The 72,089-nt window shown below is 33.2% G+C and overlaps 1 protein-coding gene across 1 annotated transcript; it reads right to left on the bottom strand.

Moving 5' to 3' along the window:
* Positions 1–43,825: 43,825 nt before the first annotated feature.
* LOC123564871 (follistatin-like) lies at positions 43,826–62,262 on the bottom strand. The gene is made up of 2 exons (XM_045358768.2): positions 61,438–62,262; positions 43,826–45,609 (listed from the first exon to the last, which is right to left on the bottom strand). The coding sequence occupies exons 1-2, from the start codon at positions 61,718–61,720 to the stop codon at positions 45,029–45,031; spliced, it is 864 nt and encodes a 287-aa protein (XP_045214703.2). The 5' UTR covers positions 61,721–62,262; the 3' UTR covers positions 43,826–45,028.
* Between the last annotated feature and the right edge of the window lie 9,827 nt (positions 62,263–72,089).

The raw sequence follows: 72,089 nt of genomic DNA, 5'->3' as shown, positions 1-72,089 counted from the left end.
ATTTCTTATTTCATATGAAATTTAAATGAAAACCGACTATCGGAAATGAAAAACAGGCTAGTTAAGAATAACCAAGAATAGCCAGTTCCAATTCACTAACAGGGGAAATAACTGACTAGCCAGGAAAATTGATGAGGGGGGAAAGAATTGACTAGTTAGTTTTTTCCCCCCCATAAGAATGATCAAGAGTAACCAGTTGCGATTGGGGGGAAAAATTGACTAGGGGGTGGGGGGGGGGGAAAGAACTGACCAGTCAGTTTCTTCCCCGGGGAAAAAACTGACTAGTCAATTCTTTCCCCCGGGGAAGAAACTAACTAGTCAGTTTTTTCCATGGGGAAAGAACTGACTGGGGAAAAAACTGACCGTTACACCGGCGACAGTAACCATCAGAACAAATCAACACCCTTTACAATATTTACAAATTTATTTACATAAGATGATTATTTACAATGAATAGATGATATGAAGAAAAAAACTGATTATAAGAAAAAAAAAAGTTCAGTATCACCAGATACAAAGTTCGTATAGTTCCATTCTAATGTGACGTGGTACAGTTCTTTAATATAATTGCGAACTTTAAGTAGCACAAACAAAACGTATCTCTAAATTCAGTCTCTTTAAACCGTGAATACGTTGATTCCGTGTTAGCTCCCTATGGTGGTAGGTGATTGCATCCCTGAGCTGACTTCAGAGGATAACAAAAATCATCGTCTTTGCGGTTTACGGCACAACCATGGGACGAAAGCTCTGCGCTGGGAATATCACATCCAGGCGAGTGAAGACAAGTGAACCTCGGGCATTGTCTTTCCGGGTTATGACATCACCAGGTAAAATCGTCTGGCGGAAGAAGCTAAAATATATAACATATGGTGAGCACCATAGCAAAACAAATAAGTCAGGGCATAAAACTGCTCCTTTGGGTACACCATACCTCCGTAGGCTCCCATAAATAATACGTGCTACTTATACAAAATATATGTGCTACTAAGTTCATACGTCACGAGATTAAAATACGTCACTAATTACTTCCATTATTACAAAAATTACTTACTTAAAAGACTAAAGTTAAAGTATGAAATGATATGAAAAGTTAATGATGAATATTATAGATACGGAAATGATAAACTGCAGCCATTATTTACAACTACAAATTAAACAAAATTCAATGTAAATCAAACGTTATATGATAGTTGGCATCCATATAATATCTAATGCCATACAACAAAACGGACATTGTATGTGTATGCAATAGACTGTCACACAATTTCATATTACAATAATATATTACATACATGGTACTAGACTTGCCATATAGAGTTATACATAACAATACCGTGCAGTGATGGCGTTCCATAACAACGAAATGTTTGACATAAGTTTTTGAAACAAAGTACTTTATAAATATCACGATACAAGTAGTATAGTAATTGTTTGTTTTGGCACTTTAACCCCACTTAACCTTTTGACCCCTCGGTCCAGACTGACCAATGCCGGCCAATTTAAAAAATAAGAAAAAAGAGGTTTTCAGGTTGCTTTAACTTGACAAAACCTTACCAGTTAACAAAAATGAGAACAAAATCTAAAATATATTAAAAATAATTAACTATAAAATAATTAACTATAAAATGTACCTCCTGTAATATTACTTCCGAATTTCTTATTTATATACTAACTATTATACCGCAGTTAAACAGACGATTCATTATCACATTCCTTTGATCAGCTGTTATTTGCAATAATCAATAAAGCAGCACCGGTACATTAAACCAATATTTGTTTAAAGTTGTTGATATTGATAAACTTGAAAATGACACCGGTGTTGATAAATAGTTTTTGTTGAAACAGTTTATTGAGAATTACGCTGTAATTCATGAAGAAATGTTTAAAAACATTAAACGTATAGATTATATCTTTGTAATTTGATGACGCAAAGCGTTTACAAATGGTATTATAAGTTAAACAGACGATTTATTGCATTCCTTTTAAGATAAACATTTATGTCGGTTTTTTTGAAACATCTGATTGAGAATTACGCTGTAATCCATTTGCACTTAATGACCTTAGTATAGGACGTTTCGCAGACGACATATGTGTCAGTTTTTGTTGAAACAGTTTATTGAGAATTACGCTGTAATTCATGAAGGAATGTTAAAACCATTAAACGTATAGATTATAGCTTTGTAATTTGGTGACACACGGTGTGTTTACAATCAATATTATAAGTTAAACAGATGATTTATTGCATTCCTTTTAAGATAAACATATATCGAGGACTTGTTTATACAACATATTTGATCTTATTTTCAATTAGTAAGTATATTATCAGGGTACACATAGTAATTAAAACTTTAATTTAACTTTTAATTAAGCTTTTAATTAACCCTTTAATCCAAAAGTCTGCTTCTACCAGAGGATATAGGTTCATCCGATATGTAGAATCTAATGTAACTACCTATCAAAAGCATAAATGTTAATTCTGTAGATGCTGAATCGTCATACGGGTGAATATCAAACATTGTTCCTTGTTTTAGATAAATTTTAATTTTTTCTTATACATAGATATTAACTTATCAGTGTCAAAGTCCTCAGCTGCCTCAGCTGTTATATTTACATTATCAAATATATCAAATAAAACATCATCCTGAGGCCTATCATTCCGCCACCTAAATATAAAATGTGATATTGGGCTTTTAGTCGGTTTATACGGTTCACTTAAAGAGCTCACACCCTTTAATAAAATCTTAATATCTATTATATAAGTTCCGGTTTTTCTGACTATAAACACACCACTCAAAAGCACATCTAGTACATCTATTTTATATTCTTGGTTTGTGTTTATAAAATCTTCATAATCTACGAAAATTCCAGGTCTTATTTCAAATATATTTAAATAGTTCAGATCGGCCATATTTTTATATGTTGAATGTATCCAAGCACCACGACGGTCAAAATACTTTTTCATTTGTATGTAATCAAAAGGATGATTATAATAGTATTCAAAGAGAAACACTTCATGTCTCACTTCCTCTACCCTTTTTTCTATTTTCCTGTCTTTCTTATTAAGTTTAAGAATTATTTCAGCTAAATCATCAAGTCGTTTTGTTGTGGCAACTTCAGAAGCAGATAAATTGTCAACAACACCTTTTGTTCTAGCTAATTGTGTTTCTTGTTTTAAGAAAACATGTTTTACTTTTGTAATTTCTTGGGTATTAGTGGTAATTTCTTCGACATTAGCGGTTATTGCTTTAGTATTAGCAGTAATTACTTGGGTATTAGCAGTGATTGATTCTCCTTGTTTAGCTGATATTTCAACTACAGAGTCCAAATCATTTATTATTTTTTTAATTTGATCATTAATTATCTTAATTGCTTCTTCTTGTTTAACTGATTTTTCAGCTACAGAGTCCAGATCATTTATTATTTTTTTAATTTTATTATTAAATTCATTAATATCTTCTTGTAATTTTTTTGTAATATTACTTAATTCTGCATATTTTAAATTGTGACGGTTGTCAACAATACTAATCCAATTTCGAATTTGTTTTTTAAAGTCATCTATTTTAGAATTAATTTCTTTTTTAAGGTTATTTAATGCTGTATCATGGTCATCACCTCTTTGTGAAGCTGCCTTTTCCAATTCAGATTTATATTCTACAAATTTATTTGAAAATGTATCGAGTAAATCTTGATTCCCTTTTGCCATTTCAGTATTTAGTTTATTTATTTCTGTTTTGATTTCTAACTGATACATATTTTGTAACTTTTTCTCAGCTTCAATAATCTTATCTTTTAGCTCTTCATGTTTAATCATACTATCTTTTAATTCTTGAACTTGAGTGTATAAAATGTTTAAATTGACTCGAAATACTTCTTTTATATTGTCATCTGTCAAATCAGATTTCTCTTCAAGTTCTTTAATAGAATCAGTCATAGCTTTCATTTCTTCTTCAATTTTACCTTGTAATTGATTAATTAATAATGAATTCTTTTTAAAATCTTTTGTTAATTCTTCAATATTCTTTACTTCTACTTCTAGTGTTTGTTTTATAGATTTGATATCTTCAAGATTATAGTCATCTATTACACTTTGAACTTTTTTAAACATAAATCGTCTTGAAACTGCATCGTTGGGTTTATCTGGATTTCCTAGGTTGATTATTTCATTACCTCCCATATCTAATGCTCTATTCATTGTGTTATCAAGTTCCTTATTTCTATGAAGATACGATTCCGTTTCCTTTTTAAGCTTTTTGAATTGTTTTTTAGTAGCATAATCACTTAAATCAATATCAAATTTAACTTTACTTATACTGTCAGGTTGATTAATTTGTTTTACATCATTAAAAACTCCCATTATATAATTATTATATATTACCAGTAAAGTTTTTTCTTAAAAACTTCCTTGGTTTGTCAATATATAAGAAATCATGTTTTTGATTTGTTACATTAGCAAAAGTATCACGATCTATATTTTGTTCATTACAAATCCTATTATTTTCCATTTTATCTGGATATTTAAATAAAATATAATGTGAACAGTTAATTCGAATATCTTTTGGTGTTTTATAGTAAGACTGACTTAAATAAATAACACAACAGTTTTGTGACGTCCTTGAATAAAGTATTTTGTTATTTCATTTTGAACTTTTTATCTTCACATACAAAATCATCAAATATTACTACTTTTTGTTTTTCTGATTCAAGATTTTCACAAGGTTCAATTTGGTTGGGATCAGCTGAATATTCAAGTATTTCATTTGGATCTACTTTAATTTTTTTGCAATTTGGTTTAAATTGTTAATTAAATCCTGATATTTAGATTGTTCTAAGTTTTTAGCATACAAGTATAATTTATCATAATATATAAGAGGTTTTCGAAGTATATGCATTAATGTATTTGTTTTTCCAGATCCAGAAGATCCACATATTAACATTCTAAAACATGAATCTGGCATAAAAGGATAAAATTGTTTAAAGTTATTGGATTTATCATTTTTTGTATCATAATTTGGAATTTCCATTTATATAATATTACATTATTTTACATTATTTTACAATAATTTGGAATTTCCATTTATATAATATTACATTATTTTACATTATTTTACAATATCTTACATTATCTTACATTATTTTACATTATCTTACATTATTATATATAAATGCAATCGAAACTTAATGAAATAAGAATAAGAAAAAAATTAGTCGGGCAAAAGATGAGAGATCTTAGAGAAGAAATAATGAGAGGAAAAATAAGAAAAGCTACAAATCGGGATATGTATACTGAAATTTACAAGCCAATTACTGAAAAAATAGAAAGTCAAAAAGAACAATTATCAAGTCAGTTAAAAGCATTACCTGGAATAAAACAACAATTAGCGTTACTAGGTGATGAAATGAAAGACATACAAACATACCAGGGTGTACCACAACTATTCCAAGAACCGTCAATTACATGGTCTCCTGAAGATGTGGCGAGGGAATATAAAAAATACAGGGAAATAAACAAAGAACCTACTGAAAAAGAAATTAAAAAAGTACTGAAAGATTATGAAAGAGAACAAGCTTTAAAATCGGCTTCACCAATAGATTGGGGAGATGAATCTGTTGGACGGGTTTCTCAAGATGAACTTAAAAGATTAGAAGATTATGGAAGAAAAAAGATGGGAATAACTGAAACAACTGATGATACAACTAAAGATACAATTGAAGAATCAGAAGAATTGGGAGCAAGACCAAAAGAATTTACAGTTAATTTTAATAAATATATTGATTTAGGTCTTTTAGATGAAAAACAATATAACACACCACAAGAAGTGTTTGATTTTTTTCACACTGAATCTGAAAATCCTGATGAAAAAATGACTAGAAAAGAAGTAGAGGATATCATAGAAAATGTATCAGAGGATATAAAAAAAATTGGGTTATGAATCTGGTGCAATAACTAGAAAGAAAAACAAAACAAATTTAGATCTGAAGCGAAAGGAAGCAATTATAGCTAAGTCGGATAATTTAGGAAAATACAGAGACGTAATCAACTATATTCTAGAAACAAAAAAATATACAGGAAAAGGAATAAAACATCATAACCCATATAAAGTTTTACCAAATGGACAATACGGTAATTTAATTATTAACTTAAATAAACTTTATGGTCAAAATAAGTTAATTGCTAAGGATAGAATAACTGGAAAAGAAGTCATTAACACTAAAGTAGATGATGATTTAATTGATTTAATTAATAAAAGATATAACAATAAGAAAAAGCATTCAAATCATTCAATAAAAATATTTAAAGAATTAACAGAAAAGTCAGGATTACCTATCAATAAAAGATCTATGAAATTTAAAAAAGTAATTAGGGGACAAGGTTATGACGTTTGTCCATGTAATCCAAAAGAATTGGTTAATGACTTGGAGTTAATTTGTGGTTCAATTGATGCTGGAAATAATAATGAAGAACTAAAAAATGAAGGTATTAGAATAATTGATGAACTATTAAAAATGAATTCTCTTTTACCAGAACAACATGAAAAGTTATATAAAAATTATTTTTCTTGAATTTAAATTTTAGTTAAAAAGATATGTTTAATTATATATAAATGGAACAAAAAATAGTATTAAGTTCTGAAACAGTTAAAGATAATAAAAATACTCCGAGTGATTTTACAATCAGATTTAGTCGTTCTTTAATTTTAGATAAAAATAAAACTTATGTTGTTGGTTTGGATAGTATTAACACTATGACCTACTCTTGGCATAATATTAGTGATGAATATGACAATAAAAGAATTCGTTATCATAATGGTAAGGATTGGAAAGATATTATATTTACAAATGGTTCTTACAGTTACACAGATATTAATAATTATATTAGGGAAACATTAATAAGTAATGGTGATTATGAATTTGATAAATCAGAAATTGCTCCAATAAGTTTGGAATTTGATTTAAGTAGTTTTAAGATTTTGATTTCAATTACAGATAATTTTAAGTTGGATTTGGAAATATCAAATTTTCATACATTGCTTGGATTTGAGAAAAAAAAATTAGACAAAACTGAATGGGGAACTAAAACACCAAATATAACTAACTCTGTGGATACAATTTACATTCATTGTGATCTTATTGATAATTCACTTGTTGATGGTAATTTCAGTGATATTATCTATGCTTTAAGTACTGCAGATTTAACAAGAGCTTATCCATTTACAAAAGAACCACAAAGAGTTGGATATTCTGAAATTAATAAATATATTATAAATTCAATTAGAATATATATTACAGATGTATTTGGTAGAATAATTAATTTTAATGAGGTTGAAACAAGTTTTACACTAATTTTAAAAGAAATTAATTAAAACTAAAGTTTTAAAACTTTAATTATGAAATTAAAAATTTTAGTTTTATATAATGTACAAGAAAGTTTATGACAAAAATAAAGGAATATTTATTTATGTTGATGCTCACACAGGAGAAGAAATCATACACGGAACAGGTATCTTTGACACTTTAACGAAATTGCTTTCAAGTTCAGCCGCATCTTCAATTAGCACAGCTGGAAAAAAAGCTTTGGAAACAGCAGGAAAAGCAGCACTTGAAAGTGGAACAAAAAAGGTTGGAACAGAAGTTGGAAATTTAGCTGCAGCAAAGCTTGTTGAAAAACTTAAAAAGAAACCTGCTCCGGCAGTTGGTAATTTAATTGCCAAGGAATTACAAGAAAAGAATAATAATAAAAATAATAATGAGGAGGATATTCATATGAGAATAAATAGAATATTGTCAGGATCTGGGACTTTAGCTCGTGCTGGAACTTCAGCTCAACAAAAACGTATTAACAGATTAATTTATAAAAAATAAAGTTTTAACTTTAATAAAAAATAAAATAATATATAATATATACATGTTTAGAACAAAAGAATATTGTGAAAGATATGAATTAACTCCTATTCAATTAGATACAGCTTTAATATCTGTCCTGGGAAATAATGTTAAACAACAAAAAAACGGATATCACTTTACAATTAATGATAGAAGTTCATATTTTGATTGGTTTAATGCTTATTTTGAAGTAAGTTTTAAAGTAAATAAACTTGCTAATGGTAATAATTATGGTGCTGGTGGAGATGATAATCAAATTGCTTTAATTAATAATGCAGCTTCATTAATTGATCAGTTAGTGGTTAAACAAAATGGAAAAATTGTTTATGATTGTAATAATTTATACAAAGTAATAAATGTAAAGAGTTTGGTTGAACTATCTGAGGATTATGCAAAATCAACTGGAACAAATGAGTTTATTTATTTAGATACTACTGCTGTTGCTGAAAGTAGGAATGACCAAGCTGGATATAATAGTGGTTTCGCTATTAGAAAGGCATTAATCCAAGATAATAAAGAGGTAAACACTAAAATTCCATTAAATAATTATTCATTTTTTCAGGGTTTAGAAACTAATATTTTACCTCCAAGTCAAATTCAAATAACACTGCAGCTGACAGATGATGATGAATTAATTTTTAGAGCTAATGCTGTTGATGCTGGTAGAGTAATTGTAACAAAATTAATTCTATGGGTTCCACGTTTGATTTTTAATGAATTTGGGTTTGATCTAATTACTACTGAAAGATTTAAAAAAGCAAGATGGTCATACCTTAGGGAAATGGTGACGCAATCAACTGATACACAACAAAATAATATAACCTTTAGAATAACGGCTGGTGTAATAAAACCACAACATGTATTTGTTTATTTACAACGACCTGATAAAAGTAATTCACAAGAACATAATCCACATTTATTAGATACATTTAAAATTAATGCAGCAAATGAAAATTGCATTTTGAGCTCTTGTCGTCTTGAAGTTGGTAATGGTGTTTTTTATCCAGAAACAGAATACACAAGTATATCAAGAATATATGATGATGTAATTAATTATTATTATAAACAAAATAACAAAACTACTGGAAGTCTCTTAAATAGATCAAATTTTTATGAATATTTTGGATTTATTCATTTTAACTTGGAATATAAAAAGGAAGTAACTACAGATGACCCTAAGCATATTACATTAACAGCTAAATTAAATATTCCACCAGCAGCCAATATTCGTGTTTACGCAATTGTATTATATGAGGAAACAGTTGAAATAAATACTATTGGAAATGAACTTGTTATTGTTTAAATAAAATAAATATAAATTAAAATAAATATAAAGTATATAATGTCATCAAATTATATTGAATATAAAATTAACCTTACAGATGGACAAAAGAAAAATTTAGCACAAGCTTATAATAATAGAATTCCGCATACTTTTAGATTAAAACATGAACAATTACATGGAAACTTCCCTTTACTTTTAACAAAAACACAAATTAATCAAATTAAAAAAGCTGTTGCAAATAAGAAGGGATTAGAAATTACAATTTCAAAGAAACAAATGTCCAGTCAAGGTCAAAATGGTGGATTTTTAGGAGCTTTGGCTGGTTTGTTAGGAAAAACAATTCTTCCAATGGCAGCAAAAATAGCTCCAAAAATATTAGCCCCTCTAGGCATTGGTGCTTTGTCTGGGCTAGCCAGTACTGGTGTTAGTAAAATACTTGGAAATGGTATGATCGGACCCAATGGGTCCTCTCTTCTCCCAGGGGGAAGAATTTCAGTAGCTAATGATAAGAGAAATATGATATCACCATATCTTACACCTAATCAAAGAAAACAATTAGTAGGATCTGGAGTGATTAAATTAACACAAAAACAAAAACAAGACGGTGGGTTTTTAGGTATGTTGGCTGCTAGTCTAGGAATACCTTTGATTACATCTTTGTTAAGTGGGAAAGGTCTACAGATTGATTCACAACGGAGACCTTACAGACGAATTCCTATAGTAAAAAAAAATAAAATTTATAAACAAACCTATTTCTAACTTTGAAATTGAACAATGGGTAAACCAATTAAAAATGATAAAGATGTTTTATTTATAACATAACTGGAAAGATTGTGTTTATTAGAACGAATAACTTTAAAGGTGTGATTACTTTGGGTTGAATTAAACAAAGTATCTTTATAATTTTTATGAACTATTGTTTTCTTAACAACAAGTTTTTTAATTCCTTTACATTTTTTAACATTAACTTCGTTTTCTAATAAATATGAATACATTTTACTTCTTAATCCAACAAATTCAACAATTACTACACCGGCAGCTTCATCTTTAAATTTTCCAATTACTTTTTTATTATTATCAAAATAAAATTTTGAGTTGTTATCGTAATCACTGTTATCAAATAAATCTTTGTCCTTATAAAAGTCTTTATACGCATCTTTGGTTTTTATTTCATAACATAATGAATCAGTGTCAGTAAACAATAATTTACAATTACTCTCGTACTTTTCCTTAATGTAATTATAATGAAAATCATACATTAAATATTTTGATAAATCTAGAATGCACATTCCAACATAACAAGGTCTGTTTAATAACAAACTTTCTTTTATTCTATGAATACCAAAAAAGGTTAGAGTTAAACATCGTTGAACTAACAAATGAAGGTTTGGCTATGTATTTTAATAAAATATTTTCATCAGGAGTTAATTTAATATTAACCCTCTTACGTAAATTCTCCATCGTCTTACCGAATACAGAGTTGTTCATTAACTTAAAAGTCCTTTTCAAATGAATTTTTTGCTTTAGATCTTTTTTGAGTATTAAAATCAATATACTTTTTTAACCAAGGACTTTCGTCAAAAGTTAATATTTTATGTATTTTTGTTACTTTTAACCCTAATTGTGTATATAGTTCAAGATTTTTATAATGAACTACATAATTATGTTTTTTCATTAAAGTTGGAACCAACTTCTTTACATTACTTTTTCCTATTTCAAATCTGTTTTTATATTTTTACTATAATCAGAAAGCCATTGATCTGGTATTTTAATTTTTTCAGGAGCTAAAGGATAATCATTGTGGGTTTTATGTAATTCTTTTGGATATTCAAGATCACATTCAACAATAAAGTTAGTTTTACCTTTTGCAATTAATTTCTTAAATTGTTTTTCGGATATAAATTTAAAGTTTCCAGAGGGTAAAGGTTGACACATAGCCCAACCGTAAAGGTTATTGGCGTCGAGGTACATAAGGTATTTGCTTTCTTCTTTTGAATTATAATCTTTCATATATTTATTGTTTGCTTTACTGTATCTGTTTGAAATATAACTTATTCCTCCTCTCAGTCCCTTTTCAATAAAAAGATACATATCAATATCAGTTATTAAATCTAACTTAATTCCAGTCATTTTTAACATTGCATCCCAAGCTAACCCAGGACTACTAAAATAATGACAAGGATCTAATTTGTAGTACTCTAAACATAGTTTTCTAAAATTTTCAAATACATCAGCTAAAAGTAATACGTCAGTTTTTAAATATAGATCATGATATTCTCCCATTGTTTTAATTTTAAATTTTTTTCCAGATATTTTTAGCATGTTCATATTCGTTGTCAGAAATATTAGTTTCATTTAAAATTGAATAAAACTCTTCTTTTGAAGGTAATTCTGTTTCTTTGAATTTTTTAAATGAATCCATGTAATCATACGGATAAACACCTTTTGTTTTTAATAATTCAACATTTTCACAATCAAATTCTTGAGATAAATATTTAAATTCTGGAATATTTTTTACTAGGTTATCCAATGATTGAGACATAAATTGAAATGAATCAATAAAGACCAAGTCAGAAATCATAAATGCCATATATCTTTCCATATTGTTAGGAATAATATTAATTTCTTTTTTAAATTTCCCTATTTGTTGCATAATAAAATGACCGTCATAACCTCTTAAATTATGAAAAATAACAGGAATTTTGTGTGTTAGTTTAAAATTAATATTACATTCTGAGTGAGCACTTCCTCTGAATTTTCCTGTTATATGACAATGATCTCTTACTTTGATTGAATCTTCTATATATTCTTTTTCACAGATATGACAAAACTTTTGTTTTTTAAATTCACTTTCATCTTTTTTAGACATTCTTAGTTCTTTGTTAAAATGTTCTTTAAATATTTCTTTACAATATTCCTCTTCCTCAAGCATTTTTTCAATAAACTTATAAACTGCATTAGGACCTCTATAAATCTGGGTTGGTTTAGTATATTTATCGTCATAACAACAAACAACTTTATAGCCGTAACCACAATCTATATGATTTTGATATTGTTCAGTAAATGAAGATTCAGTTGATGGTATAAAGCAGTTTAAAACTTTTTTAGTTATTGATTCAAAATCAGCATAAATTACAAAAGGTACTGCTAAACCTTTATGATAATTTTTAAATTGTACTTTACTTCCCTCTTTTGGCATTTTTACACCTTGGGTACCATTAATAGCTAAACAATTTGGAATATGTTCATTTAATATTCTTTCTTGAGTAAAATGTTGTAAGCAACTTTTACAAAAATGTTTCTTGTTTGTATTTTTTGTTTTGTTATTCATTAATCTATTAAAGTCTTTTATCCAAACATAATGTTGGACTACAGTTCTTGAGGGTTTACAGTCATCATCAGTTATTTTATCATTTATTTTATCAGTTATTTTATCATTAGTAATTAGCAACATGTCACAGTGTTCTTCGTATTGATATTTTGATATGTACAATGGATAAATACTATTTTCTTCATAACCAAATATATTAAATGATATTTCATTTAAAACTTCTATTTTAGGTATTTGATTTAATGTAACAGGAAATTTAATTCCAGTATAATCAAGATCGTTTATATGTTTTTTATATTTTGAAATTTTTTGAGGATTTTTTTCAACAGGAAATTTGTAAGCTAAATGGCACCATCTAAAACATTCGTTATCATCATTCTTTATATTTATTAATCCTTTCATTGGATGTTGTAATGGTTTTGGTAATTCTAAATAACTCGAAGCAGCCAATGGACTATACTTATATCAATTTATATAATGAGAATCAACTGACTCTATTCTCCAGCCACTTCCTTCAGAAATCCAATTACCAATTCTATTTATTATTTCATCAAAAGCTTGATGTAAAGTTCTTTTTATTTCGTTTGTGTTAATAATTTCTAAAGCCTTTGATTGAAAATAAGCTGATTTATATATTGTATCAGTTTTATCCATTTTTGCAAAAGTTATTTTTAAAACAACGTTTAATTTTATACCTTTTAAAGTTTTAAGTTCAGATTTAAGTATTTCATAAGAGTCGTTTATAGTTAAATATAATTGATTTTTTGGATCTTGTCTATATGTAATTTTAATTTCAAATTTCTTATAATATTGTTTTGTAGATCTCTCGATTTCCATCTATATATTATATTTAGAAAAAAAATCACTAAGGAAAAAAGGATTAAAAAAATAATAAAATAAATAAAGTTTTAAATTATCTTTAAGATGAATTAAAATATTTAAATTTATATCTTTTTCCGCTGGTTTTTGATATTCCACTTTTAACTTGGTTTTTTCCTTTGCAGCACATTGTTATTAACCCTGAATTAATATTAAGGTCTTTGGATGCTGCATAAGTGCTTTTATATGTTTTTTCTTCATTAGTGTCACAATCGGTTGCAATAACTTTTTTAGGATTGTTTCGAATATTATTTGGTCTGGGACAATCACATAATCTTTCAGCATTTTCTTCTTCAGTTAACAGGCAACCGCAGTTCCATTCAAATAAATTATTTTTTAAAAGATAAGGATCTATAACATTTTGTAATTTATCAATGACATGATTTTTATATTCATCGCTAACTATTTGATTAAGTTTTGATTTAATAACATTTCTTCTTTAAGAACTTTTTTATATGAATTTTTGTCTGGATTCATTATTTCTCCTAAAGTGCTAGATAATTTTGGTATAATCATTCTATCTACCTTTCTATTAACCATCTATATAATATACTTATAGAAAAAAAATCTCTAAAAACGCATGTAAAATTTAATACAGCTCTTCTTCTTTTTTACTTTTATATCCGTTAAGTTTAAATTCCTTCATGTGCATTTCAAGAGGTGTTGAATAATTTTTTTTCTTTCTGCATTTCTAATAGTATTGTAAAAATATCCTGAATAACTTTATTTGGATCTTCTTTATTTACTTTTCCGATCCGTGCTTTTGTTTTAAGTTGTTTTATTTTGTGGTGATGTGATTTTAAAAAAAATTTCTTGTCGTCAAGTTTTAGTCTGTTAGTAAATATGGTAATTACTGATGGAACAGCACCAGCAACTGCTACAAATATAGGAATAGTTGGAACAAGTGCTAATGCAGCTGAGCAACCAAAAACACCTGCTGTAATATATAACCCAGTACTTACTCTCCCACAAAATTTATAACTTTTTCTGTAAGCAGCAGCTAGTTTAGTTAAGTGAATAATTAATTGATCTATTGTTTCTATTCCATTATTATTAGAAATTAGATTTTTATTGCTCATTTATATAATTAAACTTTTTATTTCTAAATTAAATTTGTTCAAGATCGCTAAACGGAACCAACTATTAAATTTTTCGCTATAAACCCTTCATTTTACTAAAGCTTGTTTTTTCTTATAGTCTCGTCTAATAATTTTTTCTATTCTAAAAACTTCTTGTGTAGTTGGTAAAAGTTCTTGTTCATAAAATGAACCTTGAATTATTTCATTATTTAAATCTTTAATAGAGTATGTTCTGGGATTTGTATTATTAATTTTATAAATTATAAATATTTCCTCTGTCCAGTTTGGTGTATATCCTTTTTCAAAATGTCTTTTAAGTTTACTTAAGCGAACTCGATCACCAATTTTAAATTTTGCTTTACTCTTTGGTATCTTTAAATCACCATATAAATTAAAGTAAACAGTACCTTTATTTAAGTTTTTACTAGCTTCGGTTGGTCTCATTTTTATACTAGAATGTTTTGTTTTGTTATATTTATCAACAATATCCTGCAAATTATTTAAATAAGTATAAGTATTATTTGCTGTAAAATATTTCCACATTATTCTTTTTAAACTTCTATTAAATCTTTCTATTACTACAGCCTTTCCTTCATTAAATGTATGGTACATATTAATCTTATTTTTATTCAAAAATGATTCAAACTTTTTATTATAAAATTCTTTTCCTTCATCTACCCATAAATTTTGTGGAATCCTTGCAGTCTTCGGGGACTTTTGTCCCTGAATTCTATCTTCAGAAATTATTTTTTCAAATGCTTCAGTAACAGATTCTCCAGTTTTATTCTTTAATGGAATAACCCAAGCATATTTACTAAATATATCAATAACGGTTAACAAGTACTTTACTCCTTTATTATATTTTGAAAAAGCTTGCATGTCAACTAAATCAGCTGACCAAGTATCATCAATATCATTAACTATCACTCTTCGTTTCCTAAATTTTCTTTTAATTGGTTTGTGTAATTCTTCTGCTAATTCATCGCTCCAATTTATTTTGGGGGTAGTAAAAGTTTGCTCTACCCCCTTTTCCCGTTTTTTGACTTTTGTCCCAGCCCAAGTTTGTATTTTGTTTTAATTATAGGTTTCACAACTAAATGTTTTGCAATCTTTTCTCCAAATGTTTTTGATTTAGTTTTATTTAAATTGGAAAGCATTTTTTTGTCACATTCACTTTTACTTAGTCTTGAGTCATAGCAAAAATCATGGTCCATACATACTGCATCCAGTTCGTTGACAGGAGGTCCGTTATCTAAAGGATTTCCTGGTCCACAATAGTTATATCCTGGAAGTGTTAAACCTTTCTTAGGTAATAAAGGTAACATTGCTTTGTGAATATCTAAATTACCCCCTGTACTTTTAACAAACTTTGATTTCATCTTTCCACAAGATGAACAGGTAGCTTTTATCATTTTTCTCCCATTTTTTGTTATAACATAATGGGGGTTTATATTATCCGTAAATCTTCTTTCTTTCAAACAATATATTTTATTTTGTAAACTCATCTATATCATATGTATTTAAAACTTTTAAATGGGTTTAAAACCTGTGGATTTTAAATTGGCCGGCATTGGTCAGTCTGGACCGAGGGGTCAAAAGGTTAAGTGGGGTTAAAGTGCCAAAACAAACAATTACTATACTACTGATACAAATTTCAGTATAAATCTAACATCTTATATAAACGAAACATTTTAGATTCCTCTTTCGAAATAATTTACAAAAGTCTGAAAAATTTAATAAATCATCCTGACATACCGAAACTAGCCAAAATCATATGCCGAAAAGTAAATGTTACAGAATTGTGTAGAATGCACAAAAATTTACCAAATAAAAATCGTAATGCAAAAATCATACAAAAAATCTAACAAATAAATTTCTTACCTCGATCGAGCATAAATTTCTAGCAAGAAAATAATTCAGACATAGATTCGTCTATAATGTCGGAAGGTGGTGTGCGCAAGGAATATCTAGTCCAGTCTATTTAAAGGGTAATGTCCCGCCAAATACTAAATTTCATGGGATTCACGGCCTATGCGTGAACTCTTACTATTTCTATTTCCACGGTATTCACGATATAGCCGGGAAATCTGACTACTTTGGCGCGGATTGAAATTGACAATTTGAGGCCCATTATAGTGGTTTTGGGGATAAAAACATAAATTACTGAAGTTTATAAAATATCAACTTTCTTATTACTGAACCGAATTTAATAAAATTTACATGGAAATTTAAGTTATGAAATACAGAAAAACATGAGAGGTAATTTATGCGTGAAATCTGACATTTACCTCAATAACTCAAAAATTTACAAAAAGATGATGCAATACCTGCATTTACACTACAGATAAAATAAGGCCCGTATGTCAATTTGTGACACATATGTCGCTTTAAATTGGCAGTTTGTCTCATCTACCTTTAATTATATCATTAAAAAATGTACTGATATTTATCACAACAGCATTATTTTGATATAAATATTTTAACATATTTGCTTTAAAGGATCGAATACAGATTTTGATAGAAGACGAAAACATATTAATGACAATTTCATTTTGAGGGAAATTGAAGTACAAGTACATGGACCGTACCCAAGTGTTATACAGATCTCAGATGTACCGTCACATATCCTTACAAGACACATGTTTGATATCACGGGAGGTTAGAAAAAGTTATATTTTTGGTATAATGATAATGGAAGATCTTGTTTCATGTGTGTTAGATCAAATGCTCGACAGGACTTCGCATTTTATGATTTTATTCAACTTGTTAATTCAATTTAATATGACATAGCACTCGCGTAAAATCCAAGTTATATGCTTTGTTTCATAAATATCATTATAACATATTAAAATGAGTACTACCTCTTGCCAGGTTGTCGAATGAACGGCTAGATTAAGAATATATACGAAATCACTGAAGCATGGTTTTCTGCTTTATTCAATATTTGGGATTTTCTGAGATTGTGAAAGATTAATATTAAACACATGGTTACAATTTATGTCCTACTTCATATAAGAGTGGGTACATTTTTATGCTTATTTTCGGTCGGAATGTCTTTCACTCACTGTTGTTAAACTTATAGGATGATTGACTGTGGTTAGTAAAAGACTTTTATTGTATTAGGTAGTAGATCAAAGGTCAGGGCCACAATGACCTTGAGACTGAAAACAATATCCACTCAGTTACTAAAGAACACATCGGCCTACAGTCAGCATGATTGCCAGTAGTCAACAGATGATCCCTGTTGTTTTGGGGTCAAAAGGTTAAAGATTAAGATCGCAGTAACCTTGAGATTTAAAACGGTTTCCGCTCAATATGTAAAAACGAACTGGTCTGCAGTCATAAAATTTTATAGCGTGATTGCATATGGTCAGTAGGTAGATGTTTTTGTTTAATCGTTTTTGGGGTTAGTGGGTCAAAGGTCAATGTCACAGTGACGCTCAGAAAACGAGTTCTGCTAAATAAGTAAGGAACATTTTAACATACAGTCATGAAACTTAATAGGATAAGTGCCTCTGGTAAGAAGATGGCTCCTAGTGTTTTAGAGCCAAGTAGGCCGCATATCAAAGTCATATTTTGAATTAAGATCACACGCTCTTTAATTTTAAATGGAATTATTGCCTGTGCACAACAAATTATCTCTTATGTTTTGAGGATTAGTAGTAGAATGTGAAGTTCAAAGTAATCTTGACAATGAAACCGGTTATCTATCAATATTTGAAGCACTTTTGTCAGGAGATGACGACTATTACTTTGGGGTCAGTACCACCAGTGTTAAGGGCCGAGTAATATTTAAAACGACTGACATGTTCATCTGAATCTTTGTTACAGGATATTAGTGGTCTACAATAACACGTTTCAGTCATTTGTTTTAAAGTAGAGTGATGACTGACATACAAGTCAATTGTGGACGAACGGACGGACGATAGACAAAAGACCATACTAAAATCTGCATGAGCGATTTGTTCAGGTGAGATAAATCCATTTCCTCTCATGTGCATTAAATTTTCTATGATATGTTTTCAGTGCCTGCTAATCAACGTGGAAGCAATGGGTGTCACTGGGGACAGCAGTTGTGTCAGTATGCCGGAAGCAGTTGCACAAGCCATAGCTACAAGAATAGAACTGATAGAATAATACTTTTATTACGAATGATGATGGATATGATAAACTTAATCCTTACGGATTTTGTATTCTTGGTGCTGTGGATGGTTACAGGTGGAAAATAATTTGGTAAGAAGTTTCGCAGAGTAATGACGACCCTTCCCTTGTTATGTATTATTTCGGAGAATTGTCCTTAGAATCTTCCGCTGTGACAAGGGAATCGAAAATTCAATCTCAGCAGTTCTGCAGCCCTTCTTCAGACGCAATAATACCGATAGTATGTCTGGTATCAGAAGTTTTATTTATGGAAGAATTGTTTCTAATCAAAGAATAGAGGTTTGGTGGGGAAGTTTAAGACGTCAAGAAATACAATGGTGGATTTGCATATTTAAAGATCTAAAGGACAGTAACGAATATGATGAACTAAATCCTTTACATGTGGAAATGTTTAAAGTTTTGTTTCACAGAGCTCAACCGAATAGCTGTTAACTGGAATCTACACCGGGTTAAAGTACTTTGTTCCCGAAGTAGTTGATGGTCCTGATTTTGGCAAGAAAGTTGGTTAAGAAGATGTCAATAGGAAGATATGAAGTCGAGACTTTGAATGTCTAGTAAGACTGCTCAAACCTAGTGTTCAAATTTCCATACATGTACAAGATACTATACAGAGAGCTATTAACACTTGTTGAGGAAAATTTTGATTAAATCACATAAACATAATGAAAATATCTCTCATTTCATCATGTTATTTTCCATTGCATGACAATTATGACTGTGACGCACAATTTTCACATTTCGTCACTCTGGTATTAAGATGTTGCAAGAGAATTTTCAATCACCGAAAAGAGCTCTTGGTAGTGTTAAATTAGCCTGGCTCCCTGGCTGCAAACCTTTATAAGTAAATTTTAAGCGTTAAATGCAAACAAACTGTAGTAGTGAATATGTATATAATGGTCTACTCAATTTGCGATAATGGTATCTGTATTAGTATTTGAGCTTGAAAACTCCAAGGTCAAAGAGACATAAAGGTTTGGAGTAGCTATTAATACTGGTGAAGTTATAAATACACAGGAAGAAAACTAGAAAACTTCAGTGCTTAGTGCGGCGCGAACTGCGACTTCTTACTAATGTCTTTTTATCAGCTCTTGCATATACGTAATTTTGCATTAGGTATTTCATCTTACATCTTTTGTCTAAGGACTTATGTACTTTCTATTGTAGCTATCGTCTTTTGTAAACATAAGTTAGTGCAAGGAACATCAACTGCGCAGTTAAAAAACGATGCACAAGATCTGTTGCCAGAGCCCTATCAGTACAACTGCGCATTTGATGTTTGCACAAACTTTAGCTATCTTTGTTCTACCCTTGAAGTCTCCCTTTAATGGCAGAGTGAAGGAATCGTAACTACCGAATAGCCCTGCATGTATCCTGGCGAATATCAATCCGTAAAAGGCGACAAAACGGGCTTTAAGAATTGTAATCATTCAAACACCAGATTCCAGCAGGAGGGCAGTTTTGATCCCGATCATCTGCGACCAAAATCCTCCTCCTGTAAAACAAGATGTCAGTTACTTTTACAATGGTACTGATGGGCTAGTCTGCCCATGAAAGGTGTATAAACTGACCGCCGTGTATGACGTGAAAGCGACGTAAAACCAACATCAATTACATTGGCTGGGAAAACAGTGCAGTTTGAATAGAAACGTCGGCGGAGAAAAGAAATTTACCACTAGTCTGACAAATAAATACATTTTTTTTTCAATGTTAGGAATATAAAATCACTTTTGACCTTGGTCAAAATGAACCAAACCTGCTAAAACCTTTTTTGTTTTGAGTGTCTATTATTAAACTAAACCAAATATTTAGACGCTTGAGGCAATAATCTTTAACCTATTTTCCTGAAATAGCTGCTACACATCATTATTCATTCTTATTTAGACTTTAAGCTGGCAGCTCATTAAGTTTTGAAAAATGCTTCGCGCAATTGTTTTGCTTCTATAGAGAATAACCAACTCATAAATGATGTTCCCATTCAGAGGTTGTCAAACTGTTTCCAAATACATGTCATGATCATTTGCAAACAACCATTTTCCATACCCGTACAAAAGTTTGAAGTCTTGAACTAGAACAAAAAATAAATTACAATAATTTTACAGTATGTTGTACAGAACTGTCAGATTTAAAATTTGCGTATTTTTACATTCTGGGCTGTTCGAAATTCTGAACGAACAAGGCTTTTCAGAAGCAAAGACATCAAACCAAAAAAAAACCCAAAAAAAACCAACAAAAATCAGAAAATAAGAAAGGGTTTTATCGAGTTTGTTTATGGGCAGTAATGAAATATATAATGCTGTATATGCCCTATTGCACCAGTGTAAGCATTCTTCTACTTAAAATTAGGAACACTCAAACCCCCACTTCCTATTACAGTAAACATAGTTTTGACTAAGTCATGGCCATGGTTTAATAACAATCCTATGAGGTCTGGTGACTCTATATTAAATACGTTTTGAGATATGCATGACACATATTCGGACAGACGGACAGACATACAGACAAGGACAAATTTAAGTCTCCCCTTCAACAACAAAGAAAAGAATTGAGGGAGAGGGTCGGGCCACAAAAACGTAGTGGTTATTCTTATGCAGAAACTGTTGAAACGGTAAATATAAACTTCAGGCTATGCTTTTATGTAGTTAGTTTCAGAATTACATCAAGTTCTCAGACATATTCTGGAGCAATTGCCTTAAGGTTAGTGATATGAATCTATCTAGTTAGAATTAAAAGCACGGTATATTTTATGAACTTTTTCAAGTGTAACAACATGGCATTGCAACTAATAATGTATCTGTAGGACCCGGGAGCCCCAATTTTTGATCCTTAGCGTCATTGAGAACTAGGTCAATCTAACGTTTAATTAGTAACACACAAGATATAATACCTAAGAGGTAATGGGTAAAATGTAAGAGGTAATTTATAACACGTAACACATAAGAGGTAATGCATAAAAACCTAAGACAAATTGTCCCTAATAGGCTTCCGTAGATTTGTGTCTCTCTAACTATTATAAAATCACCCTTGATGGAGTCATAATACATCATGTGATACCATGTTTACTCTTACTTAACATTTTTTTTTTCAGAAAGAAAAAATGATTTTGTGTTATGTATATGCTACGGTGATCTATTGTCTAGCCCTTTACCGCACTTTCAAATCCTAGTATCGCAGTCGTACTTATTGCATTCATTTCTACAACAGAAAACAAGTGGGGAAATTGAAGGCTTATCAAAAGATGTGAAATAAGTTGACCAGACATTTCCCACTGAGGAATGATTTAACGACATAGACGGTGAGTTATAACGTTGAATAATTAAACGCAGAAACAGCGCTCGTTTGCATACTTCCTAAAAATTAGTAGTGTCTGCGAACCTAGGCGTAAATAAATGGTCTATAAATTCAAGATTCTTTGCAAGTAAAAGTGTTTAAACAGCTTTGGAGGGTGTCTTGAAGGACGGTGATTGAGATAAAGAAAAAGATAAATCGCATTAGAACGTCGGGAATTTTGATGTAATTCTCCTTGCAGAATCATAAACAACAAGAAAGAATGATATGAGCCGCGCCATGTGAAAACCAACATAGTGGGTTTGCGACAATCATGGATCCAGACCAGCCTGCGCATCCGCTCAGTCTGGTCAGGATCCATGCTGTTCGCTAATGGTTTCTCTCATTACAATAGGCTTTGAAAGCGAACAGTATGGATCCTGACCAGACTGCGCGGATGCACAGGCTGGTCTGGATCCATGCTGGTCGCAAACCCACTATGTTGGTTTTCTCATGGTGCGGCTCAATTATGACGATTTGTTTTAGTATGAATTATTTCAAATAAACGCTTCACTTCAAGCTATATTTTGTTTGTTCAATTTATAATGATTATAGTAGATGGGTTTTATACAATAATTAAAAAGGACGGAAATATTACATAGTGTTATGACATTTTCTATATTATTTTTACCTGTTTCATAATCAAATACAACAAGTATAGCGGTAAAATGTAAGATGTTTAATGTTTCATTTAATAGGTCGTTGTTCGTAGAAACCAGCGTCCTGAATAGGAAATAGTCAATGGTTTTATCATGAACTCAATTCAATGATACTGTGTAAGAGAGTTGTGCTTCAGACGGTGCTGGCAGGAGCGAAGAATAAGACGAAACTATGACGAAGAGAATGATCTTTCTTAGATTTGACTTTGACTCCCTTTGTTAAATTGCTTCTGTTTACTAACTATGCTTTTTTGATGCATATTGTATCCCTCATTTCTTTTTTTTTATTCTTTGTTTTCTTTTCTTTGGTCTACTTTTTTCGTCACAAGGCTTTTTTCCTTATCCTGTTTCTATATTAAGAGCGGCAAAATATCCCACTTCCCCTCTTTTATATCTTTTCCTCTACATAGCTACCAATGGAATTCGTTTCTTCCAAGTATTCTACCGTGCATTTATCGATATATTTAGGCCTTCACTAGATATTACATGCACTATAATACGCGATCTTCATGTGAAAGCGTATGTCGATTTTTTTTTACCGTCACTTCCAAACACTTCTACAGACTTTCCTTTTGGCCACCAAGATTTATGGACACGAATTTCCTTAATCAAACATCTTGATATCTGGAAACTGTTTTCACAAGGATTATTAGAATATAATAAGAACGCTTTTCAGTTCTAAAAGCATACTCAGAAAAAAAACAATATGATATTTTAAGAAGCAACGAAAAAAATTAAAGAAATGTAATAACTGAAACAGAAACATACAAGAGGGTCATAATGACCCTGGATCGCTCACCTGTGTAATATGAGCTACATGTTTCAAATGTCAAACTGATGATAAAATATTAAGAAAGTCAGTAGGTCACATTCATGGTCAATGAAATTCAGTTTTACGATTTGTATGCAAAACTATGTATGTCATCAAAATTTCAAGGCTGTATATTAAAACACAAGAAAGTAGGTCAGTAGGTCAAGGTCACAGTCAAGTGACATCATATTACTTGGGGTCATCAGGTAATTATAATTAAACAGTCTTGGAAATAGGATCAGATGATTTTTTTAAGTATTTTTCCTATATAACTCACATAATAACTAAGTGACCCCAGGGCCGGGCCTCTTTTAACCCCAGGAGCATAATTGAACAATTTTGGTAGAGGACTACTAGACAATACATCATACCAAATATCAAAAGCCTAGGTCGTATGGTTTCAGACAAGAAGATTTTTAAAGCTTTTTCCTATATAAGTCTATATAAAACTTGGGACCCCCGATTTTGAACAATCTTAGTAGAGGACCACTAGATGATGTTACACACCAACTATCAAAGCCCTATGCCATGTGGTTTTGTACAAGAAGATTTTCAAAGTTTTCCCTTTATATGTCTATATAAACCATGTGACCCCCGGGGCGGGGCCATATTTGACCCTAGGGGGATGATTTGAACAATTGTGGTAGAGAACCACTAGATGATGCTACGCACCAGATATCAAAGCCCTAGGCCCTGTGGTTTTGGACAAGAAGATTTTTAAAGTGTTTCCTTTCGGTTGCCATGGCAACCAGAGTTCTGCATGGAATTCAATTCTTTGAACAATTTTGAAAGGGGCCACCCAAGAATCATTCCTGTGAAGTTTGGTATAATTCTGCCGAGTGGTTTTCAAGAAGAAGATTTTTTAGAAATTTTCCTATATAAGTCTATGTAAAACTTGGGACCCCCGGGGCGGGGCCATATTTGACCCTAGGGGGATAATTTGAACAATCTTGGTAGAGGACACTAGATGATGCTACATACCAAATATCAAAGCCCTAGGCCATGTGGTTTTGTACAAGAAGATTTTCAAAGTTTTCCCTATATAAGTCTATATAAACCATGTGACCCCCGGGGCAGGGCCATATTTGACCCTAGGAGGATAATTTGAACAATTTTGGTAGAGGACTACTGGATGATGCTACACACCAGATATCAAAACCCTAGGCCCTGTGGTTTTGGACAAGAAGATTTTTATAAAGTTTTTCCTTTCGGTTGTCATGGCAACCAGAGTTCTGCATGGAATTCAATTCTTTGAATAATTTTGAAAGAGGGCAATCAAAGAATCATTTCTGTGAAGTTTGGTATAATTCTGCTTAGTGGTTTTCAAGAAGAAGATTTTTTTAGAAATTGTTGATGCACGACGGACGACTGACGACGGACGACGCACGACGGACATCAAGCGGTCACAATAGCTCACCTTGTCACTTCGTGACAGGTGAGCTAAAAAGCAAGAGAAATATGGATAGATACAATAGTAAGGATACGATAGTACATGATATGTAAGACGTGATAGCGTAGAGCTGCATTCACTGTATAGATTTCTGCATCTTTTCCGCATATTGAACTTTCAATTTTTCCAATATTTGGTGTTATCGGTTTTTTGACACATAAAATAAAGAAGGATAAATTCGATTTATTCGTTATATCTTTTAAACGGTTTAAGATAACGAATTTGCTTCGGCGGCAATCGTTGATTTAATCTTACCTCTAAATGATGATATACTTCTAGAAATTATAAGTTTATCATTTCACTTACCCTTTGAACCGTTTATATAACCACCCTTATTTTCCATTGAAGTCAATAGTAAAAGTCTAATTTTGGACAAAATTTAGGGTCAGTTTCGTTGATATATTGCGCAAAATACGGAAAACGGAAAAAATAATCGTTTTTGCTTCGGTGATGTTTCAAAGAAAAATTATTGCTCGACTCAACCGTGTAAAAATAAAATAAATATTTTTATTATTTCGCTTACCCTTTGTGCCTTTTATACAATCACTATTTCTTTTAAAATTGAGACTCGGGCCGGTGCGGAAATTTCCGAAGATTCCCGAATGCGGGGGTAAAATCCAAGCAGACGACTCGGTTACTTTAGACGTTTTCAGCGAATTTGTGATCTAAAGATAAATGTCTATGCCCAAGTCAGTTTATGTTTTAATAGTGTATCTTATTCAGTTTGATATAAAGTCGGTTAGGCGGTTACGTATGTTTTCTTCTTAAACTTGCACAATTATTTTCTAAATACCACCGTGTTGAATAGTCTAGTCTCAGTGTAGAAGAATGGTAAAAAAGTAATCAAACCAAGAATTTTTAATATTAAAGGTATATTAGTCCCCAATTTCGTATATGAAAACATGAACGCTTGTTACATACATATGAAATTAACAAATATATGTGTATCAACAGTACTTAAAGTTTAAAATAGTACACACTCTATACGCTAAACACAGTATAAATGTTTACAACCACTAAAAGACATACTACTACATCGAATCTAATTATGAATGCTGCTCTAAACACAAACTTAATTTATATTTTAGGTAAAGTTAAATACATTTGATGAGGATTCTCAACATTTAAAGAAAATACCTAAAAATAAAATATTTTGATAAACAATGGCCATCGGATTTCTTTAAACAGGTAAAAAAAGTTAACTGATTTCATTACATGCATTACAGTTTAAAATAAATGATCCTACACCACATTTCTTAATGTATATTTATAAAAAAAATAATGACATAGATCCAGCAGGAAAAGTTGTGTCTTTGTAAGAAAACGAAAGTCTCTAAAACATTTATCCACATTCAACTGATTTAGTTTATAGTAATTTATTTTAGCACGATTGTTATAAAAGCTTAAAGGTCCATAATGCTTTTAATTTTTATCTTAAAAAACAGATAAAACAACTTTCCATATAGATGTTATGCGTACTTATGTGGTTAGAACAGAACAGAACAGCACTACTTTTAATATTGTACATGACCTGTTATAGTTAGAACATTAAAGGGAAGTAATAACAACAATAGATTCAATAAAACATTCTAGTATATTCAGCAATATTCAGACCTTTGACAAATGTTAAAGAAATTCATTATCAGAAACAGGAGTTAACAAGAAATTAATGTATTTTATGTTCATAACGAAAATGTGGCGGCCACATTTTATGAGCCTTTAAAGCTTATTTGAACCACTCTCGAGTCCGCTTCCTGGAAAAACCAGTTCTGATGTCATATGAGAACACGACCTCCGGGTTGAGCGTCCAACACCTTAACCACTAGACCACCGCTACCAATTCAATTTATTTGCGAATTATCACCCGTACGACTGTCAGCGTGTCCAATACATATCTTCTTTAAAAGTTTCTATGGAAATATACGACTTTTATTTTAAGGTATTGACAGAGACTTTTATTAATTAAGCAAATTAGTAATGAAATGCGTGCTTATATACAAATATGTAAACAAAACATTTATTATGAATAACAAAGATTATTTTTGTACACAAAATGATGTGGGATGTTTACATACATTGGATACATAAAATCACAATAAAGCAATAAAAGATCCAAATTACGGTTGCGTTTTTTTATTAAGGCGGATGTTATGTCGGTTTATTATTCGTTAGTTCATATATTATTATCAGTGGGAGCGACACGTCAAAGGTATAATATGATATTATAATCAATGTGACAGTCTATAATCGAGAGATAATTTGAACGTACTGAAATTAAATTTCAATCAAACTTCAGATAATGACTTCAGTCATAAATATGTAGTCTGCAAACCTCAAATTTACTCAAAGTTGAGTTCAAATAATTGATCTCAAGTACGAGGGATAACAGTTTGCATTGTGTAAGTGTTTGATACGAGTTGCCAATTTTGATGCCAAATACACTTTCTCCTTTATTGTTTGATCAACTGTTTTATGTAATGCTGCGGCTTTGTCTGTCTGAAGCGTGTTTTTCTAATAACCTAACACAAAAAAGACCTTGATCTCACAAGTCCGCCCTATCACGTTTCTGGACATTTAATGAGGTGTAATCGTGAGTAGAGCCGTGCCATGAGAAAACCAACATAGTGGCTTTGCGACCAGCATGGATCCAGACCAGCCTGCGCATCCGCGCAGTCTAGTCAGGATCCATGCTGTTCGCTATCAGTTTCTCTAATTCCAATAGGCTTTGAAAGCGAACAGCATGGATCATGACCAGACTGCGCGGATGCGCAGGCTGGTCGCAAATCCATGCTAGTCGCAAATGCACTATGTTGGTTTTCTCATGGCGCGGCTCAGTATTCTTTTATTTCCACGTTTAAATACAAAGATTCTGCTCTTCTGTTCTTAGACAGAAGCTGCCTACAATGCGATTCGAAATTCTCATATGTTTTTGGAATTCTGAATAACATATCTTTTAGTTACAGTGAATGTTTTCGTCTGGGTTTATTGATAAAATTTCAATAAGCGAAAGAAGTACATTAATTTACCCACACTTATTCAGTACGAACATTGTTTTTTTTACTAATAAAAAAATGTTCGCTTAAAATAATATCATCTGCAACGCATACTTGATTATTAACACATTTAAACAATGTTGTTTAACACATTGTAAAAAATCTCTCAATTTTAGCTTTATATTTCTTGTGTTCAAGGAAGCAATTCTTATTTTGTATGGGATTTTATTATTTTATGTTTTTCTTAGATTTTATACCTGACTTACTGAAAGACTATGAATCTACCCATGTATTCACCATTGCATGAAACAAAGCTTGTGTTCTTTTCTCGAACATTACAATTACATTTTCTCATTGTGTCTTAAAACCAACAAAAGCACATAATTGTTGAAAGTTGATGTGTCAGATGAATACGTAATTGCTGTCGGAAAAAGTTTGTAAATACGAATATTTATATTAATTTGTCAAAATTGTATACGAAAGGCATTGTATGTTTAATGATAAAAAATTGAGATTTGGTCTAATTAATTGACGAGAAATCCGATTTGACCATATTTATTTGAACGTGAAGTGACTGCATTTATAAAAAGACATTTTCAGCATATTTTATATTTGAAAGGATTTTGTGACAGATAAAGGGCTCCAATCTGACTCAAGTACTTGATCTTCTAAACGAAGATCTGAGAATGACCCATTCACATTTGTCATCTGTATATTTTGGATTTCCAATATTTCTATTTTTATTTTCGCAAATCTATTTTTATTTGAACAAATCAGACGACTCATTTCAACAAGCATTTGGCTGATCCATCAAATAGCGTCAAATGTCAAAGAGTAAGAAAAATGTGCAGTCAGTCCGGGGCTCGGACTCGGGACCCCTCGATTACAGGGCGAGTGTCCTACCGATTGAGCTAACCGGCCGTCTGACACTTTACGTGACCAAGTCCGTACCATGACATATGTTTTCTCTCAAAACACGAGGGCGTAGTCGCGATGAGAATAAGAAGAATAAGAATTGTAAATATGAAAAACCCAGGCTAAATATAGATTTACAAAATGTTGTAAGTAAGGCTCTGATAGGCTAGCGGAAGGGTCGTCAGAACGAGGCTATCAATAGCACGTCTTCAGATCCTAAGCGTAGCGTAATAGGAGATGTACTTTAGTCAGATTGTAAGCCTGGCTCCTACTGAAAATAATGCTTGATGTGTGGTGGGCCAAAATATTAGTGGGTGGGGTCTAAATAATCAAATTTCGTTTCAAATGAGTTCGGAAATTAGGTAGTAACAGTATGATTATCTAGTAAAAGAGACAAACTGACACTCTCTGTACTGTATACTGACTGACTGACTGACTGGTCAGATGTTTTTGTCTGACGAGCGACCGATTGACACATCTACTTGTCTGATTAGATACAATTTTGCGAGTCTGTTTTTCCATTTAAATCTTAATGACTGTGATGTTGTGACTTTCTAAAAGTTAAATAAACGCGAACATGTGATTTGTGTATATTTTTTCCCTATTTATACCTTAAGATTAAGCTCATACATTTTTCTAACATGTTAGTCAGCAACATTTCGTATTTGATAAGTAGACATTATATTTCCCGTTTCAATTGCGAACAGTCATGTATTCATGTTGCATCTAAATTATCCCTTGTATCCTGTTTCCAGACCGTGAGACATAAATTGAATAAAAGCATTAATTACTAGACAAAGATAGAAACAGATGCACTTTCATCACAAAAATATCTTGATATAATTCTTTATTTCTTCGCGTATTCCCTACAGACCTTTGAAAAAATAATCATCTTGTATCTACTGATCTCCCTGCACACTTTCCCACACTTAAGAACGGTTATGATTTTTAAGACTTTAAAACTTCAAAGACAACAAAATCATGCAATGACTCATTAACGTCTACCTGATAGAATGGACATTCTTTCTCTCTGTATCTTTCTGCTATGAAATATTTTTCATTCAAGTACAAAATTCAGTCATGCATATACTCTGTTACAAACAGGTGCGTTTCAATAACTTTTGCATATTTATATGCAATTGCTCGAAAAGTAAATAATCAAAACTTATCTGCTTAAAAAAATTATAGCAGTGTGAAAAACCATTTATATCTATGGAACTCAAATAAAAGATTTTCTGACGCGGTATTGAGCATGTTTACTCAAAGGAGAATATTTTACTCTTCAAAGATTTAATCATGCACTATTAAAATGACCTGTAATTGCTAAGTCTAAAATACTACCATGCCTATTTCAATTTAGGAACAGGCACCTCGGGATTCTGAAGAACCTTAAGAACAGGATTACGATGGTTCAAATTGGGCAGTGTTAAGTCCTGTCTACACACTACAAGAAAATCTTGTAGGGCCCATAAAGCACTAGATAATTTATATCTTGTACAAGCAATTAGTGCTTTGCAATATTTCTTGAACTTGGAAGACACATTAATTTTAAATGGAGGGAAATCACGACAGGTAAATAAAAAAGATGGCCGAAACGATACCTGTACAAAGTGTTTATAAAGATCAAATATTTGGACATTTAAAAATGAATCATTGGTGAAAACATTGAGAAAAACTCTAGTTGAAGTGATACATATTCAGTTGAAGAACAAAGCTACTTAAAAGATATTATTTCAGGAAATATGATAAAACAATCATATTTTGTTAATAGAACAGAACAGAACATAATTCTTTATTAACTTGTACAACATGTACATCGATAGATAACATACATTACAAAACACAGATTCAATAGGTCACGATATTCAAAAGTTATCAAACAAATATACTAAAACACATACTAGTATACACTACTTATTAGAGGATGAGCACAACAATAATTACCGTTGCAAAAGTGAAATTCTTCGATTTAAAGACAATTTGATAAATTTGCATAATTTGAGGAGTTTATTTTTATCAGTGCACTTTAGCAATTCAGTAAGTTTATAAATATTTGGTCTGTTATAAAAATAAAATTCAATATATTTTCTTCTAAGATCAGCTAAACATGGACATTTACAGAAAAAGTGAAATTCATCATCTATATCATTTAAATTACAAAAAAATACAAAAACGTTCATTTCTTGGTATTCTATTAACTCCATGTCGTCCAGTTTGAATTCTTAATGAATGTGATGAAACCCGAAATCTAGTTAAATAAAATCTAAGATCAGAAGGTAAAACATCAAGATAACTTTCATACCCAAATGTCACCTTAACATTATCATACAATTCCAACACAGTGTTCGACGACTTACTATTACACAATTCTTGAGCAAAACATTCAAATAACCTTTGTTTAAAAATATGTAAAAAGTATGTTTCGCTAATAGACGTTGGGTTTTCAAACACATAGTTAAATCCATAGTTACATAACATTTTTTTACACTTGAAACTCAATTTTTCTTTCCATTCATACAATCTTTATGAGACATATTGTATATAGTTTTCAGAATAATATTATCTGTTTTTAACCATTTTGAACCAATATTTCACTATACGAATATACCTTTGTATATACAGTGGATATCGGTCTAATTCTACATATACTGTAGCATTTGCTGTGTTAATATGTAACATTGTGAGAAACATCATTGATAATGAAAAATACTTTTTGAGAACAACGAACTTGCTGATGTTACTCTTCCACTGGAGTACTAGATATAATTTTATTATTGAATTATATAAACTTGGCTTTTGAGCATGTCATTCAATTTAAACATCTTTCTTTTCTGCTGTCCACACTAACATGTTTATTATTAAATTATCAAAGCCAAACATTCAATGATGGTTTTATTAGATCTCAATACACATTTAATGAAACAAATGTAAACAAAATACCATACTGGGCAGGTGCCCCTCATCAAAAACCCTTTATCAGAGCATTTGACAGCACTACCATCCAAGAAAAATAGGAAAAGTTCTAAACGCTACAAGATCTTGTAGCCGAAAATTATCTGGAAACTGCCACTCAAAAAGATACTAATGGGGGACACAATGTAATGTCTATACTATACAAGTTGTTGTGATTTATATCTTGTGCAAGTTTTCTTGAATAGTGTAGACGAGCCTTTAGACGCAGATACACAGTACTTCGTGCTTTAAAAACAAGCAAAATGGTAGTTGAAATTAGTAAGGGATATGACACTGACATGGCGATGTGCAAAATTATGCTTACGCAAAAGCAATTTAATCAAGGTAGGTATGAAATAGTTGGTTTAACATAACATGGGATGAAATTCGGAAAATAGATTTTAGTTTTGCGTGCTTTGTTGGCAAATAAAACACGGTTTTGAGTTCAGAAGCATAGTAATCTAATTATTAATTACGACGCATCTGAACGAAAACATGTGTTTTATTTGCCAACAAAGCACGCAAAACTTAAATCTATTTCCATTCTAACACGTTCGAATTTCACCAGGAAGTTAAATACGAGGGTGTAAACCGGAATAGCCAAAGGTAGGTCATTCTAATCGACAAGACAATACATGGACTTGTAAACACCTTGTTTGTTTATATAAAAGAAAATCTTAGAAGTGTTAGAATAAAACGTAAACAATACGTACAACTCTTTTTCTCATTCGTGATTAATAATTTAATGATTGTACTAAAGATTTATTAGGGTATCGGTAGCCACATATATAGGGAATACTTCGAATATCCTGGAAACTGCGTGGTATTTCTGTTGCTATAATAACGTCAAATAAGCGAGAGAGGGGCTCCTTAGAGGGCGGCGTATATGGAAATCTTCTGTAAAACTACGTTTTTGTTTTAAATAAATCTTAGGAATTAACAAAGTAAAGTATACCGTAATCCTCATATGCGTTATTTTGCGGAATGTGACCCTGTAACATCGATTCCGGTCTTTACAATGTCATTAATGGACACATGTTTGCAATCGTTGCCATATTTTTGGTGACGAGGCTTACTTGATGAAGACCAGAGTTGAATTAAATGAGCCGTGCCATGAGAAAATCAACATAGTGGGTATGCGACCAGCATGGATCCAGACCAGCCTGCGCATCCGCGCAGTCTGGTCAGGCTCCATGCTGTTCGCTTTTAAAGCCTACTGGAATTGGAGAAACTGTTAGCGAACAGCATGGATCCTGACCAGACTGCGCGGATGCGCAGGCTGGTCTGGATCCTTGCTGGTCGCAAACCCACTATGTTGGTTTTCTCATGGCATGGCTCAAATGTTCTATTTTACAATAACAACGCTACATCACATACATTTGTGATGACCAGGGCAGTGCTGGCTTCAATCTGAATTTGAAACTATCCGGTATCTCACATACTCTCTAGACCTGGCGCCATGTGACTTTGGGCTTTTTTCGACGATCAAAGGAGAATTAAAATCGTAGCGTTTTGATGACGTCGATGATCTGTTGTTGTTCGTGAATGTAACAAAAGAAGTCCGCCAGAAAACTGCAAGAACTGTTGTTTTGTTTTGGTTTTTTTTTTAAATTTGTGTCCATAAATACGAGAAATGTGGTATGTATTCTGTAAAGTATTTTGAGAAAGTTTAGTGTTTTATTCCTTCACGAAGAAAGTTATGTTGTTGGCATTCATAGCTGACATGACGTTGTTATGGTGGCAATAACATGCGTGAAAGCAATAAATCGATAAATTATGCCCGTAGATATAGATTCATGATAATTTTCATTGAAAAATATTACGAAAAAAAGGTTATGGCACTTGCCGCAAACCTTTCCGAACACACCTCTTGTGCTGTCTGGTTCCTGATGATAGTTGGATGGAAGTTGTTTATCGCAGTAACAAATCTTAATACTGAAAACATTCGTACAACAGTAAGAGAAACTAAAAGGCTTATAAAGGTCGTGAAATAATTTGACCAGACATTTTCCCTCTGAGGTATTGTATAATTCATGGATGGTGTGTCTGAACGTTAAATAATTGGATACAGAAATGATTCTTTTTTTCGCGTACATTATAGAACAGTGTCTGCGACGACGAGGCAAAAGTGTTAACAGCTGTCTGGAGAATACGTTTCACTGAGAAAAGTCATATTGTTTTGTTTCATTAGACAAAACACATAATAGTTTGAACACGATGTGAGAATGGTCTGGAAAGTATGTGTTACATAGATGAGTTATTCTTTCAATACTTAAAACACAGCCTATATGTAGCTGGAGTTACTGCATAACCAGTGTAACTTTATTATATAATCTTAGAATGAAAAATAGTACTTTCCAAGATGTACAGGTCTACATGATTTTATAGATATTAGCTATAAGCATTATGTGTGATTCTTGTAAAATGTAACAAAATTACAAAATAACAAATCGAAGGTACTATTTCGATTATCAAACATTCTTATCTTTATCTACATTTTTGATAGTAAGTGTGTCCGGGAGTCACTTACTTAAAGTGTCAATATTCATTTTATACGGATAGAGTGTATGACAAACGTTCTATGAAGAGATTGTCTCCGGGAACAACTGCCCCACTTGGGAATCGGAGACATAAGCCAGTAGTCTTATTTCTCTCCTTAAAGCTAGCACTTTAAGGATTCTCCACAAAATTGACTAAAAACGAAAAGGCGATGATAAAATAGCAATACTGGTAACAGCGGTGATTTTATTAGAGCATATTGACCATTAAATAAGGCGAGTTCTTTTATCTTTTACTTTCCTACATATAAATCATTGGAAAAATACAAATTTCCCTGATATGTTTGAAAAAGAATTTATGTGATGGATGATAGCACTTTTCGATCAGAATGGTATTTTAGAAGTCTTGCTATAAAAATACAATTATTGCCAAAAAGAACGTATACTTCTTTTTTATGCCCCAGTAAAATCGCACTGTCCGTCCGTCCGTCCGTGCGTCCGGTAAATTCTTGTCCGGGCTGTAACTCTTCCATCCATAAATGGATTTTTAAATTACTTGGCATAAATGTTCACCATAATGAGACGACTAGTCTGACGCTAGACATAGACCCCTAGCTTCAAGGTCAAGGTCACACTTAGAGGTCAAAAGTTAACATGGTGTGTTTCGTGTCCGGTCCATAACTCTGCCATCCATGAAGTGATTTTGAAACAACTTGGCATAAATGTTTACCATAATGAAACAACGTGTCTTGCGCAAGACCCAGACCCCTAGCTCAAAGGTCAAGGTCACATTTACAAGTCAAATGTTAACAGGGTATGTTTCGTGTCCGGTCCATTACTCTGTCATTCGTTAAGGGATTTTGAAATTACTTGGCATAAATGTTCTTCATAATGAGACGACGTGTCATGAGCAAGACCCAGGCCCCTAGCTCCAAGGTCAAGGTCACACTTAGAGGTCAAACGTTTACATGGTCTGTTTTTTGTTCGGTCCATAACTCTGCCATTGATAAAGGGATTTTGAAATTACTTGGCATAAATGTTCCCTATAATGAGATGAGGTGTCATGTGCAAGACCCAGACCCCTAGCTCCAGGTCAAGGTCACACTTAGAAGTCAAAGGCGTTTCTTGTCTGGTCCATAACTCTGCCATTTATCAAGGAATTTGAAAATAATTTGACACAAATGTTAACCATATTGAGAAGATGTGTCACACTTATGACTGAGGCCTCTTAGGTCAAGGTCACAAAATGATATGTAATTTTTGCGCATACAACTGTGGCATTCTTGGGCCTACTTCGGCGGCATTTGTCACCAATAGTGACAGCTCTTGTTTCTGGATATAACTTTGTGACGATGATAGAAACAATGCTTTATAGAGAAATACTGTTCAGTTTCAAAAACTTAAATAGTAAAATCATTGTTTTGTTTTTTTTAACGTCCAATTTTTAGATGTGTTTGATTTTTAAATATTATGTACAAGATCGGTACGAAGACAATCACTGAGTTTGGGAATATGTTAAATAACCATTGTATAAACTGCAAGTCACGTACAGATGTCTTATAGACCAACTGGCCTCTTTTCCCTCTCTTTTGTGAGGAGATAAACTTTGATTCACTGACAGCTTACCATCAAACATGTAATTGTGTACCGCTATGTATCTGTATCAAATAACCAATTTATGAGCATCTCCTTGATGAAATATCTTGTAGTAGTTTTATTAGTAAATAAATAATATTTTCATTCATATGTTCCATGAAAGATAACTAAATTTCAACCTATATACCCCAAGGCGACCTTTCATTTGTAAGAAATTAGATTTAAAGCTGAATGAAACTCGGTATATATCCTCTTCATTCAGTTCAAGTCAAAAACATAGATGCAAATGGACAGCTGGTTTACCCAGTCTGTGTGGAGGAGTTTTGAATGCAAATGCCGAATAAATTATCATGGTAACTTTCATCCACTTTCAACGTTATTTTTATCTTTATTTATTTATTTGGTTTATTTATTTCAAAACTATCTAGGTTCATTGAAAATGCTGTATACCTTTTTGATATATGTACATGTGGTAAATTAGTTGTGATCAATAAAATATTGTTTAAACCAAAGAAAATGAAATTTTAATTTTAACAATATTTTCTTTTACAGTATAAAGCACGAATTGGAAACTTTACGCTAAAATATCCGTAAAATCATGTAATATTTAACGTCGCATTCTGATGCATCGCAGGTACAGGCCATTAACGTGATATATATTTTACGTTCATTGCCTTTTATATTGAAGTGATTTTTAGTTTTTAATAGGCATTTTCTTGGATTATCCTGTCAGTTGTTTATTTACAATGCGTTCTTTAAATATCTGCAGATGTGGTTCTGCCAGAGCTTCAATTATGATCTTCTCCCGCCATTCAATGCATTGTATTGTTGTTGCCGGCTTTTATGATGAGGGGGCGTCCGTGGCCGAGTTGCTACGGTCGCTGACTTCAAATCACTTGCCCCTCATCGATGTGGGTTCGAGCCTCACTCGGGGCGTTGAATTCTTCATGTGAGGAAGCCATCCAGCTGGCTTACAGAAGGTCGGTGGTTCTACCCTAGTGTCCGCTCGTGATGAAATAATGCACGGAGGGGCACCTGGGGTCTTCCTCCACCATCAAAGCTGGAAAGTCGCCATATGACCTATAATTGTGTCGGTGCGACGTTAAACCCAACAAAATAAATAAATTTTATGATGAGCGCGTTTGCAGAGTTTTACATTTCTGGAGTGATTTCCAACGTATCTGTTCATTTTTTATCTCAGTATCATTTAAACACGTTTTGGTATTAGTGAAATGACATTATCTTCTATTTAACCTACAAAAAATGTTATTTAGTTGCCTAATGATACAGCCATCGCTTCAAAAGCGGGAAGTTGACTGGCCGCGTATACCAAAGACGTAAAAAGTGGTACAAGTATTTCCATTGCTTGGCGTATAGTAAATAAAAGGCTTGCCTCTCATACCCTTATGGCGATGAATTCCATCAGGAATAAAGTATCATCAGTGGCTGATATAAGTTACTGAACTTGTTTCAAATCGACTTATAATAATTTAGTATCAACTAACATACTTTTGTTTTTGTTAAGTTTTACCTACAACAAAAATGTCTATATTATTCGATGGGCTTGGGCTGGAACAAAGTCTGCGCTATTCTTACTGTTTTACATTTGATATATTTTGTCACAATAAGACGTAAGTCAAGCTATGGAAACTTGTATAGACTGGATGCAATGTATAACTGACAAAATGCTACATGTCAAACTGCCGAATGTCATTTGAAATAGAATTGCCTTGGTTTAGCTACTCGGTCTTTTCAAAATTTAAATACATATGCATGTATTTATAATAAATATTTTATGTTTTGTTATATTTCTCTTTAACCGACAGACAGGCTGTTTACTGACTAGATGTCTGACGTGCTGCCGACTGAAACCCACCAACGACATGCTTACTGACGGACGTTATATTGTTTGTCATTAAGACTTTTGAAATGTTAAACTTCTAAACAATCGACAGGATATTCGTATAGGAAATTCTCACAAAACTTACAGAACTATAGTGCTAATTCATATATCTTATCCGATAACTAGACAATATATTCTTGTTTTTCAAATGGAAACAAATTGTATTTCTATTACGTAAATATTCCCTCTGAAATCATATTATTTCACCATATGCCCGAAACGGTGGAACATTAATTGAATTAAAATATAACTGATGCAACCATAGATAAAAGGAAAAAAGTGTTTAAAAAGTTTTCCAAGCAGATGTACCTTCATCACGGATATATTATCTTAGAAACAGGGCCCCTTATTTCTTTGCACATTCCATACAGACGTAAGAAAAAATTAATCATCTTCTATCAACCAGTTCTCAGTCCCACTAATTGTACTTTCAATGAAAGCAAATAAATTATGTATTAAACTAGAATTGCTTTTGAGAAAAGCGCATGTCTCCCACAACTGCCTAAACATCTAAATAGCAAGTCAGTCTTTATATACTGTTTACTCACTACAAATACACCTTTGAAGAGTAAAAAGGCCGATTTTGGGTAACTCAAGGGCCATAATTCTTGAGTGCCTCGGGCGATTTGGCTAGTTAATGAACCTGGTCGAGGAGTTATGGTCAAAAACATTTGATTCAAGTTTGGTGAAGATCGGGTGAGAAATGTTGGACTTATAGCGTGGACGAGAATAAAAAGGCCGATTTTCGGTAATTCAAGGGCCATAATTCCAAAGTGCCTTGGCCGATCTGGCTAGTTATCGAACTTGGCCGAGGACTTATGGTCAAGCACATTTTGTTAAAGTTTGGTGACGATCGGATGAGAAATGTTCGACTTAGAACACGGACAAGAGTTAAAAGGCCGATTTTCGGTAATTCAAGTGCCATAACTCCGAAGTACCTGGACCGATTTGGCTCATTATCGAACTTGCCCTACTAGAGTGCATGCACATTCATCAAGTCAAAAGGACTCCTACACTACTCAGACTGCATGCACATACATTCCTGGAGCCAAAAGGACCCCTGTACTAATGAGTAGTATAGGGGTCGTTTTGGACAGGAATGCGCCTAAAATCTGAGCACTTTTCGGTAATTCAAGGGCCATAATTCCGAAGTGCCTAGGCCGATTTGGCTAGTTTTCGAACTTGGCCGAGCACTTTTTGGCAGACATATTTTGTTGAAGTTTGGTGAAGATCGGATGAGAAATGTTCGACTTAGAGTGCGGACAAGCTTTGTGACACACACACACACACAGACTGGAGTAAATCAATATATCTGAAAACTGAAACTGAAACTGGTTTATTTGCTTCAACGCCTATTTCTACATTTAAAACATATTCAATGGCGTTTTACAATACAAGTTGAAATAAAATATTAAATATAAACTATTTTAAATAAGATTAATTAAAACGAATCAAAATAGCAATTATTAATTTAAAGTTAATGATAATACTATATTTTAAAATATTACTAACATATAATTATCACAGACAAACATTAAATTTCTATCACTGTCACTAGCATCACTGTTTTAAAACTTAGTCAAAACTTGGAATAATGCAAAGTAGTCTCTGAAGAAATGCGTTTTCAACTTTTTCTTAAAGCAGTCAATTGAAGAACTTTGTCTGATGTTCAGCGGCAAATTGTTCCACAACTTTGGCCCTATAGTACTAAAGCTTCTATCACTAAAAGTTTTTCGCTTGTTGAAAGGGACGGTGTAACAGTCAACTGATGACTCCGAGGATCTGAGGGAGCGCTGGGGGATTTTCGGTGTTAAGAGTTCAATCAAATATGCAGGCGCATTTCCAACATGGCAATTGAACATGTACGTCAAGATCTTAAAGTTTATTCTGGCTTTGATCGGCAGCCAGTGCAAATCGTAGAGTGTGGTGGGAGACATAATTATTAAAGTTTATCTTATTGCATGAACATTGTTCCTCCATGTATATCATCGTGGTGCAAACAAGTGCGCATCAATCATGTTTGCGTATCCAGTACCTAGAAAAGTAATCCGGTGAATAAGTAATAACAAGAAACAAAATGTGCTAAAATGGATGCTCCGTCAAAGTTCAAAGAATATTTTTGTCATGAATTCGGCTGAAGCAAAATAATAATATTATTTCTTTCTGAGAATTTCGCCATGCATTGTTTGTTTGAATTAAAAAAAATACAAAAAAAACACAAGAAATAAAAGAATCATTACTGTAATAATAATGTCGGTGTCACGTAAATGCTCAAAAAGAACTATTTAAACAAAAGGTTCTAGATGAAATATTATGGCCAATATTTTTTTCTCTCTAACGCGTGATTTCCGATGTTAATAACGGTTGAAAGTGTCAAGATGGTAGTAGGTATCATTTACCTGTAGCCTGTGGGCGGCAAGTGATTCTGCCTTTGCGACCAGCGCAGACCAAGATCAGCCTGCACTGTTCGCTATTCAGCCAGTAAATTTTTAGTGAACACCCCTTCGATTAATAAATGGTATTGCAGAAATTGAATGATAGACCAGTTCATTTTAGAAATTTAGCAGGGTATAGGTTAATGATGAAATCAGTTTAAGTTCATTCCTGAATTGTATTTAGGTTTAAGGTTTGTATAAACGGCAAGTCACAAAGATTTCACATAAAAAAAATTAAGACGGAATTTTCCCTCTTATTTATGAGATTCACATTGTTTCATTGGCAGATAAATTCTGACATGTTATTGTGAGCTGACTTTTATCTGTATCAAATAACTTATTTATGCGTTACTCCTTGATGAAATATCTTATATCAATTTTAATGAAAAATAAATAAAATATTGAATTTCCTCCATATTTTCCCTATCAAAGTTTTCAGAAGTTAATTGGAACTAAAATTTCAAGTAATATTCCCGACCCTATTCTACTTTCGTAGGAGATTATATTAGGCTATAATAGATGAATGAACGAGGGCGGTATCAAATTTCTAAATAAACATAATTGAAAATAAGATGATTTACTAAACTTTTGGATTAAAACGCAATAGATATGTTGTTTCTATTACTTGTTACATTACAGTTGTGTTTCAGCACCTGTGTGATACAGAAGCATCGATGACAGAGGTCAGTGTAAACAGAGAGTGTCTTTCATTTAAGACAAATGTTAATATATATGAACAACATGCAGGGTAATAGCCCTGCAGACTGAATTTCTTTAACGCGGCGTATAAACAAAACATCTACTCATTACTTTTTTGTTGAGTTTACCGTCACAATAATAGGACATAATGTGACTTTCCAGCTTTGATGGCGGAGGAAGACCCCATGTGCCTCTCCGTGCATTATTTCATCAAGGGCGAGCGCCCGGTAAAACCACCAACTTTCCGTAAGCCAGCTGGATGGCTTCCTCACGCGATGAATTCAACGCCCCAAGTGAGGCTAGAACCCATATCGACGAGAGGCAAGTGATTCAAAGTCAGCGACTTTAACTCGGCCATGAAAGCCCCCTACTCAATACCAGTTTGATTCTATGCTTTCTATGTCTTCTATGCAAGTCGTCTCGGCGATATATGACCATTTTGTGTCGATTCGCCGTAAAACCCAACTCACTCACTCACTCTATGCAAGTGGATAAAATAGGGAGCGCTATTTTTAGAATGTGTATGGCACAAAGAGTGGTCGTTGTGACGTCAACGTGACCGTGTTTTAATAATATCAAAACTTGACGAAAAGGTAACATGTCCCACTAGTGAATTATTATGCACCTTTAAAATTGATTCAGAGTGTGCGAGTTAATTGTAGCATCGTTCAGTTATATCATTTCAATACTGAAATGTCTTTTTAAGTCTCTGTTCAGGCTTATTTCCATGGGCTAGATCGGAAGAAAATGGTGTATTTTGTAGACTACAATAATACATTCTCGAAATCAGAAGTTATGAAAGTTTTGTTTTGTGGTGGTCGAGTTACATAAAAAGCGTAAACATAGCATCATTGCTCGTAGACACTGACAACTCTATACATGAGACGGTAAGGAAATGCTCGTAGACACTGACAACTCTACACGTGAGACGTTAAGGAAATGCTCGTTGACACTGACAACTCTACACGTGAGACGTTAAGAAAACGCTTGTAGACACTGACAACTCCACACGTGAGACGTCAAGGAAATGCTCGTAGACACTGACAACTCTACATGTGAGACGTCAAGGAAATGCTCGTAGACACTGACAACTCTACATGTGAGACGTCAAGGAAATGCTCGTAGACACTGACAATTCTACACGTGAGACGTTAAGGAAATGCAAACAAATCTGCTACATGTCTTATTTATATTGCAGTCTGTATTAATTTTTGGTGTACACTTCCTGTGTTTTCCACAAGATATGTTATTTTTTTTCGAATATGAGTTATAGACTTATCAATGATAATTGTACAACAGTGCGCATGTTCTTTGAGCCACGTCACTGGCTAATTTGCATTGCGGCATCAAGATAAAATAACTTCTTTCTCCATAAATGTAATACAGTAGAACCCCACCTTACGACCACTCCGAAATAAAGACCACCCCGCTAAAACGGGCATTGTTTTGTATGTAAAAATTGTTTCCATCTGCGGACATTTACTTTAAAAAAAAAAAAGTAATTTTATAAGACAGTATGCTTTCATAACGCATGCAATGCGCCAACGTATACCTAGACAATGAAGGACAGGCTTTATAATGTTGAGCACAGGGAAATTATTGACGAGTTCGGTGTAAATGGACAAGTTTCTGTCACTCAGTCGGGGAGTCGGTCAAAAGTAACTTATCTATGATCACTGCTTCAATCAACACTTTATCGTACCTACTAGTCATACATTTTTTGGAAATAATTCTGAGAATGTTTTTTATTGTTTTTTTTTTTATTATAGAGTCCACTCAATGTTTCTACTTGAACCCAACTAGGTGGAGCACGAGGGATGTTGTAAACTCCACTATCTCTAATGAATAAATTTGATAAAACCGAGTCTGCTAATATTGAGCTTCATGCCTTAAAGTCGGTTTCTAGGTGCGTAAGTGTAGTTGGAAATTTCATTAACTTTCAGGAACAAATTCACTCTAGACGATTCTCTTTTTTGCTCGGTTGCATTCACTTTATATCTATTTTTGGACAATAATGATAGTTTTAAGTTTATCAAAAATATATTAATTCCTTGTGCAACAAAGGGAAGTAATTTGCTTTGAACAGTCATGGACTTTAATAGTTGAGAAAAATCATAACAAAACTAGAATTAACTGAAAGCCTACAATCAAGTTTCATGAAACAGGAATTCAGTCTCATGCCAGTATTGTGTTTCAGTGCATCTAATCACTTATTTCTCGATTTAGAATAAACGTGCTGTAAAACTAGATAATAAAATCACACTAAATAATCCAATAAAATCTGTAAAAAGATCCTTTGGAAGCATAGAATGCAACCAAGCAGAATAATAGCAGACTCGGTTTGATCAAGTCTGTTCGTGAGAGGTAATGAAATGTGTAACACCTCTCACGCCTCCAAGCACCAGCTTAAGTGGAACTCTGTTACACATATATTGAATGAATCCTTGATCCTAAAGGACCAGAAATATAACAACACTGATTCCAAGTACGGTGAGACTTTTACACACGGCACTTAAAAATTGCTGCTGTGATACTTCAATAAAGTCTGTAAAAGATCCTTTGAAAGCATAGAATGCAATTAAGCAGAATAATAGCAGACTCGGTTTGAATGTGTCTGTTCATGAGAGGTAATGAAATGTGCAACATCTCTCACCCTCCCTAGCACCGGCTTAATCGGGACTTTATTACATATTTATTGAATGGACTCCATGATCCCAAAGGACCAGAAAATATAACAACACTGAATCTAAGTCACCATATACTTTCTAACATTTCGTTCATCTTCGTGGACCGTTTTCTTACTTTTTGACCAACTGTTATTATCTCGCTGGCCATGATCCCTATCTACACAGTTTGCAGCCTTGGCAAGGTTTAACACGGAACAGAAATACCACGAGCTGTAAGCCAACGCACAGAAGTATAATACAAAAACAAATGTAAATATTATATTTGGAGAAAAGAAATGAACGGAGTATTTCCTTTTAAATCTTTATTTTCTTACATAAATGTGTAAAGATATTCGAGGAGAAACTGTCTCTTTGAACCAGTAATGTATATATGTTACTTAATTAGATGCTATTTAAGCTGTGTCTCTATTGTCCAGAAATCGGACAGTATTTGACTTTTTTTAACACTATTAACATGTTTTTCGCACATAAAGTTTAGGTAATATGACATATCAAATTGTCACAGAGACCAATTACACTGTCAGACAATCAGACTCTCGATATTGAACTGGTTCATTCTATATTTAAGTTATGATATTTTAACAATACATAAATGCTTATGCTGTTTCTGTCTTTATTTAACAGTGAATACTTGAATTCCTTTCAAATTCGTTCCTCTGTTAACCTATCATTTTGCAAAAAACTGGACACACTGTGCATTGTGAAACTAATGATTAAAGTGGACAAAATATTTTGTTACGTAATAATTAAAACATTGTAAAAGAATGAAGTAAATTTCTAAAACTAACACACATCATATTCATACTCATGGTATTATAGATAAATGATAAAATATACATCTAATAAATATTAAAATTCCATGTTTAAAATCCAAAATTTACACATTACTTCCGATGGCAAGAAAATATACTTTCTACTGTCGTTTACGTTTGAATGAGCATGCAATTGAAATGAGAATTGGAACCCAATACTGAACTATTTCCTATCAAAAAGACTAACCCCATTACAAAATTTATATGGAGATACTTTTCATGACATATGTTCATATGAGCCGCGCCATGAGAAAACCAACAAAGTGGCTTTGCGACCAGCATGGATCCAGACCAGCCTGCGCATCTGCGCAGTCTGGTCAGAATCCATGCTGTTCGCTTTCAATTAGACAAACCGTTAGCGAACAGCATGGATCCTGACCAGACTGCGCGGATGCGCAGGCTGGTCTGGATCCATGCTGGTCGCAAAGCCACTATATTGGTTTTCTCATGGCGCGGCTCATATGTTTCTGACAAATGTTCACACGAATACGGACAGCTGCATGTCTGCCTGAGTATCACAACAATACAAGTAAACATTACAACACTCAAATATAAACAACGCACGAAATTACTTATCCAACTTTTTTTGTATAACATCTGCGTAATATCCATATACACTTACGTCGTCAGTTTCACTCTATCACATAATGTCGGAACGTAATTTCACCTAAAGTCTGTCTATATTCTACTCTTTCTGATTTGACTTTTACTCCATCTTGTATTCCGTCCTATTAAGTACCCATACCTTTTTGAATACATATTGTAACCTTCATTTCGCCTTTTCATTCTTTTCTGTCGTTTGTTTCCTCTCTTTTTGCTCCGTTCCTTTCTTTGCTTCTTTCGTTTCCTCTTCTTCTTTTTATCTTGTTTCTTCTTTTGACGCAATCGCCGTTTTTTCGCTCTGTTAAGAGCAGCAAGATATTCTGCATCTTGTGTACCAGTATTACTCCCGAAGTCTATCTGATTTATTTTGTTTTTCTCAACTTGCCTTTCAATTGCATTGATTTCTGCCAAGTCTTCTTTTGTACATTCTCCGTCATGTTTACGCTTGATTCTACGTGCACTATTACAACTTGCGATCCGCAGGTGGCAACGTGAGTCGTATGTTATACCGTCACTTCCGCAAACTTCTTCCGGCTTTCCTTTTTTACCATGATTTTTGCAGACGTATGAACTTGGACACGTGCATATTGGCAGACCTTGCACGTTGATCATGCACACCTTGAACTTTGGACACTGTCTCTTGTCGCAGGGATTATCTGAAGAAAGCAAGACAGAGTTTTAATCTATGACGTCGTCAGAAAAAAATGGTATTATTAGAAGCTAAAAGTAACTTTAAAGATGAAACAACTACAAAAAGAAATGAGGTACAAAACAAACAATATGAGCATAATAAACTGAAAGGGGTATTCGCATAAATATAGGCTGTACCTGTCTTGTGATAGATTCTCAAATTTATAATTCATGACTAATACAGTTTGTTTCAAAGTATTTAAACCTTCTGAAAAAATATAACAATGGTTTATTTCACTGACTACCGTAGAATACTGTAGATATGACACGACAATCCCTACTTCAACTACGATTTAAATGAATAAGCCAAGAATGCAAGATATTTATCTTCTATGAAATCTGTAAGAGCTCAGTTATGAAATGCAAGTTTTGCGGAACGAAGTTTCTTAGATTTGTATATAGCTGCCTAATGAATGTCTACATTTTTTTCTAATTTTGAAATATTTAGAAAAATTATCCATTTTTAATGTCATGCAGGATAAATAACTTATTCGTTGTTAAGTGTTTTTGTCTTATTAGATCCTAATATATCTATTTTAACCATCACTATTTTCAGAAGATGTTCTCGTCTAATTACAGCAGAAGGATGGCAAAAACGTTTTGAGTACTAAACATTTCTTAGACATATATCCATGCATTAATGAAACGCTTTCCTTTCACACAAAAATTAGAAAAGAAAATTAATGTATTGCCCTAAAATATTACATAATTTGCTTTGCTGGTTAGCAACGTGTTGGTTGTAAGATATCTTCCTAAAATCGAGACATTTTACTACTTAACCCTTTTCTGGAAATAAATAACTTTTACATAACGATCATATTCATAAGGCGTAAAAAGAATGTTTGTTTCCGGTATCCCGACCTATCGTAAATTTCTGGCCCGACCCTAAATGTTTTATGGCCTTGGAGAATATTTTTTTCAACTTTTTAACAAAAAGTTGCAAAACTGCACTTTTTATGCTTTAAACATGGCCAGTGATGTTAGAAATCAATTTACTGATGCTCTAAAGGCATAACCCCCTTATTTGTATTCATTTTTTGACACAAAAATAATTTCTGAAAAGTCTCCCTTAATAAAAAAAAAATCCCCCAAAAAAGAAAATTTCCGACCTACCTACCCTAATTTTTTTGAGCATGATACCGGAAACAAAGAATTTTTTAGGGCTAACTAATGACGAATGGAGTGTTCATATTTCAATTATGTTAATAGTGAGTTATAATGAAATATTTCGTACTCAAAACAATATGTGATGCTTACGGAACAGACATACGCGAAATTACAACAATTCAATTTTCAACTTGCTTTTTCTTCGCTTTTATGAAGCTTTAAAAATGCAGATGATATTTCGATTTATTATGCATTAAGTCACGCAGTATCTAGAATGTGAGTATTTATAGAAATGATCAAATCGTGACGTCATTTTTTGTCAAGCCCGCGCTCTATCTTTGTGTGAGCGTGCGTGCGTCTGTTTCATTGATGTTGCTATTGTTGTGTCCAAGTATTTTTATTTTTGTGTCCTCGTATATTTATTCACCCTCGTTCAAGGGCTATAACGGGTCCTTTTGGCCGGTTTTAGGTGGAGATGCATTGATATTTCACAGCACAAACTTCGTGCTTTAAACAATAAGGATAACAGTATTATCTACTGCGAAAAATAGAAGAGGGTTCCTGCTGGCGTAACGATGAAATGTGTAATATAACAATTTAGTCAAAAAAGGAAAGATATATATGGGTTTAGTGAAATGCTAATCGGATTTTTGTTTTCACACTACATGGGTTTGAATCGTTATTTGGGCTAGAGGGTGTGGATGGTAGCTTGCATAAAATTTCCCTCAATCAAACCAAGCCTGCAAATTTTCGTTTATGTCGTATTGGGCGACCTGTGGTTTTCCACCTTTTTTTATTTTTGAACAGCGTGCATTTATCTATTTTTTAATATTTTGATGATTATACTTGACACGAAAATTGTCTAAAAAGCGGCAGAGGCCTTTAACTAATGACCTCAGAAGAAATCATCTTGGAAAATTGAAAAATCTGTATCACTCTGACACGTAAACAGTAAATTCATGAAACCAGCCCTTTATGGGATTTCCCTAATGGTTACTGATAGCGAAATAAATCATGATGAAATAACACTGGTCAAATTTTATTATGTTAAAGTATTCCTGTAACTCAACCTCATTTCAACAGATTTTTATTCTCTTTTTTTCTTCTTCATGACGGAAGTAAATACCTTCTTTTTGAGAATGCTCTGTGTGCATCGTTACCTTGATAAAATACAGAAAACAAATTTAAAAACTTAAACCTAAAACTATTATTAGTTTAATGACGACGACACAAAAATCGTCAAGAAGACCTATTTAAACTAATTTTGGCAAACCTTTACATGTTAAACGATGGCTAATACTATTCTCTAACATGTAATTTTCGATTTCAATTTCAAAGAGAATTCGACATTGAAGTTTTGAGTATCAGACAAATAAGTTTAAAGTTTTTCTGTCACACTATTTAAATGAAATTGAATGTGTGCTTTATAATCACTTTTTATGTAAGATGGTCGTTGTGATGCTGGAGAACATGATACTTTATAAAGTAATTCTGACTTAACCTTTACCCTGTTAAATTTCTAAAATGAACTGGTCCATCTTTCAATTTGGGCAGTACCACTTGTTATTCAAAGGGGTGTTCACTGAAATTTTAGGGACTGAATAGCGAACAGTGCTGACTAATATCAGCCTACACTGGTCGCAAAGGCAGAATGACTTGCCGCCAGCAGGCTAAAGGTTAAATTGAGGCAGAATAGTTTCTTGCACGTCAGATTCTGGTGTAAAACGCAGGCTTCCTCTTTGAGTTTTAATTGTAATCTGGGAAGAATCAAATTTATGTTAAAACTCTTTAATATAAACAATAAGTCACAAAGGTTTCAAACAAATACACTTTTATGATGTATCGACCTACTTTCTTCTCTTTTTTGTGAGATTCACTTTGATTCGCGTGCAGATTATCATCTGACATGTCACTGTGTACCTTCGTTTATTTATATCAAATAACTAATTTATATCTTTCTCAGGGATGAAATATCTTGTAGCAGTTTTAATGGTAAATAAATAAACGACTGAATTTCCACCTTATTTTCATTATCACAGTTTTGAAAAGATAACTGAAACTTAAATTTCAAGCTATATTCTTTACTCGATTCCTCTTTTGTTGGGAATTAGGAGATGAGTGAAGAGCCAATCAATTGCAGTCAAAGGAACACATACAAAATAGACAGACATTTGAATTACTTTTTCTGAATATCTCGATTAAATTGCAACAGATATGTTGTTTCATTTTTTTATCTATATAGTGACTGCATATAGAAGAACGTTTGGCAGAGGAAAATGATTATGGTGAAAATGATGGTGTCTTTCATTAACATTTAGCCTGCTGGCGGCGAGTGATACTGCCTTTGCAACCAGTGCAGACCAAGACCAGCCTGCACATCCGTGCAGTCTGATCATGGTCTGCACTGTTTGCTATTCAGTCAGTAAATTTTCAGTGAACACCCCTTCGAATAATATATGGTATTGCCGAAATTGAATGATGGACCAGTCCATTTTAGAAATTTAGCAGGTAAAGGATTAATAAATAATTGACTGGATCATTTTGTTGCAGTCGCATGACGCTAAAGACGTGATGGAGTTAAAACGCTTATAAGAAGAAAGTGTAAGATGTTATGAGTAAACTGGGTTGAAGCTGACGGCTGAAATGTGAAAATAGTTGCGAACTACTTTTTAAACTGAACTGCATACAAAACTGTTTGACAAAATGCTAGATTTGAAAAGATACTGCTACGATAAAAACGTTTTTAATAAAAGCATGATACTTCTGAATGCATAAGACAATTATATTGGTATGGGCACTTTAACTACAGATGTATATAATTTGTAATTTTAATGTCCTTCCTGTCATTTTATAGAAAAAGAATACATATAAAATCAGTCGTCTCTCAATACATGTAATTTTCAATTTCAGTTTCCGTGATGATGCTCCTCGCTCAGTCTGGGTGGGGAAGTGGAAGGGTTAGGGACTCAAGTATGTACCCCGCCGTCACTTTTTTAACTTCATGTCACAATGCAGAGAAATGTTAAATTATCTCTACAAGCATTCTTTAAAATCTATCAAGACTGAGTTAATATAAAACAAGTACATAGATGTGATAACAGCCTGGTCATTGTCAGTAATTATCTTGTACTTTGTGAAAAAAAATTGTTCCTTCCTTTTGAAACATCAAAGCGAAATTAGGACAGCTGTCAAGTGATGGTTCGTACATTGCATCAATAAGTTCTGACTTTCACTGACTTGGCGTAAACGAGGTTTAACAGTAAACAATGATAAACAATAAAATCCTTATGTACTTCAGCTGTTAAGAGGTTTCAATTAACATGCTGAGTGCATTTTGCATGAGATTTTATCGTTTCACAGTTGCAAACATTGTCTTAATAAAACAGCAGTATCAATAAACAAATAAATCTCGTATGTAAGTAGTCCCTGAAAAGCATATAAATATATATATTTAAAAATTTTACACAAATCTTATTTTTTCTTACGGAAGGAAAATGTCAGCAACTTTATCAGACTGAATACGTAAAAATGTTTAATGCATGTGATGCAGATAAACTTAAATCGACGTTAAATGCTTATAGACATTCTCCGCAAGATAATTATGAATAGGTAAATATCTTATTTTTTTTTCTCTTTAAATCTATTTATGTGATCTCTAACATAGCCAGTTATTTCGGGTCATCCATGACCATGTTCCAAAGTTATAGGCCAGAGTAAACTAAAAGTATCCCCGCCAGGTCAAACCCTTACACACGCAGCGGAAACAGAAGGCATGATGTTTGAAATACAAAGCTGCTTCTGTAACTTCATTTACAAGTAAGTCTAAAGAACCATGGATGCAGGAACCCCCTTTGCAGAAGACGGAACATTAAGAGCAAAAGACGAAACAGGTCAGAATTAGCAAAGTTATGCATCAATTGTGAACAAATAACACATGGCTCTGACAACAAAATAAATATCACATTTATAAACCCCTATGAACAGTGGTTTTGGACAAGAAGATTTTTAAAGTTTTTCCTTTTTCAGTTGTCATGGCAACCAGAGTTCTGTATGGAATTCAATTTTTGAATAATTTTTAAAGAAGACCGTCCAAGGAACATCCCTGTCGAAACTGGCCTTATGGTTTAGGAGGAGGTGTTGTTTAAAGGAAAGTGTGGACGGACGCCGGACGGTGAGCGGTCACAATAGCTAACCCCGAGCACTTTGTGCTGAGGTGAGCTAAAAATGCTTATACCCAAATCGTAAGCATATAAGACCGTATGACATTTACAAGTCGTGCAATATACCTTGCATTCTGATTTCAATCAAGTTTGATTTACATTATACCTATTTGGGTTCAAAAACCTTAAATGAGATATGCTTTGTAAGTTTTTAATATCAAATACGCATTTTCCCAGATTAGCCTATCAGCCATTTGTTTACCGTGCCTTCCTTAAAAGTGTCAAATTTAATATCTACAGCTGTGGCTTTGTGTGACGCACGTTCTTCAAATATCATATTTAAAAGAGGACTTAGATATCATATCAACAGCTCGTGCTTGAAATAACGTCCACAGTTATAGCTGGAGAGTCGCCATATAACATGAAGTGTAGACTGGCTCCCGTCCCTATGTTTGTTCTTATTTACGTATATCAGTTTTCTTCATTAAGAGGGAAGTAACTCCAGAAGGTCGTTTCTACATTGACTTTTTTTATTGCCCCTGGCTCCGAACATGTATGGTTCAGCCATCAGGTAAAACTGTGCTATTTTAGAGTTTTAAAAGTTTCTTATAAAATGTTTCCAATATTAATATAAAAGATAACCATGCAGCCAGGGAGCCAGGCTACATGAAGTGCATCGGTGTTATTTAAAAGAAACAAAGCCGTAGAGCTTCTATATCTCTGGCACGATTAAGCTTTCTCCTATGTCTTTTCAATTCTATTTAATTTACACACTTTCGATTTGGTTCCCAGAATGATATTATTTGCTGCGCAACATGCAATGATATTTTTCGAAGATACTGGTTTATCTTTTAATATTATAAAAGTTTTCTGTATTAATATAGTTTGTACCAAACTTTTAAGGAAGCAAATGAATAGCTTTTCTACAATCCGCAAATAATTTGTATTTGACACGGCATTCTTAGAGAATAATTTTTCTCAACTACATTTTATATCGTTATTGAATATCAAGTTAACTGCACATAGTCCATATAAATATACATGGCTACCCCCATCAACCTTTATTTTCTACATAGAGGATATTTGTTTGTTTGCAGTGAGATATCGAAATATATCATCACCGATAAGGGAGACAACTGAATATTTTCACGAAGGCGGAGCCTGAGTGAAAATATCAGAATTGTCTCCCTTATCGGTGATGATATATTTCGATATCTCACTGCAAACAAACAAATTTTCTTTTTATTTTATGCTAGTTTGTGAAGATCAACGAATTTTCTGTTTATTACGTGCATAAATGTTCATATAAATCCAATATTTCATGACGAAATTCGGATTTATTTAAGCTACCGTGTTACATATGATACATCCGCTAAATTACCATGGCCACTTAGGCACATTAATATCGAATATTGGTGATTAGGTTCATTAAATCAACACGAAGCCATTTTGTTTTAAAAACAAAAACTGCATTTAAATATTTTGTGTAAAAATACACAGTCCGCGGCTAACAGAGACATTGGCAAATGCTGGTAGTTAAGTAGACGCATATTTAAAACTTTTCGGGTCAATCCGTCAGTTCGTTGAATAACCGGAAGCTTGCTTTGTTTACCAAAACACACGCTGAAGGTCAGATTAAAAAACAACACGAAAAATCTAAACAACTGAGGAATATACGTAAGTCCTTGGAAAATCAAGCTGCAGAATTAAATATCATAATGGATTCAATAGAAATAGCAAGAAATATTGATCTAGACTAGGAGCTGCATAGCGTCACAGGTGGCAGTAACGTACCTAGGATACAGTATGGATCCATGAGCCATATGCACTTAAATTTACTACAATTATAATGTTTTCTTAGGAAAAAAATGACAAAAAGCCATTTTGAAAAAAATTTTGCTCCTGTGACAATGAGCCATGAGAAAGGTGATCAAGAACAGTTTGACATGTGCACTGCTTCCAGGTCCGTATTTTTTTTTCAAAACAATATTTCCTTATCAATGGTTGGCCGCCTTTTCGGCAAAAGATTAATCTTTCAGAAAAACCTTACTTCAAAACCCAGTTCCAAACCGTTTACGCATCACAAGCGAGCAACGGCATACGAAACGATAGTGATTTCTCCACCCGAATAAATCCCACACATTTTTCGCACCGAAGTCTCCCCCGTAAAACAAATCAAGTACACCATGTCAGTTAAAATTAGCACTGCAAGCAGTCAGAATAGGCTAAATATAGGCTTACAAGACTAAAAATAAGGTTCAATTCTACTTAATTACTTACCAGTTGTTATTTATTTGACTTTGGTAAATAATCCTCGTGAGCCATCGCTGCTTGTTTATATTCGGGTACTCTTTGGATTTTATCGCTACGTTTGAAATACGTAAACTGTCTCCGCCAATGAAACGTTCTTTACAACCACCGTCTTGTCAACGGCAATCATGGCAGGCGAAGGTAATTTCCGAAAGTGAAAATGTTAAATAGCGAATTTGTAAGTAACAAAGTAGGGTTGAACCTAGTTTTCGGTCTTGTCAGTTTGTGTTTAGTCTGTTATGAACGGTTATATCGTTATTTTAAACTCGCACTGTGAGCTTGATGTGTTTTAGGGGGAGACTTCGATGCGAAAAATGTGTGGGATTTATTCGGGTAGAGAAATCACTATCGTTTCGTATGCCGTTGCTCGCTTGTGATGCGTAAACGGTTTGGAACTGGGTTTTGAAGTAAGGTTTTTCTGAAAGATTAATCTTTTGCCGAAAAGGCGGCCAACAATTGATAAGGAAATATTGTTTTGAAAAAAAAATACGGACCTGGAAGCAATGCACATGTCAAACTGTTCTTGATCACCTTTCTCATGGCTCATTGTCACAGGAGCAAAATTTTTTTCAAAATGGCTTTTTGTCATTTTTTTCCTAAGAAAACATTATAATTGTAGTAAATTTAAGTGCATATGGCTCATGGATCCATACTGTATCCTAGGTACGTTACTGCCACCTGTGCATAGCGTAACAAAATGGATGGAAGTTGGAACACAACTGGCTGGGCTTGGAGTTGGAGTGGGAAAGTACTTCGACGAAAATGCTGGCATATTACGTAAGGCTGAGTTGATGTCTTGTGATAATTAACTAAGACAACAACCAACTAAATGTGCTGTCGCCAGTAAAATCTACCACATGATAGTGAACCAATGGAAAAAAGTTGAGGAAACATATCTGTAGCTACATCATATAGCAACCAAGCTGACAAAGGTAACATTATTTCTTTTGCAAATTTAATTATATAGCTAGCCTGTTCTATATAGGATTGTCTAGCAGTTCATGACTCGTGTATGGCTTGAGTATTGGTATAATCCAGTAATTTTAAAGGCAGCAAAGGGAGGTAATTAAAGAATATATTTCAAGGGAGATAATTCATCCGGAAAAAAAAGAAGTTCGGCACAGTGAGTGATATCGATTTATATCTCACTGCTATTTTCCAGTATTTCACCAATAAGCATAAAATAAAATGAAATATTCGATATGAATAATCAGCCGAAGGTCAACCATCGCGGTCAAGTTGCGACTACTATAAAACTGTTTAATATTTTCAAGATACATGAAAGTATCTATGTCAAGACATGTTTACTTTTCCGTAATGATTTGTTTTGAAAGTGGCATCGTAAAATTTTTTTATCACTGTATCATCATTCGTTTGGAGATCGAACTCTAAAACCTCAGGAGTGTATTTCGATAAACGCCCTTGCGAAAGCGCTTAGCGGACTAAGTTAAAGTAATTTATATGGCATAGAATGCATTCGTCATCTTTCTGCTACCACAGTACAATTTTAGATTGACAAGCAAATTTATTTCTGCGTTAAACTACGATAATCCATTATCTATTGAAAGCCTTTTGTCCGTAACAACTCCTGTTATCGCCGTCTTCCTTATTGCATTCATTTCTACAACAGAAAACAATTACTGCAAGTGGGAAATTGAAAAGCTTACAAAGGATGCGAAATAAGCTGACCAGACAGTTTCCCTCTGGGGAATTGTATAATTAGATGAATGGACGCAGTTGTTGAATAATTGAATGTAAAAATTGTGAAAATTCGAATGCATTTATGAACAGTGTTTGCGGCGTTTAACAAATGTTGATGAGAATCAGTTGCACTGAGGGTGTTCACATTACAGGACTGGTAAAATGAAGAAAATAAGAAAGACTGATTTTGAAGAAAAACAAGAGCTGTCTCCATAGGATGACACATGCCCCCGATGGCACTTTGAATGAATAGTTATGGCCGATGTTAGAGTTTAGGACCTTTGACCTACGGACCTGGGTCTTGCGCGGGACACGTCGTCTTACTGTAGTACACATTCATGCCCAATAATTTCAAAATCCATGCATGAATGACAAAGATATGGACCGGACACGCCCATCAATGCACTATCATGAAATATGACCTTTAACGTCTAAGTGTGACCTTGACCTTTGAGCTACGGACCTGGGTCTTGCGCATGACACGTCGTCTTACTGTGGTACACATTCATCAATTATTGAAATCCACATGATGACAGTATGGACAACGAATGCACTATCATGAAAAATGCCCTTAACGCTAAGTGTGACTGACCTTTGGCTACGGACCTGTCTGCCGGAATCACTACGTGTACACATTATCAGTTATTGAAATCATCTGATGACAAGATATGACGACACGATGCATAATGAAATGACTTTAATGTCTAAGTTACCTTGACCTTTGAGCTACGGACCTGGGTCTTGCGCGCGAACGTCGTCTTACTGTGGTACACATTCATGCCAAGTTATTTGAAAATCCATCCATGATGACAAAGATATGGACCGGACACGAAAGCGAAGACTGCAGCCGACAGACGACTGACAGACCGACAGACGACAGACTGACAGACCGACAGACGGTTCAAAAACTATATGCCTCCCTTCGGGGGCATAAAAATACTTTGCTAAAGCTGTTTTCTGGCAGTGAGTGCTGTCCAAGTTTAATCTATATATTTTGTCATGATTTTGACATAAGTAAATGCTTTCTTTTCGAGACTGGTCATAGCCATCATTACTTTCACCAAATGCACAAAATAAATCAAACAGCTTTGATGCAGATGTCACGAAAAGTCTCAAAAAACCTATCTAAATGGCATTGTTGTAATTGTCAACGTGATGGCTAGTAATATGTAATTTCCGATTTAAATTTCAAAGAGAATAGAACGCTGTTATTTAACAGTATCCGACGAGTTACGTTTCAGTGATAGCAAAAAAATGAAACAGGAAACTAAATGTTATGTGTACTTTATAATCATATTTTTTCTGTGTAACGATAACGATACGTTATACAGTTACTCTGTTCAATTCTATATTTTATATTTATTACTTCACAGCATCTATATAAACACGAAATATACGTGCGTGTGTGTGTGTGCGTGCGTGCGTGCGTGCGTGCGTGTATGTGTCCGTGCGAACAGTCGCGTTAGGTTAGAAATATAGAAAATCACAGAATGAATTAGCACGACAACACCAACTGTTACTTCATGGCATTTAATTTTGAGCTGGTAAACATACGCATTAAGTTTCATTTTATATTTAGCCAAGATATTTAGTCAGGAATCTCAACATTTACTGTTAATTTCTAATGAGTTTATATATTTGATTGGAAGTACATGTATCATCTTTTTGAAGCAGACTACTCTGAGTTAGTCAATGTATCTACCATCATACTGTAACAGTTGCTGCAAAATAACTAAATTCAGTGGGGAACTAAGTTTATGTTAAAACAGCATGTGAGCGTTTAGATCTCATATTAATATAATCTTTAATACCGATCGACCTATTTTTCCTCTTTTTGTGAGATTCACTTTGATTCACTGGCTGATTATCATCAGACAAGTCATTGTGTACTGTCTTTTATCTGTATCAAATAACTTATTTATATATTTCCCTGAGATGAAATGTCTTATAACAGAGTTTATGGTAAATAAATAAATATTGAATTTCTTCCATATTTTCCATGTCAAAGTTTTTGAGAGGATAAATGAAACTTTAATTTCGACTCGGGTTCAGTCTTCTTTTGTAGGACATCAGATTGAATTTTTTAAGATAACGAAGGGTACAGCGTGAAATTTCATCAGTTTTAGCCAAAAGCACGAATACAAAATTGACAAGACATTTTACTTACAGTCTTCAAAATATCTCGATTAAAACGCAATAGATTTGTTAGTTCTGTTTCTTTTTTACAGATTTAAATGGTACCTATGCACGTTTCAGATACTGAAGAAAATATGGCGGTAGTTATATACATGCCTTAAATAGATAACTGATAAAGTTGTGCAGCTGCTGAATGATGCTATTGGTGTGGGCCTATAAGATAGAAGACAAAAAGTTATTGGTTGAAACTGGCAAATATAATAGGTCGTCTCTGGTAACAACTTGAGGAAATCAATAACGACGATGTTTTTAGCTTCTCAAATGAATACGTTTCGCTCGCTCAATTTCTAATTTGGAAATGTGCGTGGAGGTTGGGGGGACGGGTGGGGGGGGGGGGGGGGGGGGCGGTAGTACATAGTGCAATACAGCTTAATCTGTGTCACTACCTTACCCGACCGTCACTTTTCTTTATACATTTGTATATAAAATTGCGTTGAAACCTGATCGTGAGTGGGTAACTTAAATGAAGATGAGCTGTACCACCCAGTTTTAGATATGGGTTTAATATACTGACTGTTGCAAGGTCATGGTTCGAACATTGCACCGACAACATGATAGGGTAAACCGTACTATTTAGTGCATCATAAATTCTTACTTTAGTTAATTTGTCTGAACAGAGATTATCAGTGTGAAAACTGGTGGATAAGGATAAAATCCACCTGGTCGTCACCTGCTTAGGAACATAAGCCAACATGCTGAGTGAATTATGCACACTATTTTATCCTGCCACAGATGCCATCATTCGTTTGATAGAACTACGTATCAGTAAACAAGGAAAACTCGTAAATAATTTGTCTATGTACAGTAAATCTACCTATTTCATAATTTCGCTAGGACATAAAGTATACAAATCTGATTTTTCTTGCATAAATATGTCTAAAACTCTTTGATATTGTATTCGGGGGGACGTTAAGTGCGATTAAAAAAAACATAAACTTTACCTAGATATTACGTGATATTACTTGATGTTATCGCCTTGACAATAAAAAAGAACCTGATATTATTAAAGATACTTATGTCGTTTTTGTTTTCTATTTGAATTTGGCTTTTGTTAAATATTTGAGGCTTCTATTCACAAAATCAAAAGAATTGTCTTTTTTTCTACTCGGAAATACTGTGATTCAAATATGACAGAGGTTCTTTTAGATAAAACAAATATAAAATTATCTAGTCTATTTATTGAATATATATGAGGAAGTATTTCTAGATTCAGGATTTTCTAGACAACACAGGACTAATAAAAGAAAAGCAATTTATTTTCTATGGCCTATGTGTATGACTATTATTTGTGCGGCTGGAAAAGGAACTTCGGTTAAATTCCTAGAAAATAAACTAATATGAGCCGTGCCATGGGAAAACCAACATAGTGGGTGTGCGACCAGCATGGATCCAGATCAGCCTGCGCATCCGCGCAGTCTGGTCAGGATCCATGCTGTTCGCTAACAGTTTCTCCAATTCCAATAGGCTTTAAAAGCGAACAGCATATAGCCTGACCAGACTGCGCGGATGCGCAGGCTGGTCTGGATCCATGCTAGTCGCACACCCACTATGTTGGTTTTCCCATGGCACGGCTCATATCGGTTTCAACATTGAAAAAAATATGTTGCCTGATTTTATACATGATCTTATACGAAACATATTAAGTAGATATCCTTTTTCAGTGCAAATGTCTCTTTCCTTGAAAGAAAGTGTGCTTAAGCGGAAAAAACAAAGTGGCTCGAAAAATGTCAAGTAGCTGTTTTATATATTTTGAACTGTCTTGTGAATCATTTCTATTTCTTGAGGTTTCATACATAACTACATCGTTGTGAATCTTATTTATCTGTTTAGAAATCTGAAAGTAATTTACAAAGAACATTTTTTCCTGCTTAAAAACAAACATGACTGTGCTTAAGAACACGTGTGATCTTTTTTCCGGGTTTAAGTGTATTTAATGTCAGGAACCAAGACTTATAACAAACCTTATGCATTGTACATCATATATTATACATGAAAGGATGAAACTCAATATACTATGAAGCAAGAAGACAAAAAGTTCTATTAATAGCAGTCGAATTGCATACCAAAAAAACAAAAACAAAAACAAAAAAAAAACAACAAAAAAAAAACAAATACAGACAATGTGCTTAAAACTAAAGCTATAAAATGCACTTGTATACATGTCCATTGCATACAACATATTGTGACTATTTGTTTTACATCAGTCGTTAAAAAGGTACAAACCAGAAATGTTGGCGCCATATAGATACTGCTACAGTTTTAACACGTTTTCTTATTATTTTATAAAAATGAAATATAAAAGGAAAAAGATTTTGGTCTAAAATAAACTTAACGACCCATGGCTCCTACACGTAAAATATGCCAGAAAGATTATTAAGTTTAATTAAATAGGAATTACTTGAAACATCCGTAAAAGAGTAACCAGATTTACAGAAAATACTCAAATAAATACAGCTTTAAATTGAAGATTCTACTACTTAATTTGAAATTTAATTTAATTATATGGTAAATAGAATACCAGAGATCAATATCTTTAATCGAAATAAATCTCTTCTTCAAAGTCATTTAAGCACTGATGAGCCTAAATTGATTACTTTTATTTATTTTTTGACCCAGACTTTCTACAGAAATGGAGGCCCGTATTTATGTCTCTTTACTTTATACCTGGACTACTAAATGTTATATTTTAGTTCTCTTTATGATAAGGTTTTTTTTCACGAAACTTTGCATATAGATAGCCGGTATCATCATCAAAGGTTAACAACTTATCAGCTACCTAGATGTATTCCTTCAGATCAAGTGTCATCAACTCGAATGTTTAGAGATTTCAAGTCGAATTTTAAATTTCAGACGAGGAACGGAAACGAATCTTGGCCCAGATCATAGAGTATTTTGCCAATTCTTCTCTATTTAATATCATTTGAATTGTATGGAATTCAGGTGTGTAAAGTACTCATCTGATAGAAGTCCGTTATGGAATTTTTGACATATGCTTTTCAAAAATGGTAGTTATGTTCTAGAACTGTGCAACTACACACATGTGTCCCAAACGAAAATCTATGTTTCAGAGCGAAACAAAGCACATAGAACAAAGTGGGGAAAATTTAAGATACAGACACGTCTAACTAAACCAGCTCTTTGTAAATAGACAGCCTGGTCCTTAAACGTGCTCGATCTAGATAACCGATACATGTGAAACTTTTTTTCCTAGGAAATACCCGTAATGGTCCCTTAGTTTGGTGGGAGACAAACATGAGTACCTAAGAAATTTCCAGTGCCTGGACCGGGAATTGAACCATGGAAATTTGGATAGGACAGTCAAGCGTGTTTACTTCTAGACCACGGATCACTCGTAAATTCTTTATTATTCAAGCTATGATGGACATCTGTACACACAAACTGATGTTAAATTAAGTTAACAAAGCTCTATTTGTTGTCAACTAAAACCAAAGTACGAGTATGGCATAAGTTTATCTGAGGGCATGCAATCCCTTATACAAGGAGTATGGCATAAGTTTATCTGGCAATATTCTCCAAGGACAGTATGGCATAAGTTTATCTGGCAATATTCTCACATGCAATCCTTTATATATAGAATATGGCAGAAGTTTATCTGGCAATATTCTCCAAGGGCATGCAATCCCTTGTACATAGTAAATTGCGACAGTAATTCGCAGTAAATTGTTTAAAAAATCCTTAATTCCATTACATTCCTGTTGATATGGAAAAACACGTTTGTTATAGTACACTAAGTGTCATAGGACCAATACGCCTAAACTTCTGTGGACTTTATATTGTTACCTTACTCACATTACCCGAATTCATAAAATTAATGCCAAGAAAGCCGTTTTACTAATTAGCAAAGCTTTTTAAAATTCTAAATCTTACACACCTATTTTTCTATACAAAAGGGTCAGACGTTTAATTTATTTCAAAGATAAATTGTTGCTGGTAAAATTTATTACACGGTTTGATAGTTTATTGTAGTCAAATTTTATAAACAGTCCGTTAACATGACATGATTTTGAGACATGCTTATTAAAAGAAGAAAGTACAAATAAATACATAGTCAACTTATAGTATTTTCCATTTGACACCTAGAAAATTATCTCGGTCTTATAGGCAAACAGCCCTGCTGAGCATTTAAAACATCATGCATGCTAAACATTAAAGGCAATTCTAGCAACAGACTCAAAACCTTTACTTAGAATGGACGACTGTTAACACTGCTTGTATCAGATTATGTAAATCTTTAATCAGTGTTAGCGACTAGATAATTTTTTTATTTGAGAAAAGCTAAAAGAAATGACCAATAATTACCGGCTTTATTTTCATCCACTTCTGTTGCATCAGATGGCAATTGAGCCCCCGGCGGCGGCTGCGGGTCTCTGGGATGAGGCTGAAACAGGTCTGATGAACATCTGGGACAACAACCACAATTGTCCTTCACCCTCTTACCAGCACAGAATGTCAACTGGGGACACGACTTGGCATCACAGGGCTGACATTTCGGAGGAATCAGATAATCCGCATCGAACTCGTAACCGGACACCAGTACGGCTTTTAGACAATACAGAATCGCTAGTCTGCTCCAAAATCTCATGTTTTATAATCTTAAAAATTAATAGATAAATAAATAAACTAATAAAAGTCAGTTCGTCCAGCTTCTGTGTCCGGCAGCAACAACTTTAATAATTACATTATTTTAAATTTTATTGTATCACTACAAAAATTCCACAATTTTCTGAACATTCGAAACTTATTGCACATTCTTATATCACATTATCAAGTTTTCCTTTTTTCGGTCTATTCAAAATATTATTATTAAAAAATATTTATGCAAAACCACATCTATCGCTTTGTCATTATTGTATTCCACAACAAAGAACGGAATAAATTCACAACAGATAAATAGCATATAAGTTCCGCTAGTTGAACTTTCTACCGCCGTGAAAACTATTTCCGAACTAACAAAAACGTTATGAAACTATTATTAAAATGTTATGACTATATCTCTCCACTTTGAAAAGTTGTATGAAAATTACAATGAACGCAATATATAGTAGTAAAAATATCGCAGTGTATTGTAAAATTGCGCTTTAGTGTACCAAACCTAACTACATTTACCGATATTCTAAACCCTTTCGGCGAGAAATTACGGTGGTCTACCTTAGCGATTGGGTGTGCGCAATACAGGGGCGGATCTGCTTGGGGTGACATTCGGGCAAGTGGGATTAACGTCCGGTAAAGTGTCCTATTTAATTAAAGGCAGTATAGTTTTTTCGTGAACTTATTAAAAATCAGTTATTCTTTTAAATAGGATCGAGTTGCAAGCATTTATATTATACTATTGTGTGGGTAATGTATCGGTAATTCGTATGTATTACCACTGTGTTTATTATTTTGATAACTACAATGAAAATAATAATAATAATTATCCTTATTACTATAAACTATTATAATTTTCTACTAACGCGTGCGTCCGACCTGTCATGTTATTAACCCTTACCCTGCTAAATTCCTATAATGAACTTGTCCATCTTTCAATTTGAACAGTTACTGACTGAATGGCGAACAGCGTAGACCGTGATCAGACTGCACAGATGTGCAGGCTGATCTTGGTCTGCACTGGTCGCAAAGGCAGAATCATTTACCGCCAGCAGGCTAAGGGTTAAAGGGATTAGTCAGAACCTTAATTTTAAAAATTCTCGGCTCTAATTCATCGCATTATTACACTTACAATGGCTCTAACTACTTCCTGTCGAGAGCTATCTAATTTTCCTCTGTCAGAGACATTGCAATTTTTACCTCCTTTTCTCATTATAATTGGTCTATCCGATTACAAAATAATTTAGCACGAAGATTAAAAAGACATGCATCCCTGTTCATGTAATATTACTGAAAGTTGGTTGTCGAATCGATCTACAGAGTGATTTGGTATATGGTTGTCGTTCTGGGTTTGTTTTATAAGAGATATTCGTGAAGTTTGTAAAATACATGTTGCCGCAAATACTCTCCACTGCGTTAGTTTTGCAGTAAATATGTGTTGTTATTTAAATATGAGGAGTTTAGATGTGCGTGTACGCTTGGTTTAAGCAGTATACATTTTGCATTACATACATACATACATACATACATACATACATACATATGTATGCATACATGTTAAAAGTGTTGATTCATGTAATTGATGTTTTATAGACATTGCCATCCGTCTTTGAAATCTTGTTTCTGATATTTGAATAAATATTGACTGACACCATTTCTAGAATACCTATAATGTTTTTATCAATGTTTAAGTAATTTGAATGAGAATGATATCCATGAAATATCTCTCAAATACCGACATATTGACAGGAAGTACATAGATAATATCTAGACAAATTTGCATAGGTGCGCATAAATTAGGCAAATTGTGCAATATCTATCTTCTTTTATCAATTTTTGTATAGCCTTAGCCCTTAGAGTAAATGAATTTGCTGAATGTATTACAGTTGTTTTTATCCAGTAAAATTACACAATAATCTGTTTAAAGCATTCGAATATTTTCAGTGATTTAACAAATAATTTAGAAATCTTCAGCTCATTATTTCAAGTTCTGATTATTTTGCATTTTATTACCATAACACGTCAGTTTTAATCTAACCAGTCATGTTTTTACTTTCATCACTTTTGTGAATATCTTAGTGCGATTTGAAAGCGACATTATGACGCAGATTTGATTATAATTTATCAGCTTTTTTATGAATATACGTGTATTTTCATTTTTTTTTACTTTATATCCGCAACAAAGATTGAAATTGGAAGCATAGTACCTAGTTATAAAATAAATTGTTTTAAATTTAAGTGTTCTTTGTGAGACAAAAATAATATCTTAGTAGGTTACAAATAAATACAATGTTATCTTTACTCATTTTAGATAAGCAAAAAAATATATATGAGCCGTGCCAGGGGAAAACCACTTAGTGGCTTTGCGACCAGCATGGATCCAGACCAGCCTGCGCATCCGCGCAGTCTGGTCAGGATCCATGCTATTCGCTTTCAAAGCTTAATAGAATAAGAGAAACTAATAACGAACAGCATGTATCCTGACCAGACTGCGCGGATGCTGGTCTGGATCCATGCTGGTCGCTAACCCACTACGTTGATTTTCTCATGGCACGGCTCAATTATATTGCTGTGATAGACGCGTCCAAAATTCTCTTATTAAATTTTAATGATTTTAATCTAATCGATATCTCTTCAATTTCACATGAGATAAAATTCTTTTATAAGTATCTTTCAATTGCTCATCTCTTATATTAAAATAACATTGACAGGTTATTGAAATGCACAGGAGTCCTGAGAGCTTTAGTAATAAGATTTATGGGTATTCACTTTTGCTGGTATATACGTTGATATGTTTGAGTTTAATGCCATATTACACATCTTGGTTAATACCTAAAAATATTGAAAATTACAATCGCATTCGTTTTTATACCCCATTTTGACTACGTGCTTGATCTGCTCTTGTGGTATAAACGCGGTAAAACTCTCATTTAAAATTCAATTGGCCAAATTGTATGCTTTTGTTATCGCGATATATGGTGTCAAAAGTATGCAATTCCTTTCAGAATTGTCACTTTAAAGGCAATAAGATAATCCAACGTAAATAAACATTTAACCCCTATAAATCAAATAATACGACTTAAGCAAATATACCATAAAGATAGACAATTACACTGACCCTGCTTATTTAGAGATAATTTGATTTGAGAGAACGTTTCCATTGAAATTTGATAGTAAGTATTAGAAATGGTCAAATAGTATTAAGTTAAATGCAATAAAAACGTAATCCAGTTTCACGCGCGATTGTTTTGTATATTGCTGGGTATAAACATTGCACTTAACCCTTACCTTGCTAAATTTCTAAAATGGACTGGTCCATCCTTCAATTTGGGCAATACCACTTATTAATAAAAGGGATGTTCACTGAAAATTTACTGACTGAATAGTGAACAGTGCAGACCATGATCAGCCTGCACAGATGTGCATGCACTGGTCGCATAGGCAGAATCACTTGCCGCCAGCAGGCTAAAGATATCAATTAGCATTACTTTTGATGGGTGGTAGTAAGAAATATAAGATAAAATCAAGCATAAAGAATTTAGCAATTTTTTTAAGACAAATCTTACATTTGCACAAATAAAGTCAGTAGAACACATAAAATATATATGAATAATGGGTCTAGAGAGAAAGTTTTATGTATACATATTCTGATATTTTTCATAAACTTGCAACATTTCAGGCTGATCATGACGAAAAACTTTTATGTCTATCTCTAAAGCTACAAACCGAAACAATACTTGTAAATTAGTTAAAACGGATGAAATATGTATGTTAAATAACATATATTATTATATGTCCCAAAATAACTTAAATTTCATTGGCCGAAATCGCTCATCTTTCAAAATATATTTCATGTTTAATGGTTGGTGGGTTTTCCCCATTAAACATAACTTTCTAAAAATAGAATGGAAGAATGGTGTTACTCCTGCCAATGATAACTGGTCAAAATGCTCCGGTTACAATAAACAGCAATATATTTCAGCGATAAGAAACTGTATACACAATGATTCCAGGAATTTTTAGTGTCTTCATTTAAATTTTAATAGGTTTTCACACAGTTATTATTACTTTCAAACATTAAATATGTTGCAACAAATATTTGGTACTTATTCATAAACCTGAACCCATATAATAAAACAGTTATTGATTCTTGAGCCATTGGATATGATGTGATATTCACCGGAAGAAAGCAATATTGACCTCGGCTATCGCCTCGGTCAATATTACCGTCCTCCGGTGAATATCACATCATATTCAATGGCTCAAGAGTCAATAATTGTATAATATAATACCCAGATTTTAATACATTATATCTTATGTATTATTTTAATACGACGGATTTTATTCTACTGCATGATTATTTTCTTTAAACAAGAAAACGATAAGTATTGTGGTTTTGGGCACATTTTAATTCCGATCGATTTCACTTTCCAGAAATGTTTGCTCAAAAGGGAAGCCCGGAAACGTATCTGACAACATAATTTGCATTAAAACAGGCAAATGTAATTACAAAATGTGATTTCGTTTATTTTCATTACCAGGGTTGAATAGTTCGATAATTGTTAGTATTCTAACTGAATATAAAACTATAACAAAAGCAATCCAATTCTAAACTTGAATTTATTGGTAATAAATCCTTTGAAGTTATTGTATGCCCATTTCAAATGATATTCGTCGTTTCTATAAAATATGCATTACTTCAATGTGTTTTCGATTATCATCAATATATAAACTCCTAGAATTTCAGCTAAAATGCAAATACTTTAAGCCACTGCATTCGGCAGTAATGACCAACTGAAAATTGTTTCAATATAACAAGTAAAGTATAATATATATCCAGTGGAACCTTATGCTATATAACGGTTTGGAAAAATTACCTTGCTCGTGTGCACACCTGGCAATCGAAAACACATTTCCATGACGGGTTGCGCGTGCTCTACACTAATAATCACAGATTTTGGCGCATCATTCAGCATTAATTAGATATTTTTCTCTGTTAATTTACAAATACAATTGCTTGCGGTCTGAAATGCTCTTGAATGCATCATTACCACACTAATGAGCATTGTTTCCGAACTTGACTCGAATAATGGCATTGTGAAAAATGTAATATTTGAAAAAACTTCCGAAGTTTTTACATGTATTTGTTACGAAAAGACAATGTCACTCAACCGAATGAAAAGAATTATATGGATTTCACTGACAGAATATAAATACAAATATATACCATAAAACTGAGCAAGTATGAGCGAAAATACACAAAGACTTATCAGTAGGAGCCTTAAGAAAAACGTGCAACAATAGGCATGAGTTAAAGATAATTAAACAGTCGTTAAAAAAATGCAACGGCAAGTAGCGGATGATCCATTTAATGTGTGTTCAATTAAGAATGAAGTTTTATTAGTTGTTGTACTTCTGGTTTAATTAAACCAGATGGCTAATATTCGCGCTTCTAAACATAGGTATACCTGAAAGCATGATTAAAGTATATCTTTTAGGCACTTTCGAAATCGTGCTTAGTTAATCATGTGAAATAAGTGTAGGCTGCAGCTGAATCATTTACTCTATGTTCTTCATCCTTTACACTCCCTTTCCTGATTCAATAAAGTGATATATGAACATATAAAATATTTTTTTTTCTCAAATCTTCATCAATTATCATGCATTTTATGTCGCATAGGGTAGCTTTTACACTTTATGATATTGATGGATGAATGTACATGTATGCAAAATGAATTACACTGATTTATTCTCCTGGTAAAATTATTTCAAATCGAGTTTGTTTTTAAAGTGTGTTTGTCGTTAAAATTGTGCTACTGATACTCTATTATTGTAGATACTGTGTTTTAACATTTATGTAGAAGGCCATATTGGAAATAAGTTGTATGTATACTATGTACTCTTAATATGTCACCTTCTTAAAATAAAGTTATTATTATTATTTTTATTATAGAAACAGACGGTTGGACAGTGTCATATGGAAATCCTTATTTTCCGTGTTTATCACAGAAGACAGACAAATGGTATGCATAAATTCTGATGAAAACGATGCACCTATTTTGATGCCAGTAAATTTCATAAATAAGAGAAGAATAGCCAAGCATTGTCTGTTTCTTGAACCGTAACACATATTATTTGTTTGTTTGCACTACTGTGACCACTTTGTGCACATTAATGCTTCATTTAATTTTATCAATATCTTCAAACTCATTTTACTGCAAGACTATTAACTTTTTAACTTTACATTTTTACATTATTTCAGTTGCGTTTTACTTCAACATTACTTAATTAAAATGAAGTCCGAACTAAACAGGTGACAGCAATATTGAATTCAAAGCAAACAAATTTAAATATATCTTATACACTTTAGGTTGTATGTTATACGGACAGGCAATTTTAGAATATTCTAATTCTGAGTTTCGTCTCTTTATCTCTGAATATAAAAGTGTCCATGTTCCATGTCATTTATTACATACGAAAAACTTACTGCTACTTACCATGTATTCTGCTACACATAGAGACAAATGGCCAAACATCTAGCTATACTCATTAAGTTTCTATTAAGCTTTTTAAATCTAATTAGTAAAGAAAAACGTCAAGCCACTGACAGACCGTTATGTTCTGACGGGAATAACATTAACAATTAGGGAAAAATAAAGCTTGATTATTCGCACACCTGGAAAGTTACGAGTTTTCCAAAGTACGAAAAGTGGTTTGTGGGTCAGCATGAATAAAGAAGCCCCCTAATGTTAAATTACAAAATAATAACAATAACAAGTACTTAGAATCTCTCAAATATCTATACTGCATCAATTTAAGCTTTGCTGCTACCTGAAATTGAATAGATTTAAGATATAATATATACTATAACGAGATGTGTACGTAAGTCTTCAACGGACAATAAGAAATTTTGCCATCCAATACGCGAACAAATGAGTGCCTAACTGAATCGAATATACCGATTCAATTTGACATAATACATTGACAGTAATAGTCCTTTTTCATTTCTGACAGAAACTTGACAGAAGGTAATTATACACGTGAAAATATCTGTTCAAAGTTATTTTTTATTTTAGTGTAGGACAACATATCCCTGGATTAAGTCCAGCTTGCTCAATTTGACCAAGGAGGACCTTTAATTTTGTTGAATAAAAAGTTTAGAAATAAAAGAATACATCACAAGTAACAAAATAACATTTTTAAGAAGAATGAAGTGTGCATTTGATTATAATTTAAATGTGTCCGGTACGCTGTTCCATATGTTATTCAGTAACAAACTAGGGGGTGTTAGTTAACTGTCATTATATACACCTGTGCACTTACAATGTACACAATAATCTTATTAAGCATGTTTTATTGCATAACTAATTCCCAGCATGAATGCAAGTATATATCTCAACAGCATAGTAATGCGTATTAATTAATGCATAAGGAACAAGTTCCCATAACATTTTTAAATACCCTCCCATAATAATAATCTAACAAACGTTTCATTGCCCCAGCCTAAGAAATATATGAGCCGCGCCATGAGAAAACCAACATAGTGGGTATGCGACCAGCAATGATCCAGACCAGCCTGCGCATACGCGCAGTCTGGTCAGGATCCATGCTGTTCGCTAACAGTTTCTCCAATTCCAATAGGCTTTAAAAGCGAACAGCATGGAGCCTGACCAGACTGCGCGGATGCGCAGGCTGGTCTGGATCCATGCTGGTCGCACACCCACTATGTTGGTTTTCTCATGGCACGGCTCATATACATTTTGCGATAATTTGATTAAACAACGTTTCTGAAATAAAACGATAAAGGGAAAATGCATTTTGCATTCGAGACATGAAACATTAATGTTTCTTTTGATTCGTCTTGTTTTGTCTTCTTTGAAATTAAAGTTACTTAAATGTGTGTGGGAAAGTGTGCAGCGTGAGTGTAGACAGATCTAATGATACAAATTAATTAATTTTACTTCTGTCTTCAGATAATCTAGTCAGCAAGAAAACGTCTATTCATTTAAAAGTTATATGCATTATAAGTTTTTGTAACCATACGAGAAAAATAATTCATTATATTATGTTCTGTGGTTGAAACGTTTAAGTTGATATTTAATTGAATGTTATACATGGTGAAGTAGTAACATTCGGCAGGGAATTGTAAAACAAGAGGGCCATGATGGCCCTATATCGCTCACCTGAGTTTAATTGCTTGCTAGGACAAATTTCTTTGCTAAAGCTTCAAAAACAAAACAAAGACGAGGTGAGAAGGTCATGGTAAAGATTCTTCAAGATAAGGAACATTCCTGTGAAATTTCATCAAAACTGGACTGATGATTTAGGCTGGGAGGTGTTGAAGGACGACGGACGACGACGGACGCCGGACAATCACTGACCACAAAAGCTCACTCTTGAGCACTTCGTGCTCAGGTGAGCTAATAAGAAGAGAGGAGTATTTGCACCCGGGCTTATATTGTAATATGTTATATATAAATGTTGTAGACTGCCAGTTGATAAATGTGCATTACGTAAGAAAACAAGTTCAAATCAGTGAAATTTAATGACTGGCAGAGTATCTGTTGCCAGCCACGACAGAGAGAGACAATGAACTTGTAGATTTGAGCGGACGCAGTGGTCCAGTGGTAACACTGTCGGACTACGAAACCAGGGGTCGTAAGTCCGAGCCCCCGCTCCTCTAACTAAAGATTACTAACATTGGGATAAGAGTCCCGTGTATGGGTGCTTTACCCCTTGCCCGATAAGGAACCAGGAAATCTTCTGGAATTGGAGCGTCTTCTGTATCTTGCACTCTCCTCCTGGAGGAGTCGCCTATACCGATGGCGACTATAAATAAGCTTATATACAAACAAACGAACATGTAGACAATTGGTTTGTCAAACTTTCTGTCGGTCGCTAGTCAAAAGCCAATAGTTAAAGTACGGGTCAGACGGTCAGTTAACTTACAGCAGATTGTCGCCGACTGATCAATAGGCAACTCAACCACTACGTCAGTGACGATGTGTATCAGTGTTCTATATTTCTGTTTCCAGCTACATTTTGCGATTTCTCAATTTAGAATTTATTACACCCGTTTTTTCGAGATGGACAAAATCCAAAGTGAAACCTATTATAAGCACTGAAAACTGCAAAATCATTTCAAACAAATATTTTAAGATTATAAAGACCTCCAAGGTGTTTGTCACACCGCAAGATAAGCCATTTTAAATTCACATTCGCACACTTTCCTCTCATTTATCTCTCTTAAGAACTTATTAAACATTCAAGTATCAATTGGAATGGAAAATGTATTCTGAGGGAAACTAATTTTCTTTAGGTTGAATAATTACGGATAAAATCAAGTATTCTTCGACTGTTATTGATTACACAGTATTTATGATTGCTTGTTTCTATCACGTTGTGCTGTCGAGTTGGCGCACCCTCCAAAACGACAATATGAAAGCCAGATTAATCATTTTTGTCGTGTTTGCGCCCCGCCAGAACGACAGTAGGAGGGCGCAACTACATTACAGCGAAATTAGGGCGTCGTCACGACGTGTTGCCGTGTTCGTGGGGACAACATGGAAACTGCTTATGTCGACAGGAAGACGAAAAATTTCAAAATGACATCGTATCCTGGTGTTGTCATGTTGTTGCGTGGTACCCCCGCCAGAACGCAGGAAGGACAACACAAAACGCTATTTTATCGTGTTCACATGTTATCCCTTAGTATTCTGAGAAAATAGGGCGCAAACACAGAAAAAAAGCCTTACAAGAATGAATTGATACTAATACAGATGTAAACTGTGACCATTCCTCATCTTCAAACATCACCTGACCTCAGTATGACCTTGATCTTGACCTCATTTTGGACTTAGGTGCAAAATCTATCGACAAGGATGCCACATGGGGCATCAAGCGTTTGTTGAACGCAGCTCCTTGTTTGTGTTCTTTTACTCTCTTGACATTGTTATTTATATTTTTCATCAGCCTTAATCCCCATTCATGTTCCAAAGTTACAGTGAATTGTAAATAAAAGAAAACTGTACTACAGGTTAACGTGCTCCAAGTAATGATTAAATGGTTAAACTCTTCACTTCAGTTAGAAAACTGACAAATCTGATTACTTATTTGACATACGTGCACCAAACTTAGACTCAAAAAAAAGAATATATTAGTTTTGACACTTTTCAAAGAAACCATAGTAAACAAACATCATAGGATAAAGGGAGGTATTTTACACTAAACGCTTGCAGATCGTGTCATGTTGGTTATCTTAAGATTGTACAATATGTCAAAGGTTAATCGGCATCGCATGCCTTGAATCACGAAAACCTACGCCAATTGAAATCGGAATGCAAAATCTATTACACGACGTTTCA

This window comes from Mercenaria mercenaria, chromosome 1 (genome assembly GCF_021730395.1).
Source record: "Mercenaria mercenaria strain notata chromosome 1, MADL_Memer_1, whole genome shotgun sequence".
Classification (NCBI taxonomy): domain Eukaryota; kingdom Metazoa; phylum Mollusca; class Bivalvia; order Venerida; family Veneridae; genus Mercenaria; species Mercenaria mercenaria.
Note: the sequence above shows the minus strand (reverse complement) of the source record. Positions and strands in the feature narration are given on the sequence as shown.

Excerpts from the sequence above, each read along its gene's own strand:
- LOC123564871 (XM_045358768.2), bottom strand. The coding sequence starts at position 61,720 with ATGAGATTTTGGAGCAGACTAGCGATTCTGTATTGTCTAAAAGCCGTA. Across the intron at positions 45,610-61,437 it reads AGTGGATGAAAATAAAGCCG|ATAATCCCTGCGACAAGAGA; the intron begins GTAATTATTGGT and ends TGCTTTCTTCAG.